Raw genomic sequence first — 63,091 nt, forward strand, 5'->3', positions numbered from 1 at the left:
AACGTAAATGTGACGTGAGCAACCTGTCTGAAAGTAAGTCTTCTGGTAGCTGTACCAAGAAAAATTTCAATCATTCCCAATCTTGCAGAGACGGAGAGCGTAGGTATATGTAAGGAGATAACATAGGCACAGGCTAATTATTGCTAACTAAAATGCTAGTTAACATTAGTAATTAAACTTTACAGCTAATGTAAGTCGAAACTGCCTGCGAGCTTCTCCTGTACTATACGGTAATTCCTCTACTATGCGACAGAAAGTCCCGTGGTTATGACACAATCGTTAGCCTATTTTTACAAAAACGTCTGCTACGGAGCCATAACGTGAGGTACAAGGTAATGGAGCCTTTTATACATTGTCGTGTTTCTTTAGAAATAAACAATGGACAAATAAAGTCTTTAAACGCTTCAGATGTAAAGTTATTCGCTGTCAAAATGTCAAAATGAATGGCAGTCAATGGGATGCTAACGGGGGGTGAGTGCTTGTTAGCATCAAAATGGTGCCATAGGATCTACGGGTTGTGAGGAGAAGCTGACCCCCTTGGTTTCCTCCCCTTCCGCCCTCTCCACACACGCTCTATCGTGCACAGCTCTCCCTTGTGGGGGGAGGGGCTTAGGAGACCGTTTGGGCTTTAGCGGAAAGGGAGGAGGACTGAGAAGTTGTCGATGTTCAAATTTTTTGGCTAAGTCCTGGATCTTCATAATCCTACCTACAGCACCTTTAATGATTACAAGACACTACATACAGAGGCAAGAGCAAACTAAAGGAAAGCAAGCCAATAGCATTTAATCAAAACTGAGCTACATCTCCTAGCTTGTATGTAAACATGTGCTGTAATCTACATTTTTTGGTCATGCAGGTGGTCAAACACACTGGGACAATGTAAATAGCATTTTTAAATGGCTTGATAATAATTGAATTCCATTTGGACTATTGCACTAGTAGACTAATTATGCCATGACCACAACAGGACGCACTGAAACACAAAACATTTGTGTTCAATAGCACAAATACTTGGCCAGTTACTGCATTTATAGCTAGACATAACATATAATTTGACTAGTGGTATGCCATTTCCTATGCAATGCAGTTCCAGGGTGTTTGATTGTTTTTGCTAATTATCTGGATTTTCTAATTGTTTGTATCATGCCATGCTTTAATTATTTCTTTCATCACATTACATTTTAATGGTGAATCTTTTCACACCTTTAACACCTGCTGCTAAAATTTTGAATCCATTTTTGTATACATTTAAGATTTTGAAAATGACATTTAAAGTGATGACAATGAAAGAGAAACAAAAAATAACAATAAAGCAATATTGTAATACTCAAAACAAAGCCAGGTTTATTTGACTATTTTGGTGTAATACCTGCCATTGACATCCCTTTTCTTCCCCCGATTCCAAATGTTAATATCAATTTAAATACCTTTATAACTAAACTAATCAAACCTCTGAAAACATGATACACTATATACTTTTCCAGAGCCACAGCATGGACTCAAACACAGTCATTAACTGAAATAGTTGTTTATAAAATAAAACTAAGTAACTGATGGCAGTAAAGGACAGCAAAGGTCCCTCTAATAAATCCTCCTGTTTCCATCTGCACGTTTTAAACAGGAAATTCCAGCTAAATCCTTGAAGAAGAGCAGGAAACAGATATAGTGAGAGTCCAGATAGAAAGCACAAAATTAATCACTTAAAAATAATTATAAATAATATTGAAAACCACATAATATGGTCATGGGTCTGACAAAAAACCAGAAGATTCCACGTTTAACCAGCTATTATGGTAAATCCCATTTGTTTCTGTTCTTCCCTTTTTTTCTTCTAGCAGCACATCCAATCTGTGAACATTTTTCCTCTCAGGGGCCATGTGCATACACACTCACATTCACAAACACAGAGACATTTCAGCTGCTAATGCAGTGACAGGGGATGTTGATCTCCAAATAGTAGGGTCACACAGATGTGAGGAAGGCAGCCATGTAATGTTTATATTGCTGTGTAAATGGTGCACACCAGCATGAAAAAAACAGCATGTCCTTTTTCTTTAATCTGGTACTCTGTAATGGTTTAATCTCTTAATAGTTGTCCCAATGCTGTTATATTTTTCAGGTACCTATCAGACTTTTTACGACAATTCATTCGACTCCTACATGTCCTATGTTCTTCTTGCTTTATTCTTCTGCTGCTTTCTGTGGCACTATTCCACATTCTTGAACATAGACAACTTCATTCAAACATCAAAATGTGCAACAACATTTCTATTACTTTTAGTGTCCATTCCTTTAAAGGTGCACTATGAGTTCCTGCATGGTCACTTCTGTTGACGTTCCAAGTAAATTCCAAACAAAACAGAGCAAGCTCGCCCCTCCCCCCATGTTTCCGTAACTGTCATGACTAACTGACTAACAGTGTTGGGGAGTACATGTACTGGCGTTATGTATTCAAAAATACAAATTATGAGTGCCTGTAATCCATTACAGTTACAATTATAATAGTTGGTATTTAGAATACAGTTACATTGTTGAAATCAATGGATTACATGACGATACTTCTCTGTTTCATGAGTTTATTCACTCTCTAAATAAATTAAGGCAACTCCATGCATTTCCCAGAAGCCCCAATATGAAAATGAAAAAAATAGCTATTTGCGTGATCAGTCACAATGGAGTCGGAACCGGCACAACAGAGCCAGGGCAGGAATGCGTTTCTATTGGGGAAATTCAAACAGCATTTCACATTAAAGAACGAACAGGGAGAACGAAATATAACTGTACAGTGCAACCTCTGCTTTCCAGCAACCAACCTCCTTTCAGCATCCAAATTACTCCACCTCCAACCTGAAGAAGCATCTTAAAGTAAGTTATTTTTTTTAATTAGCCAGGGGTAGTCGTCTGCTGTAGTTTTACTGGTCACCTTGCTATTTTATAGTTGACCTGCGACTTTACATTCTCCTATGTGCTGATTTACTATCCCCAGAGCCGTTGAAAGACTGACTAGCCCCGTTTGACATGCTAACTAACTCGTGGTAGTTTAGACTGCGGTTAGATTTTTGTAGTACGCAGTTCGGGACTACAAATACAACAATTGATCTGCTTGTTTAGGTACACATACAGCCATTTGGAATAGAAGAACACACCAGAATAGGCCTGTTTAGTAAGCTGTATGTGATGTGGAAGTGGAAGTAATCCAAGTATTCAGAATACGTTACTCAGATTGAGTAATGTAACGGAATACATTACAAATTACATTTTTGACCATGTATTCTGTATTCTGTAACGGAATACATTTTGAAAGTATCCTTCCCAACACTGCTGACTAACTATCACTATTTTTGTGTCTATCACTATATCATGTATTTTTGGTGCACAGCCTGTGCCTCTAGTGTTTGTTTGACGTTTACGACCCCTGTGTTGTCTCCCGAGACCGGGCTTTTTCACAGTGTATTCAGGGGGCAGGCAGCTAGTGGATCAAGGAGAGATGCCTACGATTTGAGACAAAAATGAAATCGCGCTGAAACCATGCAGGAACTCATAGTGCACCTTTAATACTTTTCAAAATATTCAACGTTTTCTGAAATTTTTTCTCCCCATTTCCCAAATGAATGGACGGAATGTTCTTTGTTATTATTCTTCCACCACGTTTTTTGGCACTGAACTAGTTCCAATTTATTTAACGTAGAAACTTTATAAAAACATTAAAATGTTTAACACAATTAGGACATTATCTCTATTAGTTTTAGTGTTCCTTACTTTCCCAAATATTCAACGTTTTCCGTGAATTTGTCCCCCATTACAAACAAATGTTCAGAGTCGATGACATCGCACACATAGCGGGGTTAAACTCTTCTTACAAATGTATCTTTAACTTTTTCTAACACCCATCATTTTCACTTTTCATACATAATTTTTCATCAAAACGTAGAGAAATGTGTGCTCTTTCAAACAATGTAACTATAGTGGCCAGGTTGGCTCAGTTGGTAGAGCACATATATAGAGGTTTACTCCTCGACGCAGCGTCCGCGGGTTCGACTCCGACCTGCGGCCCTTTGCTGCATGTCATTCCCTCTCTCTCCCCTTTCATGTCTTCAGCTGTCCTGTGGAATTAAATGCCCCAAAACAAACAATGTAACTATAATGGATTTACATATTTTGTGCTATGAGCCTCAAAGTGACAGAAGTGCCATCCAATTTCCCAATGGACTTCAATGTTCACAGAGACCAACATTTTTAGGCGGAAAACAAAAAAACTTTTTTTCAAGCTCACTCTGTTTCACACATTTTTTTGCACCGCAATCACATATTTTACAGGAACGCGTTCAGCAGAGGCCACTCTCTCTCACAATGTCAAAATCTAGGCGGTAGGAATTACACTCTTTGAGTAATAAGATAGTTTGAATGCTGCTTAACTTTATTAAATGAACTGTCTGACCCAGGAGTCACTCAGCAGGGATTTCTTCAGAAATTGCCGCCTTCTCCTCAAATTTTGATCTTCTAAAAATGTTTTCATTTTGTTTGTCATGGAGCGTAAAAAATAAAATACTATATTACCCAAATACTACAAAACATTAAGTGCTTCAGCCTAATGGGATTTAAAACTTTCTAGAAAGACTTTCGCTAAAGGATGAAGAATACTCAGACATTCAGTAAACGTTTCAATATATTACATCTTTATTCACAGCCATTTCTACACAAGCAAAACGTCACCTACAGTAATTTAAATGTAGACGGAATTAGCACATTTAACTACACTCTATGTGTCTGTATGTGTGCGTGAAAGAGAGGGAGGATGGATGCCAAATCAAATCCTACAGTATTTGTGTGTGAAGCACAAGAGTGAAGCAGTGTGTTAGTGGGATCAGATGAACAGCAGTGAGTAACAGCGGAAAAGTTGGTTATTGAGAGACAAAGAGATGAAAGCAAGCAAAGGTGGCTATCGGGAGACGGAGTCGGGACTGGACGCTTCCTTTTTGTGGTCGCATGACAAATCTGAGAAAGAAGGGGAAGAGGGAGGGAGGAGGGGTAAAAGAGGATGGAAAATTGAAAAATCATGCAAAGCCACAAGAGAGGGAGAGACAGAGGAGTTAGTGCTGTTAGTAGTCAAGAGATTTACAGAATATAAACTGTTATGGAGATGTAAACATATTAGTAACAGACTGGGTGTGTACAGTATGTGTGCAGCAGTGTTTATTTTCATAAATTGTAGATGTAATCAAATTTGAATGCCATATTTTTAGCCTTGTCTGTACATAGGTTTGTTGAATGCACACCAGCGCTTTGGCAGGCACAACCTTAAAGCTGCATTCATCAATTTCTGGCAACTAGAGAACAGAAAAACAACAACCCTACAGACTAATACATCTATTATAGTTAACATATTAGTAAAAAAAACTGTCTTTTTGCACATCTGGCAAACATAGAGCAGCATTATGATTCATTTGGAGTTGTGTTTCTATCTACCTGGAGGATTTAAATTGAATATTAACTCTCCATCTCCGGAGAAAAATATCTGGATCTTAAGCTGCCAACATGGTCTGTATGGTTTGGTGCTTTGCAGGTAGTGTACAGTTGGTTTATCAGCGGCGTGCAGGGATTGATAAGAGCAGCTTATAGTGTAACAAAGAGCCCAGAGAAACAGAAAAGCTCCTTAAAGCTGCAGAATTTTACAAGCAACTCCTTTAATGTTACATTTGATTCAGTGTTGTTATGAAAGATGTTGACATAATTATAACTGCTACCAGTGAAGCAAGCAAACAGCTGGTGATTTTTTAAAGTGAACTGTTATCCCTAATAAATGAAATGGGAGTTTGACTCTAATTTGTGTGTGTGTGTGTGTGTGTGTGTGTGTGTGTGTGTGTGTGTGTGTGTGTGTGTCAAGGCCAACAGTATACTCCAAATAACTTTGAATATGTAATGCTTGCACAATGTTTTTTGCGCTTACAGCCAAACAAACACACTTCCTTTAGTGTCATTCACTACAGGCTGGTGAGACAAACATTGAAATTCTTTCTAAAGGCTCTGACACACCAACCCGACGGCCGACCGTCGGCAGAAAAGGCAGTCGGACTGATCAGTCGGCTCCCGTCTCTCAAAAAAGTGCCTCGGTACACACCGAAGCGACACCAACTTGAGCGTACGTTCTGCGCGTGCACGAGACGTAATACGTCTCCATAACAGCAGGCGGCGCTAATCTGTATTGACGCCCAAAAAATGAAACCCAGAAATGACGGATCATCGCTCTAGACCTAGTAAACACAGAGCATGCTGTCGTCAGTCATTGTTTTCATCAGAGATTGTTGATAGTAGTCAAGAAGGATCGTTGTTGTCATTACTTGCTGAACGGAAGAAAATACGATGGCTAGTAATAATATACTGGCGTTGTCAGCTCTCGGGCTTCTTCTTGTGGAAGAAGCACTGATTCGCTAGTCAAGGGCTAGCACTCCACCAATCAGATTTGGTCTTTGAGTCCGACTGCCCACTGGCCGATTCAACAAGTCAAATCGGCCAAAATGGATGCCGACGGCTCCTTCGACTGATGACGGCACGGAACACACCGAACAGACTCGAGTCACCGACCTCGCCAGACTGTCCGACGGCCGATAATCGTGCTTGTGTGTCAGAGCCTTAAAATACGCCACTAATAGACAAACAGTATCATGTTATTGGTTGGATGCTCTGTATTTTTGTCTTACTTCCATGTAATAACATGTTTTACTTCCTTAAGTATGGTCCTGGTTGTAGCACTACTGTAAATGTGATAAAAGTCTGATAGCACAGATTGATTTTGGAGTATACTGCCGGCCAAAGTGTGTACGTTTTTCTGTCTTGAAAACTGTTTACCCCCTGAACTGTTGCTCTCTGCCACTCCTCTCTCCTGATTGGCTAACAGTAGACTCGCCTCATTCCCATTGGCTTCCTCTGGCCCATTGTGATTGGCCCACATGGAAGCGGTGGCATAGAGCTGTGCTGTGATTGGGCTCAGCTGGCCGTCTGTGTCACAGAGCCCCGCCCCCAGAAGGTGGTGCTCCACCCCCAGCTGAAGCTCTGAGGAGAGAAGAGCACCTCTGGTGGAGAGACGCTTTAACTACACACGTGGCAATAAAGCGGGAAAAACGGCCCAAACTAAAATGAATTTGTAATTTAAAAACTATAGCCGAAATTAAACTGAACGAGAAAACCAGAAAACGAAAAAATCCAACTGAAGATTATCAAAACAGTTCAGTAGCTTTCTCGGACATCTTGTATAAAACATAAATATCCCAGTAGCCTCGAGGGAAGACGTTAGAGAAATGTGTCTCACTTGTAGCTGTTTAGCACTACTGTATGTGGAGAAGAAGGTTGCTGATTTATTACACACAATCTACTGCTAACAAACTCCAATGTTGTTCCCTGGTAAATATCCGTAGTTATCACCAAACTGTAAAATGGACCCATACAAAAAAAGAGCCATAGCTCTATTAACAATGTAAGTTTTAAGGTAGTATTTTAGAAAGCCACTGCGAGTCTAAAAACTCCAACTAGTTCTTCTTGGATCAGTTTCATGTTCGTTTAATTTGTAGATGTCTCTCCAAACCCTGCATCATGAGCCTACAGGGACTAAAGATTGACGTGAATGCTGCCTACGTCTGCTTGAAAATAAAATGAATGCCCTTATAAATTTAAAATAAACAAACAAAATGTGAGAATAAAATTGAATTAGATTATTACGTATTTTTTTCTGATCCTACATTATGTAAATCTTTGGTGCATAGGCAGTTACTCATGAGGCTATTAGCTAACTGGCCTACACACACACACACACACACACACACACACACACACACACTTAGATGGAATCAATAAAAGAAAAGCTTTCACTGTCTCTACTTCCCGGAACTCAGTGCTGCACTCACTGGCGGAGAGCTCTGCACGCACACTTATATGCACTATGTTTTTCTTCCTAGTTGTCTTCCTTTCCTCTTCCCTGAAAACCTACGGAATCATTAAAATAGAGTTCTCTGTCTCGTGTACATATTTAAAGTCAAATAGACACTGTAGTGAATATGAAGGCCTTCCTACGTCAGCTTCTCTAAACTGTGCTTCCTCTGAGTCCTGTAACAGTTTTATAAATTATTCAGTTCAGGCTGATGATAACAAAATGACAACAACACAGTCTTTTAGGGATGAAAGCCATCAGACAGGCGCTCGTTATACAAACTGTGGATGAAAGCTGAGATGTGTTGACAACTTTTCTTTCAAGTAAAGTAGCTCCTCAAAAGATAACGACAGTATTTACTATTGAAGAGACAATACAGTATACAACTTATAACTTGCATATCCGGCACCCCAAAAGGCAACAAACAACACTTTGACTACAGTACTAAAATAACAGTAATAGTAATAAACTAATCTTCATACCATAAAACCAACTGTCTCCACTGTTATCAGAGAATATAGGGTCTGTGTTTCTATTACATGTCCTTAGTTGCACAAATCCGCCATATCAACATATCAAAGCCACTACTTTCACTAAATTTCGGACTTTGCTCACAGTTATAGCATTCACAATATGCTATAAAATGTTTTTTAAATGTACGCACGGCAGTTTTAAAGGCACAATCTTTATGTATATTTACAAAGATAAAGAGTTTGACCTAATTATGAAAATGTACCCAACTAATCATTGACTCACTGAAAATATAAGCATGTTTACGGCTGTTTAAAACCCATACAGATAGAAAACTAGCAGATCATATAAAGAGTTTCCATAGAACATATCTGTTCTATGGATAATCCTGACTAACAAGGACTCTTACTCTAATTTCTCAAAGCTGTGAGCACCACAAACTACTAGAGATTCCATTCACCTCCATTGTTTTTGGGTGGACGCAGAAGTCTCAGAATTGGTTATATCCAAAACCTAAGAAATGAATGATGTTTATTTAGGTAACCAAGCATTTAAATGTATTTATTCCTAATAATAGCTGCTTTCCGACCAGGTAGTTACAGGAACGTAGTTATAGGAGCAGTCCACTTCTAAACAGATCTACTAACTACTCTCTCCCAAAACCGTTTTTACCATTTGCATTCACACTGGCCAAGTGGCCATAGGGACTGGTAGGAGGGGTAAGGGAGTGACACAAGCAGGGCAATGGTCTTTATAGTGTTGTCACTTGACTTTAGCGCTACAATAAAGAATAAACGGAGTTCGAACGGTGGCGTTTAAAAGTCCTATTACATGCTGCTTTTTTCGATGCTTTTATATAGGCCTTAGTGGTCCCCTAATACTGTATCTGAAGTCTCTTTTATATAGGCCTTAGTGGTCCCCTAATACTGTATCTGAAGTCTCTTTTATATAGGCCTTAGTGGTCCCCTAATACTGTATCTGAAGTCTCTTTTATATAGGCCTTAGTGGTCCCCTAATACTGTATCTGAAGTCTCTTTTATATAGGCCTTAGTGGTCCCCTAATACTGTATCTGAAGTCTCTTTTATATAGGCCTTAGTGGTCCCCTAATACTGTATCTGAAATCTCTTTTATATAGACCTTAGTGGTCCCCTAATACTGTATCTGAAGTCTCTTTTATATAGGCCTTAGTGGTCCCCTAATACTGTATCTGAAGTCTCTTTTATATAGGCCTTAGTGGTCCCCTAATACTGTATCTGAAGTCTCTTTTATATAGGCCTTAGTGGTCCCCTAATACTGTATCTGAAGTCTCTTTTATATAGACCTTAGTGGTCCCCTAATACTGTATCTGAAGTCTCTTTTATATAGTCCTTAGTGGTCCCCTAATACTGTATCTGAAGTCTCTTTTATATAGGCCTTAGTGGTCCCCTAATACTGTATCTGAAGTCTCTTTTATATAGACCTTAGTGGTCCCCTAATACTGTATCTGAAGTCTCTTTTATATAGACCTTAGTGGTCCCCTAATACTGTATCTGAAGTCTCTTTTATATAGGCCTTAGTGGTCCCCTACTACTGTCTCTATAGCCTAGGGTCCCCTACGTATCTGAAGTCTCTTTCCCGAAATTCAGCCTTGGTGCAGAATTACAGCCACTAGAGCCAGTCCCACAATGAGCTTTCCTTAGGATGTGCCATTTCTGTGTCTGTAGCTTTAAATGCTATTGAGGAGGAGAGAGGGGGGGGCAAGGTGGAGGGTGGGGGTGTGGCCTTGACCAACTGCCACTTTGCTCCTTTGCAAGCCATGATGTCTCTCTCTCTTTCTCATGGGTGGGCCAAATTCTCTGGGCGGGCAAAGCAGAGAAAGGGGAGGTAACCTTCCTCCTTATGACGTCATAAGGAGGAGATTCCAGATCGGCCCATCTGAGCTTTCATTTTCTCAAAGGCAGAGCAGGATACCCAGGGCTCGGTTTACACCTATCACCATTTCTAGCCACTGGGGGACCAAAGGCAGGCTGGGGGAACTCATATTAATGTTAAAAAACCTCATAAAGTGAAATTTTCAAGCTGGAGTACTTAACAAAGAAACAGAAGACGAAGGCTCCAGCGTTAGATGATCCTAATTAATATGATGGAAGAAGATAGAAGAGCAGAGCGCAACAGGCAAACAAAACGACAGGTAAGTTTAACTAGCATTAACAACTAGCTGGTTGAATGCGTGATGTTTGTCTCATGAGTTAGCATATGTAGGCGAATTGCAACAGAGTGAAGAATATGTACTGTTTGTGTTTCAGACGTTGCTAGGTCACTAAAGGTTCCTATGTTGAAAAGGAAAAGGAGAAAGACCCTGCCCTGAAGTAGGAGCTGAAAGAGTTACAGGAACTGTGGTCAGAGGAACTTAATAATCCCCAAATTGGTCCAGTCGGAACACGAGAAAAAAAAGGGTTCTAGGAACGTTATGTTCTAGGATTTGCAAACAATCCCTCCAGTCGGAAAGCGGCTAATGTGACACAGAAATAGCCCATGAGCCACCTTGGACCCCAAATTAAGAAAACCAAACCATCAGAAGTAACCACCGTACTCCCACCACCACCCCCCCATCCCCCTGCCAGCTGAGCCTACAGATCTGAGACAGACACATTTTAAAGACAAAAAAAAAAAAAACAGAAGTGGGGGTAAAAACCAGAAATAGCTGCAGATAAAACGAAGGAGAAAAAAGTGTAACAAAACAAACAGAACTTCCAAACAAAAAGCAAACATATCGATGCCATTAAACTGAAAAGAGGAAGCAGGAGACATGGTGTGTACACAGCTGCAAGAAATCCACCAGTGCATGACATTGTTGACCTTAAAGTACATAAAGTATCAGTCGAAGTTTTACTGAAGTCTTCTGTTTTTTTTATAGAATTTGTGGCTCTGAACAAAGAACATAAAAGCACATACATATACTGAATGATGTGAGAATTTGTTTCCAGTTCTGGTTCAAGTCTTTATTCTTATTTATTGTTTAAAAACATTTATTTGATATTTAGCTCATTAAATAACATTTTCCAACAACATGTTTTTTGTTGGCCCGGTCACGCCTGAAATTGACTTTGACTGCACCAAATTTCTGAAGGACAAGAGAGCCGTCTGTTGCTAATAAGCCAGAATTAAGACCCTTAGCGTGAAAGACAGGCAAGGATTGTTTGTTAAAAACACCAACAGTAACGGACACATTCTTTCTGGCTCTGTGCTCCTAAATAACCTCTTCACAGACATTAACAGGCAACTGATTCTCAGCAAAGTAAATACTTATTTTTATATCAGTGCTACCATTTGTTATTGGTTTGTATCATTTGTTTTTGGCGTTATTTGCTGCATATATTCTCATCTCTGCTTACTCTTCATCACCATTTTCCCATTTTACTGTTGGATTGCAGAGAGACTTGAGATGCACTAAGTACATGCTCCTCAAAAATCATCTCCCCAGGAGGAAATAGATTTCTTCCGTTTTCCTTGCACAGAGCATCTTTTATACATTTTTAGACATTATGCACATTTTGCAAAATCATGGGGGACCAGGCTGAAAACTGTCCTGTGTTTACCTTTCATGGTGGGCGGGTCGTAGGTGCTCTGCTTCCTCTGAGAGGAATCTGAAGCCTGCACAACAGAAGAAAAAAAAACAACCTTTTTGTAATTTGACTTAACACAGTGACACAACTAAAGATGTTGACTCACACATCTTTGTAACAAGAAAACACTGTTTCAGTAAATTATTTGAAGATATTCTAAGCCAAGCAATGCACTCATAAACATAATGTAAAAACAATGGTTCCGTTCACTTGCTTATAAATACGGACAAACATCCAATAGGAGACAGGATACATGGTGTTGTCCTTCCTGATCTCATTATAGTGAAAACAACATTGACTTTCCAGAAAAGCCATCATTTATCTGGCAGATTGTCCCCTGAATGTTTGCCGTGACCTTTTAATGGCAAAAGCTCTCTGTGTGTGCGAGATATCAATACAATTTTGAGGAACTGAAACACATTTTCTTATCTTTTAAAGGTCCTGTATTATGCTCAATTTCCGATTCATACTTGTATTTTGGGCTTCTACTAGAAAATGTCTACATGCTTTAATGTTGAAAAAACATAATTTTTTTGTCAGATTTTTTTGATTATTCTGTCTGAATATATTTGTATCACCATCTGTTTGAAACTCTCCGTTTAAGCACCTGTCTCTTTAAGACCCCCTCCTGAAAAATCCCAGTCTGCTCTGATTGGTCAGCATTTACCAGTCCACCGCAGCTGTATTTGCAGCCGGGGAATGACTGTAATGCCACTGACACAGCACTTTCTACCTATATATAGGATAGTTGTGACATAACAGAAGTGCTGGCGCCTCGTTTAAAAGCACAGTTTTTGAATACGGGCTGTGTGCAATTCTCTGTGGATTGAGCATTTTCATACTTTCACAGCATTTATATATAGTATAATATACAGTATAGTAGTAGTTACATAGCACCCCAACCTGCCAAATCTCACATTTTGCAATATGGGACCTTTAATATTTTATCTTGCATTTTTTTTTTTGGGGGGGGGGGGGGGGGCAGCATTTCTGCCTTTATTTGATAGGAAAGCAGAGAGAGAGGGGGGAAGACATGGAGGAAAACTGTCACAGGTCAGTCTCGAACCGTGAACCTTCTGCGTCAAGGAATAAACCTCTGCATATGTGTGCCCGCTCTACCGACTGAGCTAACCGGCCACATTATCTTGTGTTTTTAAATGTTTATAATTAGAGTTTAATCAGCCCATGCAAAGATTGTTTCGCTGCTCTCAGAAATCAAAGTCAAATGGCGGAGTGGACATAACATACAGTTAGACTGGCTACTCCCATTCATTTTATTTTAAAAGGACACATTAGAGGTAACTACAGACTATCAAGTCTGGTGTTATGTGTCCATGTCTAACCTTGAATTGGAAGTTAATTTCCTGATACTACTGTGGCAGATTAATGTTAACCTGCTGGTGCATTCCCCACTTCTCCCTGCATCTGTCTTTATAAACAACTTTTATACATACCTGTGACTCTCCGCTGGCGTTGTGTTGATCTCCAACATCTGCAGAGAGAGATGGGAGAGCAGCAATGAGCTCTTTCTGTTTTTAATGATTTGTCAGTAGCTCAGTTTTATAACTAAATGGCACATCGCCATTTCCAAATCTGCACAACAGATGTTTGTTTTTTTTTTAGCCCCACAAGCGAGAGCTCAGGGATTCAACAATGTCAGTGGGTCTGTTGCTCAGTCTGATAGTTCAAATCACATCACTCAGGTTGGGCAGTGGACCTTAATAGTCTTTTTTTCTCCGTCCTGTTGAGCAAACTTGGCTAGATGCTGTGATTTCTGGCTTTCAGAATACATTTTGTTCTGGAAAAAAGATTAACTCCCTTTAGCTCACTCTCTCGCTACTGTTGTTTTCAAAGCAAAAAGAAAGTGATCTGCTACCTTTTCTTTTGTCAACAAATCCAATGAAAAGAGGAAAAACCAACAGTCGCTAAGTCCGTCTCAATAATTTCTAACTTTCCCAGCTTCTCTGTGGGACTCAGCCTCAAGTCCATTGGTTACTACTGAAGACGTGGATCTTTAATAATAAAAAAAAATATATACTTTTATTTTTTTTAAGAGTTAATAATTTCCTAAAACAGCTGTGTACTGTACTATTTGGCAAATATTTTACGAACAGGAATAAATAGTGCATTTGTTGGGGACTATTTTGAACGGCAGATTAATCCACATTTGGTGCCTTTAGTGTGTGTGTGTGTGTGTGTGTGTGTGTGTGTGTGTGTGTGTGTGTGTGTGTGTCACCCAGTGCAACAGTGTGGCTCCTAAATCCCCCTCCAGCTCAGTGTTGATGTATGAATCTTCAAACACCGACAGTGAGCTGGAAGATTTTGGGCTTGGAGGAAATAAAACAAAATCAGTGGATGTTTCTTAGAGAAAGACCAAACATAATTCCCAGAGGTTTCCAATAGACGTCAGTGAAAGTGGGATACTTTCAGAAAATATCAGAATTTATAAAAAACAAAATGCCAAAGGTTTATTTCAGCACAATATTGGAAGTAATTCAACAGCTATCATCTGCACTGTTTGTCACGGTGATCTTCCTTGTTTCAAGTCTACGCACGGTCACTTGTTGTTTTTACAGCTGCCAGCTGGTTTGCACTCCACAGTGGGGTATTGTCGAAAAATATTGAGAATGAAAATCTGTGAAATTTGGTGCACAGAGAGAGTAGATTTTGAAAGCAAATCCCACATCAAAATCAAATGGAACTAAATGAAAATAAATCTCTTCAAATAACTAAACTAAGAAGATAGTGACGTCTGAAGTCAAACAAGTGAAATCAAAAGAAGATTACGCTCTAGGCCTTTAAAAAATTGCATCGCGATTCATTTTTTTGTCTCAACCGGTTGTAATCTTTACACATTTATTTAGATTTTTAACCAATTCACGATGCATTGCTACATCCCTATTTTCTAATCTTCCTGCTAAAATACCTCTTGCACCTACAAAGCTTCATACAACTGTTTAGTGGAAGCAGCCTCACTGAGCTGAGACTGAGGCAGATTATTCAATCACCAGTCAGTTCTTGTGTACAGGGTTTTATAAGAGCTGAGAGCTGACAGAAAGAAACACACACACACACACACACACACACACACACACACACACACACAAACAAACACACTCTCTTCAGGCATCCATCAGTCCAGTCTGAACACTGAGATCACTTACCAAAAGCTGCAGCACAAATCTAATAAAGGTTCCATTATAGCTGCAGCTTTTCAGCTCTTTTCATCTCCATCTCTCTCTCTCTCTCTCTCTCTCTCTCTCTCTCTCTCTCTCTCTCTCTCACCTGTGCCAGGTTGTCTGTAGATCTGCAGAGTGGCAGGAGTTGGTCTTCTGCGACGGATCTGAGGTAAACACACACATATTTTCATTGTTGCTCCTTCAAATATCTTCATAAGACTTCCCTCAGCCCTCTGATCCAACGCTAGTTTGACAATTGTTTAGTTTTACTGTATGTATTAAACAGAAAGCTTTAAAGTGCTCATATTATGCTCATTTTCAGGTTCATAATTGTATTTAGAGGTTGTACCAGAATAGGTTTATGTGGTTTAATTTTCAGAAAACACCATATTTTAGTTGTACTGCACATTGCTGCAGCTCCTCTTTTCACCCTGTGTGTTGAGCTCTCTGTTTTAGCTACCGAGTGAGACATCTCACAGTATGAGGGCGTGCCACGCTAGCAGCTAGGCGAGCATTATAACGTGTGACGCACGTTTGTCTCTGAAGTAAAGGCTGGACTACAATAGAGCTGTTTGGAGCAGTTGGTGAACAGTGTTTTCTGTTGGAGATGGTAAGTCCCTTTGGGGTGGACTTTGGGCTTTTTCACTTTGTAAACCTATAACGTGCACAAAAAAGATATATAACACAATAAAGGAAACAGAAAAAGCCAAAAAGCATAATATGAGCACTTTAAGACTTAAAACTCTGTTTTGTCCCACAATGTATAATTGACTGTAACCATCTGGTTGGTTCAACACCTCTTATTATAGTCTGTTGGTGTTTGTGTCCTGTTCCTATTTCAATTTGTGTTTCTTAACAATCTGTTAACTGTATTATTTGTTAGCTCTGCTATTGTTTTTATCGTTTTGTTTGACAAGTAATAAGGCTTTACACACAAAACCTCAATGTCCAAATAAAAGTTAATTGAAAACACCAACTGGAGCTACTTGTCCCAGTTCTCAGGCTGTACATTAAAACCACACTCCTGCTTATAAAGGAAGCTTAATTGAGAACATTTAATTTACTGACCGAATACTTCAGGCTTGGGTTTATTATTCCGAATGCCTCTTTAAAAAGTAACTATCCACAGTACCATGAAAAACATTTACTGTTGTCCTAACAGCCAACGTTATCATCTCATTCATTTTATTTTCTTACCTCATTGTTTTAGAATGCACACTGTAAAGGAACATTTTAATTTATGAGAAACACTGTAGTTGTCCCAGAGATTTACAGATCGCTTGTACAGCCATAATAACTACAATAATCAATGGAAAGATCAGATATAACCCGTTAAAGTAAACTGCAGAAAGACGACTAGATTCCTCTGCTTGGCTCTCTGAGCGAACCAGACAACACTGTTTCATTACAGGAATGTAAATGATCATCCCCATCGTGGACTTGGTTTACAAGATGGTATCTCGTTAAACCGTCGCTAAAATATATCTTGATGCTGACGGTTTCCAACACAGGGGCTCCCCAGACAGCCACAGAGGGGCTTTAATGTGTCACTGTACATTACCAGCTTCCTCCAAAATGAACAATTTCCTGTTCCCATTGACCAAACAGCTCATAAAGACGTCAGTAAAGCAAAGGGCTTACAGAGAGCAGTTTTAACTCCCTGATGAAATGTTCAAGCCTGTATGAAAGAGCAGGTTCTTTTTACTGTAAGTGCCATTCAGAATCACGTCAAAGAAAATTACACTTCTGATACTCTCATTCATCTGTGGTGTTCTGTACCTGTAAGCAGTTACATTGACCTTTCTGTCGCTCTGCTTGGCTTTCCCACTTATACTTAAGAAAGCAGTACATTTAAATGTATAATATGTAACATTTCAACATTAAAATGTCTGAAAATGTTTATTCGAGGACACGGTCCGTGTCATTTGGTCACCATTACCTTACCATTACCACTATTACATTGTTGTTGTTGTCTGCCAGAATCTGTCCTAAATTGACTTTTTATAAGATTTTAAGCCACATTTTTACGATACACTCTTTAGACCTTGGTCGTTTTTAACTATATATTTTAACCAGATGAATGATTTTAGTCATCAGACATCTGGATCTTCAGTTATCAGAGAAACATGCTGAGCAAACGTTAGCGGCCGCTCTGCTCACAGCCCCTCTGGGACGTCCTTTGTCTGCTGAACAGCGCCGGAGAAACACTGACTGTTAACGTGAAACCCTTTTTATTCAGTTCTTTTACTGGTTTTAAACACCGGGTTTGGTTTGTTTTTGTAGAGGAGGAGACCTCGGCGGATAATTCAGCTCCCTGTAAAAACCTCCTGAACGATGAAAAGTGAAGGAATCCTAACCGGGAGAAGCTGACTGCAATGACAGCAATGATCCCACGCTACTTCATGACGTCACCAAACTGTCATTTGTCATTGTTTTGATTAAGAAACCCCTACTGGCAAAAAACTATACATACAATTAATAATTACATGTACGTTTACCTCAAGTTATGTCACGTGTCCTTTCTGGATAGTCACATTTACATCATCAGCTACTAAAAACTTGAAACACTGAAACTACAGTAAATATTTCCAGAATACACAATAAATTAGCATTAGATGTGCTAAATAGTTTTATAGGGTATTTTAGGGTGGGTTTCCCCTTTAATTATTCATACCATCTGCTTACAAACACACACTTATGACCCTTTTTTTTAACTCTTTGCCAAAACACTTAAATTGTCATGTAAATGTCAAATAACGCCGACCCAATCAACACACATGCTGTCACCCAGATACAAAAACCGAGTTTTCATAAGACCCACTTCCATGCACACATGCTGATCTGCACCCACACAGAAAATTCCAGACAAGACTTACAAGATAACAGATAGAAGCTCCTTTCAGCCCTCACATGCATGAACCCACAGCGCCCCCCCCCCCCCCCCAACACCACATATATTCAGACACACTCACATGTTCGGCGGCCTGTGGGTCCAGCTGTCCCTGCAGCGGAGGTACATCAAACTGGATCTTCTTCGGACTGCTGGGCTCCATAATTACTGACTGAGAGGTAGAAAGAAAGAAAGAAAGACAGACAGAAAGAGAGAGAGAGAGTGTGTGTATGTGTGTGTGTGTGTGTGTGTGTGTGTCAAGGAAGGAGGGAATAGAGAGGGAGGGAGTGGTCTTCTCTTGGCCGATGGGGTCCATTATCACTAATTGAGAGAGAGAGAGAGAGAGAGAGAGAGAGAGAGAGAAAGAATAGCAGCCTAGTCATTGCAGCATTTTACAAACATACTCTGATGAATGAAGGAGTTTAATAATGTCAGAAATGTGTCTTTTTATATCTTGTGATGTTATTCTGCATCATAACAACCAAAAAGGCAGCAGTGGAAGAAGTATTTAGATCCTTTACTTACTGTAAAGTGCTCATATTATGCTCATTTTCAGGTTCATAATTGTATTTAGAGGTTGTACCAGAATAGGTTTACATGGTTTAATTTTCAAAAAACACCATATTTTTTGTTGTACTGCACATTGCTGCAGCTCCTCTTTTCACCCTGTGTGTTGAGCTCTCTGTTTTAGCTACAGAGTGAGACATCTCACTTCTGTTCCATCTTTGTTGGGAGTCGCACATGCTCAGTACCTAGGTAAGGACTACTAGCCAGTCAGAAGCAGAGTATGAGGGCGTGCCACGCTAGCAGTTAGGTGAGCATTATAACGTGTGTTACAAAGTGACCACGTTTGTCTCTGAAGTAAAGGCTGGACTACAATAGAGCTGTTTGGAGCAGTTTGTGAACAGTATTTTCTGTTGGAGATGGTAAGTCCCTTTGGGGTGGACTTTGGGCTTTTTCACTTTGTAAACCTATAACATGTACAAAAAAGATATATAACACAATAAAGGAACCTTCCCTAAATAAATAAAGGTAAAAAAAAAAAATAATTTTGAAGCATAATATGAGCACTTTAAGTAAAAGTACAAAATAAACTGTGAAAATACTCCACTACAAGTAAAAGTCCTGCATTAAAAATCTTACTTACGTGAAAGTATGTAAGTATTATCAACAGATTACCTAACGTATGATTGTGCAGGAAGATGTTCCCTGTCAGTGTTTTCTAGCTGATGTTTCTGGATTCATATTACTGCAGCATTCATGTGTATGTTGTATTTTACTGCTGTAGGTGTTTAAGGTTGTGCTCATTTTAGTTGGGTAGTTTAATCTACAGCAATGCATCATGGTCTATGAGATCATCATATGTTTGTAGCGTCGCTGTCCCGTGAGAACCACGTATCTCTAAGTTTTGAAACATTTCATGGTGTCAGAAAAACAGCCCTGCTTTCAGCTTTGTGACGATGCGTTTTCCAGCTGAAGCCAAGAGGCTTTTTAAAACTTAAGAAGACACATACAGGATCACTAAAAATCCTTCAGTTCATCACAAACATTCAACATCAACACATATGGAGATACTTGGTTTTCACTGGACAGGAAGGGGCTGAGTAAAAAGTACAATATTTACCTCTGAGATGTGGAGGAGTATAAAGTAGCATAGAATGGACATACTCAAGGAAAATGCAAGTACCTTGAATTTATATTTAAAGGTGATCTAAGTGATGTCACCCGTTTTTTAGGCTACAACATTTTTTGTCACATACAGCAAACATCTCCTCACTATCCGCTAGCTGCCTGTCCCCTGAACACACTGTTAAAAAAACGTGGTCTTTGAAGACAGCCCAGGCTCCACAAACGCCAACAAAAATAAACTGTGCCAACCTGCACCACCCAACATAACAAACAGTCTTCCAGCGTTCCAGCCAAAAGCCGACAAGAAGGATTTGGGGGTGGGGGTTGAGGGGGTTAGTGCAGGAAAGGGAGGGGGAGGGGACGGGATGAGGGGGGGGAGGTGCGAGCTATCCTCGTTTTGTTTGACAGTACTTTGAGCATCAACAAGAAGTGCCGTCACCCAACATCACTTAGAGCACGTTTATGTACTGTACAGTAGTAGTAAATGCACATTTCATTCGGCCACTGCAAAACAAGTACATATATAGTCTGATTCCTCTTGACTACAACTGCTTTAATTTACAGCTTTTGCAGCCCCATTTAGCCCAGGATCAATGTTTTTTTTTTAATACTGTTACACAAGAACCTTGAAAGTTAAGATTATAGTTTAAGTGCATAGCTATGTTTATCATTGTTTGCATTTTGGTATTTGTTGTGTCATTGTCTTTTCTAGGAGTCTCCGGCCACGCTAGTGACTCTGTGAGGCTATATTTATAGGAGGGCCCATAAATATGCTTGAATGAATAGCTGTGGCTGCAGGGAGGGGCTCATAGAAAATGCCTTAATACAGGGCCCAGAATTTTGTGCTACGCCCCTGGCTGTACTTATAGGCACCGCGGTAAGCTAAATGCTAGTTCTAGCATTGCAGTTTTACATTTACCATGTTTACCATCTTAGTTTAGTGTGTTAGCTGATGTACTAAATGTACTGAATCTATAAATGCTAAAAAACAGTCTAAAACCCACCACATGTGCACTTTTGGAGAAAGTAAACTCCACCTGGATTGATAAAATCGCTAAATTCCCAGAATAATTACAGAGGAGGTGATGTCAGTCAACTATTTTTTTTAAAGTTAACCGTAACTTCCCAGAGTTATAAGCCTCTGGGGCATCATATGGTAGAAAAACATACATAGTGACGTGGCCGTGTGGATGTTTCGGCACAGATTAATACATTGAGATGATGGATAAACTGTGTGTAGGGTTTTAACAATCCATGTGCAACAGTTAATAAACTGTAATTGGAAATGATTATTTAGAAGGGCGCTCAGCAAAACTTACATTCATAAGGGCAATAAAACTTTCACTATGGACCTCTGACTGTCAGAAAAAAAGGGTAGATGGGTTAGATAATTTCAACGAAACATTAATTTGTGATTTAATCTTTATATAAGTAAAACCACAGATTAGTATTTGGTGTCAGAAAAGTAATAAAAATCCAATAACATGTCCAGTACAAATTATTTGATTGTTACTTTGGGATACAACTTGTGCTTTATCAATCAGGACATTATATTATTGTTGTTAGTAATGTCCCACGTTTGAATTCCAGATGCATATTCACAGCTAGCTTTGCCTCATTTCAGTCCAGTTCAGTTGAGCTTAGTGCACGCAACTTAGCAAACAATGCACACATATTTCCACACCAGAATGTTGTTGTTTTACCATATATTTTAGTGCATACCTGTATACTTTAAAATCATCATACTTAAGTGAACTTTAAGTATTTTAAGTTACGTTCTTTGTTGCATTTACACCAAGAATCGTTCAGCAACCTACAGTTCAATTCAATTTTCAATTCCATTTTATTTTTAGTATCAAATCATAACAAGAGTTATCTCAAGACACGTTACAGATAGAGTAGGTCTAGACCACACTCTATAATTTACAAAGACCCAACAATTCCCACGAGCAAGCATTTGGTGTGACAGTGGCGAGGAAAAACTACAAATGTGTATCCATGTGTTCAGAAAATAGATTGAGGTACAGTTTCACAACTCTCCACACACATTTGCAAATAATACGGCTACACTAATACCCCCATACTTATCAAGCATCAGATGTCAGAGCTTACATGAATGCAACAACTACAGTATAAAATGTTTTCAAAATAGTCCCTTATGTTTAATTGCATATCAATACCATAATATCATTTTGGCTAAAAAATAAACCAGCTCTTGTCTGATGAGCTTCTAATTTCACTTCTGCAAGTTAATTTTCAGAGGAAGTAAAAAAATGGCTTTGATGAATTAAGATTGTCGTTTTTTACAGCATGTATACATGTGTTATGTGAAATAAATAAGGTTGAAAAGCGATTTTCCATCTGACTCTGACTTTAAATGACGTGCAAACAGAAATTAGAGGAAAGTACATAACGAGAAAAACGGAAAGAAGAAAGTTCCTCTTTGTCTCTCTGTGTATCTGCTATGCCCGTTTGTATTTTCTAACTCAAAAAACCTGCATCTTTTGCCACCAATGACATCAGCGTGTGCGTGTGTTGGCAATCGTAGTGGAAACACTTTGTCTCAGTGGAGACATCTGGAGAGACTTAGTGGCTACTGTAGGTGGAACAAACCCCACACAGAGCATACAAAGAGTCTCTCTGTTGTTTTCATGTAGTTGGAAACAGTCCCTCTCTGCTCTGTGAAGGTGAGACAGAAAACTCTGCTGTGGCAAAAAAGCACCTGCTTTTTCTACTCATATCAGTGGCTGCAATGTTCCTTATAATCTGTTTCTGTTGAATATACAAGTGACATTTTGTAAATATTTCCTCTAGGATTGTCATAAATACTTGATGGCTACATGATACAGTAGCCCCAGTGAAGGTCATTTCAATGGGGGCTATTACAGCGTTTCTTTTTTGCTTATTTATAACCGTTTAAAGTTAAAAACCTGAGTGTCTTTGCAGTGGATTAGTGAAGTCTTTGACAGACAGCTCAAGATCAATGGAATTCTTTTATTTTTCTTCAATTTGTTTACTTACAATCCATTACAACTGTGAGGAAGGCATTACATAAGATGAAGTAGCAGATATCACATAATCATCAATATCAGTTCAAGTGTGTATATGTGTATATATGCTGTGTGTGTGTGTGTGTGTGTGTGTGTGTGTGTGTGTGTGTGTGTGTGTGTGTGTGTTCTTGTTTAACTATATTCGTGGGGTCCAAAAACCAGGAATACAGTATACTTGTGGGGTCCGGACAGCTTTGTGGGGCCAAAATGCTGGACCCCACAAGGTTAAAGGGCTGTTTGATGGTTAAGACTTTAGGATTAGGGTTAGAATTAGGTTAGGGTTAGGGTTCGGGTAAGGGTTAAGGTTAGGCATTTAGTTGTGATGGTTAAGGTTAGAGTAAGGGGCTAGGGAATGCATTATGTCAATGATGAGTCCCCACAAAGACAGTGCCACAGTGTGTGTGTGTGTGTGTGTGTGTGTGTGTGTGTGTGTGTGTGTGTGTGTGTGTGTGTGTCAAAAACTGGCTAGTCAAACCATTAAAAACTAGCCTATAGTATGGCAGCCAACTGAGCTGCACAGATTTTGGAAGCTGGGCATAGCTACAGCTAGTTACAGGAACCTGCAGCTACAGGGCAGGTTTTTCTTACTTGCTACTTTAATGTCAGCAAAGCCAAAATGACAAATGTAATGGGTGAACAAGAGTTTATGAAAGATGATGAGGTTTTCTTCAAACTGCAAAACTTAAGTGTACGTTCGATGGTGTACAATCACAAACAATTCACTTAAAGCTATAGTACTTAGTTTCTGTCGCCCCATGCGGAATTCTAAAGTAATGACAACAAAACTGTCGGCGCATCCACATGATACAAGCCTTCCGTGATCGCGCACCACCCCCACCCCTCCTCCACGCAGTTGCTACTTAGCCAAGTGTTAAAAAAACATGATGGACTCTTCAGAAGAGGTTATTGTCTTCGCTCGATATTCTGCGTGCAAAAGTCGCCAGATGACACAATTTTTTAAACATAGCCTACTGAGAGATACAGAGAGAATTTTGTGTATTGGAAAGTCTTAATTAGCTTTGAATCCACTCATTTGGCAATGGCTTGAATGTAACGGACGTTCATTAATATAAAAAAGTTATGCACTAAAGCTTTAACTACATTTTGTATTGTACAGATGTTTGTACATATTCAATGAGTCTAGTACATGTAAGGAAAGTGCATACTGTAGCAGTACCAGCATAGTTGTGGAGTGGGTCCTTGCACATGTATCTGGGGTGCATGCAGATGTGTCTGGAGTGCATGCACACGTGTCTGGGGTGCATGCAGATGTGTCTGGGTTGCATCAAGGATCTGTAGGGGGGTGTGGAGCATCGGGGGGTGAGGAACAGGAAGTGTGTGCCTGGGTGGTGGTAACCTTTGAGCCTGAGCTGAGAGAGGAGAAAAGTGTTGCTGATGTTGTTGTTGGTATGACAGCTGGTGTTGCTGTAATGTTGGATGTGACCTCTGTTGCCATGATAACCCCGTCTGCTGCGACTGAAACGCTTGCGGAGGCTGCCCACTGTTGATTCCTTCTCGTCCTCTGTGACTCTCCCCTGTTTTCTCCTCCTCCTCTCTCCCAGGCAGCTGCTGTTTGACGATGTAGAAGCAGTCGCCGTCGTCCTGGGACAACACCTGCAGGTGGAGGGTTGAGACGACTGTCTGAGGGCGGGGCAGGAGGGACAGAGGGGTAAGGTGAGGGGTGAGGGAGGTGGGCAGGGAGAAAGACTTGACAAGTGGAGATCTTCTAGGCCTCTTTGCCCTGCTTTTATCTTCCTGGCTACGAGACGCCTCGTCTCGTCCGTCACCATCTTTTACTCCAGATTCAGCATCAGCACCATCTCCAGGTACAGGCGACGCTTTCTCAGAGTAGCTGCTGCTGCTGGAGCTACTGCTGGAGCTGGACTCGGCCTCTGACTCCAAGTCCACCTCCGGTCCAGAGTCTTCGGCTGAAGAGCTGGACTCGCCGTCGTCCCCCCAACGATGCATGGAGCTTGCATTCTGTTTGTAGCAGGCGGCGCAGCGAGACAGACCGCCGACCTGAGGGCCTGATCTGGACTGGTACAGAGAGGGAGAGTTGTTAAGGAAAAACTCAGGAGCAGCACAACTCATTTCACATATGTGAAGAAAATTCTGGAGACCTTGATGAATTAAACAGAAGCTTTTAATGAACACTCTGCGATGCTCTGCAGTGTCCGGCTGCGTCCGGCTGCGTCCTGCCAAGTGTCTGCATCTTGCTACGCCCACCCATGCTGTGCAGTGCCATGCTACATCCTGTAATGCCCTTCAGTGCCCTGTTGTGACATGAACTACTACGACTACCATTTGTAGTCACTGTTCCACTATCTTTGTGACTATTATTGACACTGTTCAGCACATCCCCAACTGGCACCGTCAGACCCCACCTACCAAGAGCCTGGGTCTGTCCGAGGTTTCTTCCTAAAAGGGAGTTTTTCCTTGCCACTGTAGCATTAGCCACTGCTAATGCTTGCTTTTGGGGGAATTACTGGAATTGTTGGGGCTTTGTAAATTATAGAGTGTGGTCTAGACCTACTCTATCTGTAAAGTGTCTCGAGATAACTCTTGTTATGATTTGATACTATAAATAAAATTGAATTGAATTAAATTGAGAAGAATTTAGGCAGCAGTACAGTTTAACCACGGTGTGCTATCGTGTCGTGCTGTCCCAACTCTCTGAAGTTCCCGTCTTCCTGAAGGTGTATTTAAACTCATGCTGGAGGCGTTGACTTTAGCTGAACCTTTAAGGTAAACAAAGATATTGTGTTATGTGTTTAATTTCTCTATGGCCTTGGCAGGGTGAGCAGCACTGTCTTATCATACAACTGCTACGTCTCCCGTCTTCCATGGAGACACAAAGTTGAAGTACTCCTCTACCTGGAAAGGTTATGAGGTTATGTTGGTCACTGACCTGAGTGAGGCCTGGGTACCACTGTCTCAACTTAGCATGAGTTCATAGGCTGGAAATTCCACAAGACTATGAGTTAATCAGACAGATAGTCAGTTAGTTGTCAGGACAGTCATCTGGTAAATTATTTATGGCTCATTCCCTCTGGTTTTAGCATCACTGTGGCGCAAGGGCCTGGGGGGGAGGTTTAGGTCTCCAAACTTTTAATGTTGAGCATATAAAACACTTCATTTTCTGCATTCTGCTTAATTTTTCTGCAACAATTTGTGCCTTTTCTGCATCAAGTTATGGTTCAAATGTCTTTATTTATGTAAAGCTTGCACTGGCCAGTTTAAATTATTGGGGGGGTTGTAACCCCCCTGTAAATTACGCCTATGCTGTGGCGTGCCGATCTGCATCGTGTCCTCAAACTAAAACATTGGACTACCTCAAGTTGTTTGTTAGCACCTTAGCAGCGACTCGCATCAACATTTTCTAATCTGCCACCGCTTGCCACGATGTGTGTTCTTGTAACGTTTGGTCACTGAAAAATATTGTGGTCATAGTTTAGTTGAGAGAAAGATTGTATTAAGTATTAAGGTTTAAAATAAACCCAACATTGACACGAAAAAAAAAGGGAAGTAATGTGACGTTATTGTTAATTCCTCAGAGGGAGGAGGTCGTGTTGGACGGATGTGTCACAAAAGAACAAAGCACTGTTTGTTTCCTGTTTCTTACTGACATGAGACCATTGGTTTATTTTAACCGTGACCATGATCGTTCCCTTACCTTAATGTAACCATGGGGAGCGTGGAAGCATTAACCTTAACAAAGCAGCAAAGCAATTCTTAGACGATACTCCACTTGTACAAGTTGATGAACTTAAATATCTGGGCCTTTTGGCTTGATTCACAACTCTCCTTTAGGTATCATATTAATTCTGTTGTAAAAAAGATCAACTGTAATTTACGAATATTGTATCGCTCTATTGACTGTTTCACTCAAGAGATTAGGTTAAGAATTGTGTCACAGTTTATATTTCCTATATTAGACTATGCGGATGTCTATCAAAACACATCAGAATCAAATCTGAAACCATTAAATGTTGCTTTCAATAATATATGCAGATTTGTGCTTAGATGTCCTTTTACTACTCCCCACTGTGTAATGTACTGTATGACTCACTGAATTTATTATCACCAAAAGCCAGAAGACAGTATCCCTGGTACCAGGTTATTTTTAAATGTGTTTATCTGATTATCCTCCTTACCTAGGAATATTTAATTCCATATAGACCCAGCTATAGATTGAGACACACTGAATATCCCTTCTTCACTGTGCCAAACATCTACAAAGAGAGTGGTAAACGTACCTTTAAATTTAAAGCCCCTTCAGACTGGAATAGCCTGCCTGGGTCTCTAAGATCTGTCACTTCTTTGCACTCCTTCAAAACATCGTTCTTTACTTACTTGCATGGAAACTGTTGCTGTAAATGTTTTCCTCATGTATGACTGGACTTTTGTTTACCCAAATATTCGTGATACATTTTGTCCTTTCCTTTGATTTATGTGTATACATGCGAGTATGGGTGTAGGTGTAGGTGTGCGTATGTATATGTGTATGTATGGGCTAAATGTTGTATACTGCAATATGTTTTATACACAGATTTGTTTTCAATAAGGAGTCGGTGGGGCAGGTGGGGTGGGCGAGTCGGGATGAGGGAGAGCTTTAGCGAGTGTGAATGTGCTGTATTGTCTTTATCTTATGTCTCGAGGAATCCCCTCGAAAACGAGATTCTTCATCTCAAGGGATTATCCTCCTAACAATACAATTTCAAATTTCAATTACAACCAAAGCCACAATGTTTTCTTAAACCTAACCGAGTTGTTTTTAACCAAACCAAACCTTAACCACAGCTGTGTTAGATCAGAAAATGTCGTCCCGTCGGTGTCAGTGGTGGCATCAGATCACATAACACTTCAATGTGTCCTACTAGAGAGCCTGCACCAACGTTTTGTTCTTTAACTTGGAGGATGAACCAGTGAGTTTAGTAAACTAATGTCACTATTCGGGGGAGAGGACAGTCATTTTTCACATAGTCACAAGAGGAAAAAGGAAATGTAGTTTCTTTTAAGCATTTAAACCAATATTGTTTGAGATGTGATCATATGTGTTTCAGCTATGACCTAAAACACACACAGTGAGCCCTGTTGTCACATCATAAATAGTCTCGCATTGACAGACCTTCCTCCACAGCGCTGCGAAGGAGGGTCTGGCTAGTCCACACAGCATTCTGGGATGGGAGAAAAACGTGCTCTGGTTTATTGGCATTTCTTTAAACCAATCACAATCATCATGGGCGGCGCTAAGCACCGGACGGAGCCACGCCAGCTGTGGAAGTAAAATGGCTGTCGAGTGTGTGATGAGAATTTTGATCAACACCACCTGCTGGGTCATTCAGGTGACTGAGGAAGCTCCTGTGTAACATGACTGTGAGGATTTGGAGTTTTCTGTGTTCATGTTCTTACAGTTTATCTAACAAACATACTCTGATCTCTCCTACAGCTTCATGGCGCCTGTGTTAAGTTACTTCTGGTTAAATGAAGAGGTGCAGGCGATACATACTGCTCTTTGTGCAAAGCAGCAACCTTCTCACACGTTATCACAAGGTAAGAATAACTTTACTGTGCAACTTCTTTCAGTAGTTGTCCACAGAAGGTAGATTTTAGTTTTTTTTGTTTTTGGAGGGATAGTAACAGAAAATATCCAGTGTGTCACATGAAGTATTAATGGCCACCTTTTTTTGTTTTGGACTGTCTTCATTCTGGTCCTCAGCGGAGCCTGCAGAGTGTGACTGAAGTCCTCCAGACTCCACCTGCTCCACCTCTTTCGCTGCATTCATCCCTTCCGCTTTGCAATGTCAAAAAAAGTAAGAAAAACATCATTTCAGTTTTATGAAGTACCTCTTTAATCACAAGAAGGCAGAAAAAAAGGAGACAGTACTCTTTCATTTGTGGTTTCCAGTTACGACATTCATGCTGGTCTTCTCAGTTGTGCCCTCAGTTTACTGCAGTAAAAATATGGGGTCGGGCTCGGGCAGAGAATCTAAACTCTAAGACCGACGCAGTTGTCAGTTTCCCGTCCAGCGCCCTCATCGTTTAAATAGCAAATGCACCTGCGCCCATCTTTGCACCCATCGCGTGCTGGTCTTACAGGGAGGTGTGTTCAGGTGCATTCTGGGCGTATTGCTATCTTGAGGCAGCGGGAAGTGATCGCGCCATTGACCAACAAAAACCTGGTCTAAAGTCAATAACGCAGCATTTCATTGTTATTTTAACATCAAATTAGTAAAATGCACCTAGGCTCGTGCACAGCGCTCGCACACTATGCTTGTTACACACACACAGGGAAGCGCAGCAGCACACAAACATGCAAAAGATTACAAATAAAAATATTACGGTGCAAATCCTAATCATAACAGTAATGCGCCAAGGTCCAAACGCGCCTGGCTTTTAAAGGGAATGGGAGATGACTCTCTGATTGGTTTATTCCATGTTACGCCCAAAACACACCTATGATTAATGAAGACACTAAGTACAACCCTTTTGAACCAGGCGCCCGGCGCACGGACCCTTTTTTCCGCCGTCAAACTAGCAAAAGTGGATTTGGACACGCCCTAAACGCACTTGCGCCAGCCGCTTCACGCCGTGCACTTAGATCGTTAAAATAGGGCCCTAGCTGTCAAACATCAACTTTTCATAAGCTAAGTGTAAGAAAAGCAACGAAAATGAATATTAGTTTTCAGATAATGCAGTTTTTAAATTGTTGATTTATCTTAAAGTTGGAAAATGTTCTCAGCCCATACAGGAACACTTTGTCCCTCTGTTTATCTGAATTATTCAAAATCACCAAATTCAGAGATACATGCTTTTAACTAGACAGTCGACAAACTGTAACAGACTGAGTAACTAATATTTAAATTAACTTCAGTGGATTTTGCATAAAAAACATTTACTTTAAGCCCCCTTTAAAAGATCATACCAGTTTTTTGTATGTTTTATTAAAGGTGCTGTAGGTAGGATTGTGAAGACCCAGGACTTAGCCAAAGAATTTGAACATCAACAACTTATCAGTCCCCCCCTCCTTTCTGCTAAAGCCCAAAACAGTCTCCTAAGCCCCTCCCCCCACAAGGGAGAATGAATGCATGTGCCTGAGCAGTGTCTGACACGCAGTTAGACACCCCCCCTGGCCCTGATTGGTGCATCTGAACAGGGAGCGGTGGATTTTTGCAAATCACACTACAGGCTGTAGGTGGTGCCAGAGGAGCGGGATATTTTTTTTTTTTTAAATTACCTGCTTCATGTAGTTCTACTGGAACATAGGCTCAGTTTCAGCAAATATGACGGAAAGTTATTTTTATAAGTCTTACCTACTGCACCTTTAAACATCACGTCTACTTTACTGCAAAACATTTTCCTATGAATTCCTATGAACAGATTAATCTTTGTTTACAACTGCTGTATCTGCTGTATCACACGGTACAACCTGACTCAGTCAAGTTTAATTTCCATATCACGATGAGAAAATGGGGAAAATGCAGGGAAAACACAGATGATATTAAGAGTTGTTTTACTTATTTCTTTTTTTTTTTAAGATTATTTCTTTAATTCTGTTATTATCCCACACATATTTTGTATGTGCAGCGTGCGGGGTGGATGTTTATGGAATTATAACAACAAACCGATTAGTCGATTGACCAAAAAGTTACCTGCAACTAGTTTGATAATCGATTAATCATTTTAGTCATTTTGCCAAATATTGTCTTGTTCCAGCTTCTCCAATGAAAGGATTTCATATATCTTTGTAACCTGAATATCTTTTGGTTTGTGATATTTCGTCGTTCAAAACAAGACATTGAAAGACGTCACATTGGGCTCTGGGAAGTTGAGGTGGGCATTCTTTCACTAGTTTTGACATTTAGACTAAACCAGTGTTTCTCAACAGGGGCGTTCAGAGGATGACGGAGGGCGCTGGAAGCAATATTGTGGAAAGGGGAGCATTGAGGTGCCTTTGGGGGGCTTTTTTTTACGATTCTTTTTTTGGGGCTTTTCCCTTTTATTATACAGTGACAGTGGATAGACATGAAAGGGGGAAAGAGATGGGGGACGACATGCAGCAAAGGGCAGCAGGCTGGATTCGAACCTGCGCCGCTGCAGGACTCAGCCAACATGGAGCAAATGCTCTCACTGGGTGAGCTTTAGGCCGCCCTGGGGGGCTTTATGGCGAGTTTACACCAAAGGTTCACAACAATACCAGTTTACACTTTAAACTACTTGCAAAAAGCAGTGGTCTGCAACATTAAAACCTGCCAGTTTACACCACTGCGACTAGACGAGAAGGTGGATCGTAACTCGTCTTCTCTTTAGTGTTTCTTTAGGCTTTGTGCGGTGCAGCTCCGTGCTGCCTTCATGGGAACGGGACGTCAGAGCATCATCTTATATAAACTCTGTACTGCAGCGTTATGAATCGGTCTTGTCATGAACTTTATAGTCTACATTGAACGTTAACATCATTTATCTTTAATAAGTCTATGAACATAGCTGTCGAACATTTTTTATTCAATGATATTATTTTTGGATTTTTGACAACAATAGTAACAACAATAATAGGACTAATAACAACAATAATAATTATAATAATAGGACCTAATCATTAAAATTCAGGGCAATTAGCCTACATCTTATTTGATGGGGGGGGGGGGCTGGTCCCAATAATGTTGAGAACCACTGGACTAAACGATTAATCGATAATGAAAATAGTCGTTACTTGCCGCCCCGAACAGCTGTAACATCATGCCATCGTCCTTTTCACAATGTTAACTCTTTATGATGTCTATCTCATAGGATATAGTCTGTATGATGTCAACTTCTACAGAAACACTCTGACAACAACAAAAAGTGTACTTACTCATACTTGTACGTGCTCCTCTTCAGGTCCAGGATGCAGCCTGACTGTCAGGTTGTGTCGACCTGCATTTACACAGCCAGGTGAGTGTGCGTTTCTCTTTGATGTCTGTTGTTGTGAGAGTACACTGTGGGTCATATTGAATAAAGCGCCGCCAAAGACAAGACAGGCGACCGCTGACAGATAGACAAACACACACCCTCTGTAAATACATCACCCCTCCAGGCCGCTTCACAAACTCCCACTGACTGGAAAGAAACTCAACCCTCTCTGGTTACCTTCAAGTGACTATATGTCACTTTTTAGTGTTTCTGAAACTGTAATGTTTCATATAATGATGATATATGACCTGTAACAGCCAACGAGACTAACAGTGAAAAGAACACTATTTTTATGTCGTTTTTATACGATACATCCAGGCTAAGTTACCGTATGCAACACTTGAAATGCAACAATGCATCTGTAACATATTCTTTTTTGAAATGAATGATTTTCTGTCTGAACAAACAACAGATTCTCACTCCCATCACGTAAAATACGGACGCTTGGTCAGGTGCCTCTGGCGTTGTTATTGATGCTAACAGTCTCCTTTAGCGTCATATAACACGCTTTATCTAAACGCGCTGGGTCAGGACTATTGGCATCCCTTTTGACGCAGTTATGTTAAGGAAAAGATCGTGGGTGGGCTTATAAAAGGTACGTTTCCATGACACGCGGGACAAGAACGGGACAGTTGGGTTTAGGAAAAGAAGAACGGGACAGTTGGGTTTAGGAAAAGAAGAACGGGACAGTTGATTTTAGGAAAAGAAGAACGGGACAGTTGGGTTTAGGAAAAGAAGAACGGGACAGTTGATTTTAGGAAAAGAAGAACGGGACAGTTGATTTTAGGAAAAGAAGAACGGGACAGTTGGGTTTAGGAAAAGAAGAATGGGACAGTTGGGTTTAGGAAAAGAAGAACGGGACAGTTGATTTTAGGAAAAGAAGAACGGGACAGTTGGGTTTAGGAAAAGAAGAACGGGACAGTTGGGTTTAGGAAAAGAAGAACGGGACAGTTGGGTTTAGGTAAAAGAAGAACGGGACAGTTGGGTTTAGGAAAAGAACGGGACAGTTGGGTTTAGGAAAAGAACGGGACAGTTGGGTTTAGGTAAAAGAAGAACGGGACAGTTGGGTTTAGGTAAAAGAAGAACGGGACAGTTGGGATTGGGAAACGTGACATGCGGGACACGATCCCCAGTCTCCTGGGTGAAAGTCCTGTGTTGTTTGACCCATCCACCACCCCAACCAACCTCCCTACGCAGATTTTTGGGCTTTCATGCTACTTGCTACCATTGTCGCTCTTAATGCTACGTCATCTTCAACCGCCATGGAGCTGCTGCTCTGCCCGGTGCGTTCTACACACACGCTGAAGGGTGCTTTTCTCGTATCTGACACTGACAGCTACAGCCCAAGCGTCCGTATTTTACGAGTTCGGAGTGAGAACGGGTTGGAACAAAACATTCATCCCTACTATATGACCTCCCGCTAGCGCTAAGCGAACTCGGTAATACTGCACCATAAAGAAAAGACCTTTAGGACAGCATATGTGGTAAAAACACTACCACTTTTGTCCAAAGCGGCCGCTAGAATCAACACAAACTGAAAGTTACACATAGCAACTTTAAATTCCTGATTTGACTTATATTTACTTAGTTATGCTTATTCAGGTTAGGCACACAAAATGTGCGTGTGAACACAGCGCATGTTTAAATAAACAATGACTAACTCAGTTTAAAATAATTCTTTTTATTTATACAATGATAAGTCTGATGTTACTTCGTGCAGAGACACTTAAGGCATGAAAATCTCTCCGCTGGTTTGTCCAAAAACTGACCAGGCTGTCATAAAAAATAATATATGATTCAGTTGTACAGTAATGCAGCAGTTTAATTCAGATGTTTCCTCTAAACAAAAAGCAGCAGAGCCAGGAGACAGTTAGCTTAGCACAAAGACTGGAAACAGGGGGAAACTGCTAGCCGTGCTCTGTCCAAAGGTAACACAATCCAACTACCAGCACGTCTAAAACTCACTGATTAACATGTTTTAAATGTTAGTTTAATTCGTACAAAAACCACACAGATTACAGATGAATTACCAGACAAATACAAGAGCAGTTTCAATCTCCTGACTCTTGGCAAGATAGCAAATACGTGTATTTCCCAAAATGTCGAACTATTCCTTTTAAAGAGACTATTTGTCTAAGATGAAATCATGATGAAGGGCGTTAAAACTTCCAGAACACTGGCAAGAAAACATTCACAAACTTGAGCTTCATATATTGTCTTTAAAAGTTTCAGAATTTTTTTTAAATGAATTTATTTGGGGAAGTGTTCATTCTAAATGGCTGAATAATTGTATTTTGATATATTCTCCATGTTGTAGTCTTTAAATATGTATTGTTCTTGTTTAATCTTTGTTTACCAATTCATTTGTAACAGTGTTTTACAAGCTCCTGTAAGTGCTTGAACTACAAAATTCCTCTTACGGGGCGCCCGGATAGCTCAGTTGGTAGAGCGGGTGCCCATATATAGAGGTTTAGTGCTCGACGCAGCGGGCCCGGATTCGACTCCGACCTGCGGCCCTTTGCTGCGTGTCATTCCCCCCCTCTCTCTCTCTCCCCTTTCATTTCTTCAGCTGTCCTGTCAATAAAGGCCTACAAATGCCCCAAAAATAATCTTAAAAAAAAACATCTTATGTTTAAATCATGAATAAAATCTGATAGGCATGAGGAATATAAATGATCATTTAAAGCTCAACTATGGAACTACAATGCTGTTATAAATAATTCATAAAATCACAAGTTATTTGACATCAGAAGCTGATCATGGAGCCAACATGCGTGGGGAATTAAAACTGCACTGGCTGAAATCTTGTTTTACTGGAGACGGCCTCTGGACAAACATGTCTTCTTCACAGCATTTAAAGAAAAAAAGGGAAGAAAACTGTTTAAATGTGTTCATAACAAAAACTGAACACATATTTTGGTGAAAGTAAGGAATCTTGTCAGATTTAAATACTAGTATTGCTACATACAAGGCTGCTGCAACTCCAAAACATTCTTTCAAAAATAAGAAACAAAAATAAACATTAATATCAATCATCATCACTGTTATCCAACACAGTACCTTTGTCACTTTTTTCAGAGCACTAACATAAAAAAAGGACATTGTTTTAAAGTCTAAAGTGCAAAACAATCACACATACACACTGAAAAGTTACTGTATGTTTTTGGTGCAATTTAATTGATTTTATACTCTCTAATAATGGTTTGCCTGATTGGTGGAGAGAGAGATTTAACATTTAAGAAAATCAGCTAGCTTTTAGGTAAGTAAGTTTAGGATTCGATAGCTGTGGTCAGTTTGGATATAATTCCCCCAGCCAACATTAAAGTGTCTTAAAAGGTAAAAAAAAACAAAAATGTAATATAGCATCAAATGTGATTTTGGCCAAAGCTGAAGGAGTGACCTGTCCCCTGAACGTGTTTATAGGTGAAGGTTTCCCATATAAATCATACCACAGTACAAACCAGATCAGTGTGGTTTCTCGTCTGAGTCACTGTTGAAGATCGTTTATGTAACGATTTGTTTAATCAGAGTGTGTTCACATGACGTCTTCTGTCCATGTTTAAACAGCAAAGCTGGTTCACAAGACAAGGGGAACTGGATTCACAAAATGTAGCTCAGTTTGCGGATGCCTGTCAGTATTTTCACTGCTTGGATTTGCTAGCTAATCGTTGAAATGTTTGTTTTTGGTTCTGATTAATCCACTTTAAAAAGGTTCTGCGCTCCACTGACGTTTGCTTTGGCAGGGGAAAGTGCAGCTACGTAGACAACATTTTTTAACTACCACGTGTGCAAAAGGCATCATCTGAACTCACTGTTGAACTCATCCAAAGTTTATTCACTTATGCGCTCCATTAAAGCACTTGTTTACGGCGGCTCTGAGAGCACGACACACTGCGACTTAGGAAAGCAAATGGACAAAACGCCATCAAATGAAGGAAACGTGCTCAACTAATTGACAACACATAAGCAGCATAACAAAATATATCGAATGTGTTTCTTAATTTGTTTGTTTTGTCCATTTGCTTTCTTGCAGTGTGTTGATCTCTCAGGGCCACCGTACTTTCTGTCTTTTCAGGCTCACGTTTGGCTGGAATTCATCACAAAAAAAGGCAAGAAAATGCTCAAATACAAACAATAAGAGGCAGTAACTTGCACACATTCACACCTATCTGTAATTTAGAAATGTTCCTCTGATCTGACTTGTCTTTGGACTGCAGGAGGCAAAAACAAACTTCCTAAGCAAAGAGCTGCAGATCAAACTATGGAGAAGAAGCATGATGGCTAGAGCTGGGCGATAAGGAGAAAATCAAATATCACGATATTTTTGACCAAATACCTCGATATCGATATTGTGGCGATATTGTAGGGTTGACAATTTGTGCTTTCACAAAATATTTACACAATGAGATTTTGGATAAATAATCATCAGTTATGTTGATATAATAACTATGTGGGTAAAGGCAAATAATAGAACAGTTACAACAGTCTGGTATGTTCAGAAAATGACATCACTTTACTGTAATGCAGCCTTTAAAACCAGGAAAAGACAAAACTTGTGTCATATCAGGATATTACGATATCCAAAATTTAAGACGATATCTAGCCTCATATATCGATTTCGATATATTGCCCAGCTCTAATGATGGCACATTTAATATATTAGATTTGTGAAAAAAAAAAAAAAAAAAGGCCTCTGAAGAGCCTCAGATCTCTGTGAGTATACTGTGGCAGAGATAAGCGGCTTCAGGAACCTTCAGAAACGCCGTTCTATCAGTCTGGTTTCATCCTCCGCTACGTCACTACTGACAACATCAAAGATGAGAAGCTGACGGGAAGAGGGATAGAGACAACTGGCCTGGAAGAAGAATGTAGAAGATGCTTGGCAAGTTTCCAAGGAAAGAAAAAGTTAGGCAAGTTCTTGAGTATGTGGAAAAAGCAGAAAATATTATACGAGAAGATGCTTTAAAGCAGTGAACGATCAATCCAGTTATTATCTTATTGATAGCGTGCCGGGGAGCTGCCTACTACAACATCACAGTCCTAATCTGGTTGCCACTCGGAAAGTTCACATCTTTAACAGTAACTGCCATTTTCATTCACTTTGTTCACAGATTTGTATCAGGAAGTCCAAACGCCAAGGCTACCATCATCTCCACGAGTGTGTCCATAGTGTGAATGTGGTTACCTTTTCCTCCCTTTGTCTCAAGTCCAGCTCTTTCCTGCTCTCTTTTCTGGCTCTCCAGTGTGTACTGTGCAACTGACAAGCTGCCCTGACACTGCACTGACCCAAGACAGCCTTCAGGAAAACGATTCATTATGATTCCAAAGTGCATGTGTTTGGCAACCAGCTGACGTCAGAGAAAAAGTACGAGGAGGACAATCCTAGAGGAGATCAAATGTCTGTCAATTGGTCCTCCCAGAGTCCAGCAGGGTTGTGATGGACGTCAGGTCTTCAGATGGACAGGTCTGTGTCTGTGTCAGTAAGTGTGGTCTTTGGGCTCACGCTGCCTCCTCTCTCTTCAGGAATGGAAGATGAGTCACCGTTGACACTGGGCAGCATACCTGGAACACACACACAGGGAGTGAATACACGCATCAACTTTCCCAGGTGAGTTGTCTTTATTCAGAATCTGCTTCTATTTAGCAGTAGTATTGAGATTGGACCGATAGGACAGACTATACTATGACTTTTTTTGTGACATTTTTCTATGACACACATAAAATGTCATAAAAGTCATAGTATACTTTTGACTTTTTTAGGACATTTTTGAAAACATTCATACTATGACTTTGTTGTTTATTGCAGTTCAACTTGCCAACGACAATGATGGTGCACGTCTACACCGCCGACATGGAGTCCATCCTTACCTGCTCCATCACCATCTGGTACGCTGCTGCCAACGCCAAGGGCAGACTGCAGCGTATCATTCGCTCTGTGAAGAAGGTGATTGGCTGCAATCTGCAATGCCTCCAGGACCCTGAGGCGGGCAGGAAAGATTGTGGCCGACATCTCCCACCCTGGACACAAACTGTTTGAGCCACTCCCCTCTGGCAGGAGGCTGAGGTCCATCAGGACCAAAACCTCACACCATCTGCAGCTGGCCTCATCCCGCCCCATAGACACTACACGTTACATTAACGTAAAGTCCCAACATCTGTCACTACGCGTTACATTAACGCACACATCTTTTGGACTATCATCTCTGTACATGTTCTATATATATATATATATATATATCATACTGTGATTTTGTTGTACACTCCACTTGTACACAAAAATGTGCAGCTCTTCATTTTTAAAATAGATATATTGTACTTACTTTGTACATTTTTGTTGTTTTTTTTTATTTTAGCTATGGTTCTTGACTGTTCTTAACTACTTGCTTAGATTTTTGTATTTTATCTGTGTTTATTGTTATGCACCAAACACTAAGACAAATGCCTATGTATGTGAAAACCTACTTGGCAATAAACTGATTTCTGAGTTTCTAAGTTGTGCTATCTTATAATCAATGTATAGTAGTGTGTGGCTGATGTAACCGGTTAGAACTCAAAGTGGCGATGAGTTCTTAAAATGTATGGAAAGGGTCTTTCAAAAAAGGTAGTGTGTCTTACGCTCAGTGTCATAAACGGAGCTGTCGGAGCACGTCCGGTTCCTGCGCTGAGTTGACCTTTGACCTCCACTCAAGTACTCCTTAGGAACACTTGACCTGAGAGAAAAAAAAAGAAAATAATGATAAAATAGGACATTTTCTCTTACCGTTTTCTGCGTCAGAGATGAAGTTTATTTCCCCAGACATCTTTTTATAGGACAATGTACACATTTGCAAAGATCATCTTAATCAAACATCTTTTGTTTTGGATAAAATAGACATCCTGCATTGTGTTTACTTAAGGAGTATCAATTAGTTATATGTTAATATCCATGTAAATACAAATAGATTTAGTCTTTTTGTCCAAATTTCACAACACATGCAAGGCCAAGTGAAGGAGGAGATGTTTGCTCCCTCTGAGGAGATTAAAGTTATCAGTGATGAATAAAAAGAGTTGCAATGTTTCTATACAGACTGTGCCTGCTAAAAGTCCTCCTAAACCTTTGTTAAAAAGTAAGTACATAAGAAGAAACAGATGCAGAGCTTTGGATCGTCACTGCCGTTTATTCAGCACATTTCGAGGTGGAGGAGTCACAATGTTTCTCATTCACCTGACCTCGACATGCTCGCCTTCATCTGCAGCTGATGAAGAATCAGCCCAAACTACTGCAGCTATCACAGTTGGGTTTTAAATGTCAATGAAAATGTTACTATCCACACTTGTTCTCTGTTCATATTCCCCCTACGCTATAATGCCATGGCTCTAAATGTTACCACAGCGTTCCATAAAAACACAACATGTAACCACAAAAGGTCAAGAAACATTTAATACGTATAATAAACCTGTGTTTGTATGTCTTCTGTCAGAGTGAAAATGTCATCTATAAGACCATGTGATACTGAAACTGTATTATAAAGCCGTATTAATTATCTCAACTACTGAAAAACACATTTCATTCTCGTGAAATTAAAACTTACTATTATAACAAATCCTGTCCATACGTGCTGTTAAAAGAAAACCTGCTTAATTGTTCATGTGAACAACTGACTATAGTTTTAAGACAAGCTTAAAAGGACGTGAACCTATTTTTTAAGGCATCGCTGTATTTAAGGTGTTGCAATGCTGCCTCCTGGAGGCCACAGTTAATAGTAATAATCCATACATTCAGACATCCTAGCAGCCATGCATTATGCCAAAGGTCATTCATCTTGATGCTTTTGCTTTACATATTTGGCGAGCAGATCGGTTTGGAAGTTGGATTAAAGTTTGAATAAACCGGGTTCAACCGGAAGTCTCCTAGAAATTAAATGCATTTCCTTTTTCTTTTAATTTGGGGTAATCCTACCTTGTCTCTTACATTGTTATGTTTTCTATTATTTTATTGTTGCAGTTGGTTTATTTTTATTGTTTTTATGTTTTATGGTATTGTTATTGTTTGTTTTGTTTAACATTTAATCCTGTTTTCAAAGACACTTTAAGCTGCATCTTTGCAATGACAAGTGCTGTACAAATAAAGTTATTATTATAACAAGGAGGAAGTACGCTATGTAAGAAAATATGGTTTCACTTTACTTGAAGGTATCTTTATGAGAGTGGCATGACATTGTGTCGTAAACATTATTTATGGTTAGAGTTAGGGTTCATGTGTCATGACAGTGTCATGACAGTGACTTATGTAGATACCTTTCAAGTAAAGTGTTACCCAAAATATGCATGTGTTCAACTCACCTATCAAAGCTGTATGTTCCAGGGTGACTGATTGACCTCTTTGTCTGAGCAGACATACAGAAAGACAGAATAGAACACATTTTTGTTAGTACAGCAGTATTTGTTAGTGTAGGATGTCCACAGTCCTGCAGCTTCCTGAATGTGTCCGTTTTATGAAATCAGCATGTAATAAAAAAAGGGAAATACAAATAACAATGTGGGCAGCAGCTACAAGCAGAAAATGTCTCCTCTCTTTCTTCAAAATAACTAGTGTGACTTTTAATATTTTTATCACGTACTATATTTGACATACTAAACTATGACTTTTTAAGACATCTATACTATGAGTTTTGTATGACTTTTTTCCACATACTATACTATGACTTTTGACAACACACTATACTATAACTTTTTAATGACTTTTTTTTTCTTTTACTATGACTTTTTTAGACACACTATATTATGACTTTTTTATGACTTTTTTTGACATACTATACTATGACTTTCTTCGAAATACTATACGACTTTTTTTCGACATACTATGACTTTTTTTCGACATACCATACTGCAACCTTTTTCGACATACTATACTATGACTTTTTTATGACTTTTTGACATACTATACTATGATTTTTTTATGACTTACTATACTATGACTTTTTTATGACTTTTTTTTACATACTATACTATGATTTTTTTCGACATACTATGCCACGACTTTTTTCGACATACTATACTATGACTTTTTTTCGACATACCATACTACGACTTTTTTCGACATACTATAACTTTATGACTTTTTTCGACATACTATACTATGATTTTTTTCGACATACTATACTATGACTTATTTATGACTTTTTTCGACATACTATACTATGACTTTTTTTGACATACTATACTATGATTTTTTTGACATACTATACTATTTTTTTTCGACATACTATACTATGACTTTTTTTCGACATACTATACTATGACTTTTTTCGACATACTATGCCATGACTTTTTTCGACATACTATACTATGACTTTTTTCGACATACTATGCCATGACTTTTTTCGACATACTATACTATGACTTTTTTTGACATACTATACTATGACTTTTTTCGACATACCATACTACAACCTTTTTCGACATACTATACTATGACTTTTTGACATACTATACTATGATTTTTTTATGACTTACTATACTATGACTTTTTTATGACTTTTTTCGACATACTATAACTTTATGACTTTTTTCGACATACTATACTATGACTTTTTTTCGACATACTATACTATGACTTTTTTTCGACATACTATACTATGACTTTTTTCGACATACTATGCCATGACTTTTTTCGACATACTATACTATGACTTTTTTTGACATACTATACTATGACTTTTTTCGACATACTGTGCCATGACTTTTTTCGACATACTATACTATGACTTTTTTCGACATACTATGCCATGACTTTTTTCGACATACTATACTATGACTTTTTTCGACATACTATACTATGACTTTTTTCGACATACTATGCCATGACTTTTTTCGACATACTATAACTTTATGACTTTTTTCGACATACTATACTATGATTTTTTTCGACAAACTATACTATGACTTATTTATGACTTTTTTCGACATACTATACTATGACTTTTTTATGACTTTTTTTGACATACTATACTATGATTTTTTTCGACATACTATACTATGATTTTTTTCGACAAACTATACTATGACTTATTTATGACTTTTTTCGACATACTATACTATGATTTTTTTCGACAAACTATACTATGACTTTTTTATGACTTTTTTTGACATACTATACTATGATTTTTTTGACATACTATACTATGATTTTTTTTACATACTATACTATGACTTTTTTTCGACATACTATACTATGACTTTTTTCGACATACTATGCCATGACTTTTTTCGACATACTATACTATGACTTTTTTCGACATACTATGCCATGACTTTTTTCGACATACTATACTATGACTTTTTTCGATATACTATGACTTTTTTCGACATACTATACTATGACTTTATGACTTTTTTCGACATACTATACTATGATTTTTTTCGACATACTATACTATGACTTATTTATGACTTTTTTCAACATACTATACTATGACTTTTTTCGACATACTATGCTATGACTTTTTTCAACATACTATACTATGACTTTTTTATGACTTTTTTCAACATACTATACTATGACTTTTTCAATATACTATGCTATGAATTTTTTCGACATACTATACTATCACTTTTTTATGACTTTTTACAACATACTATACTATGAATTTTTTGACATTTGTATTACACTAAGCCAATTGACTAACACCTAATTGATGCACACCTATTTAATTTGATTTCTTACTGGCATTATTGAGTTTTCTTGCAGAGAACTTCATTTCAGCCTTCAGGCGTCTGATATGGTGGATGATTGATTTTAAGCAGAGCTTAACATAATGTGTGTGCACTGCATGAAAAAAGAAAAACTAACAATTACAAATAAATCACAGCAAACCAAAAACTTAGCTTGAAGCAAATTAAAGCTCTGTGTTCATTGTGATTAAATAGTTTGGGTCATTTTCAAGTCTGTGGAAAATGTTTTTCATACTGTGCAAAAATGAGTGTGCAGCCACCACCAGAAACAACTTGGGCAGTTAGAGCAAATAAAAAATACATTATTTGCCTTTAATGTCAGTAAATCATCTATGGGCTTTATAGTATATTGGTCACAATTCTCTAATACTCAAATTAAAGGGATTTAAATCAAAAATGTTTGTTATGTCTTTACGGTATGTTAAAAAAAAACAAAAATCTATAATGTTTTTTAAAACTCAACAAATATTAATAACTGAATTGGCCTCAAACATCCAGTATCAATAAGACCCATGAAGTGGAAGAAGTACTCAGATATTTTACTTAAGAAGTTAAATAACTGCAGTGTAAAAATACTCTGTTACAAGTAAAAATCCTGCCTTCAAACTCTTAAGTAAAAGTACATAAATGTTGGCATCAAAATATATTTAAAGTACCAAAAGTAACATATTTTAAGTACCAAAAGTAAAAGTATTCATTATGCAGAATGGTACATTTCAGAACGATTTATATAGTATTGGATTATAAATCAGTACTAATGTTGCAGCCAGTTAAGGTGGGGCTACTGCTGGGTAGTAACAATGGTTTAAAGAGGAATTATTCAGTGCATTTTGACTGCAGGTTCTTCCTGTAGCATTCATTTTTCAATATCACCAAAACTCATCTGTGTAGACTTATTGTACTTGAAAGAGTTAAAGAAAGTGTAATAACCCTTTCAGGAGGCCGGAGGTCAGGGGTCAAACTCTGGTTGGCGAGGGTCATACACTCCTCCAAAGTCTTAATGAAAGTTGCACAGGTTGCACTGAGGAGAGAGGCCTGCAGAGAGAGAGAGAGAGAGAGAGAGAGAGAGAGAGAGAGAGAGAGAGAGAGAGAGAGAGAATATGAATTACCTTAAAAGGTAAAGGGTACTTTATTGTCACATACACATACATGTAGCGAAATTCATTCTCTGCATTTAACCCATCCCCCATTTACAGCACCCAGTGACAAACTCCAGATCTGAGCCAGTGCCTTGATCAAGGGCACTGACTGGAGAACCTAGCACATGTTTTTTTGATGGTAGGGGAAACCGGAGCACCCGGAGGAAACCCACGCAAACATGGGGAGAACATACAAACTCCACACAGAAAGGCCCGGAACGACCTGGATTCAAACCCAGAACCTTCTTGATGTTGGCCACAGTGCTAACCATTAGGCCACCATGCTGATTAAAATAGTTGCAACTGCATCACTTACACTAAAAGTATTTCAGCATACTGATTTGCTCTTCAAAACGAATAAAAACTGAACCTACAAACTTATCCCTAATAAACATTATCTAAAAAAGTATGTAGTTATAAGTCTAACTTTGTGGAAATAAGGATGTGACTAAATGAGTTTGGGGTCACCTCAGAGGTGGGCGTTTCCTCTGTGTCGGCCGTGTGCTGTGATTGGATCGTTTGGACCTGCTGGACAAGGAGGTCGCAGTACAGACGTAGTTCAGACATCTTTGTCTTCAGACAGTCTGGACCTAGCAACAGACGCACACAGACAGTTAAAATACCCTTTTAAAAATGTCCTGAAGAGGTAAATCTGCAGTCAGAAATAGAGACAGAAATCTTCTCCTTGAAGCATGGTGCAATGATAGCGAGCTAGAGATCAATGAGGCAAAGACAAACAAGTTACTCTTTTGCAAAAAACAAGACACAACAACATAGCCAGTTTTATTTAATGGCCTAGCAGTTGAAACTGTGGGAACTTTTAAGTACCTAGGTACGGTTCTTGACAACCATTTGAGTTTTTTAGATAACACAGACTATATTTATAAGAAATGCTCACAACGACTCAGTCTCCTCAGAAGACTGAGCTGTCAGGGCGTCAGTGCTCAGATTACTGAGCTAGTATACACCACACACATTGAAAGTGTTTTAACCTTTCACCTCTCTGCTTAGTTTGGCCATTTAAGCTGCAAACTCAAGAACAAGCTTAACAGGATAGTGTTAATGGCTAGCAAAACAGTGGAAAAAACCCCAAACACCTGACCCAAATATACACTGACAGAATGAGGAAGAAAGCTAGGAAATTCACTGCAGATAGTACACACCCTTTTTCCAGACAGTTTGAGCTCCTGAAGTCTGGGAGGCGCTTCAGAGTGCCTCTGGCAAAAAGTGTATTTAAAAAAAATCCTTTCTTCCAAATGCCATCAGTATCCTCAACCAAACCAAGTGACATCAAACTGAGCTGCTATTTTAATGAATTTAAGCATACTTATTATTTTGTATCCTGATATTTTCTTTTTTTCCCATTTTATCTTGTTATACTCCACTTACTATGTCTGATATGTTGTCTGTATGTTTATCTGTCTTGTATGTATGGTGAGCCAAAGAAAAATTTCCATCTTGGGACATTAAAGATTTATTCTATTCTATTAGAATTGAGACTGTGTGGCATTTATGTCAGCAACATTTTCACCTCACTATTAAAAAAACCCAGCACCAGCTTTTAAATAATATATTTGGAAACAAGTGGGATTAATGAATTAAACAATGCTTAAACAATGTCTGTGTGTACATTATATTTTTTTATATGGCCTCTATTAACTACAGGCCTTCCCATTTGAATACCGGCTTTTATAAGATCGTAAATACTACTTAAACACACAATATGCAGTATTTTACATTTTATTTATATTACCTGTTTTTTTCTTATTAACTGCTAGTGCTAAAATTACAGTTTTATTTATTTCTACTTTACAGTAGAAGTGATATGATGGCATCACAAAGTGTTATTTCAAATTCCCCTTTGGTTTTTAATGAAAAGCAAAATATCTTCACACACCAATACAAACACCATTATGAGAACAAAATCCAAGACAGGTCACAAGCTAAACTGTCTTACAAACAGGTGGGTTTTTCCCCATTTGTTTTAAAGTGATTTTCCTACAGAAAGAGGATCAAAACACAGACATGGCAGACGGACAGACTTGAATACAAACTCTGTGTACCTTTGTGTTTGTGACTGTCCAGTGTTCCAGCCTTGGACGAGCCTAAAGCCACCAGCCACCTCTGTCTCTCTGCAGAGTTCACAGCTCGGACGTAGAAATGCTGCTCGCCGGGGATTATCAACTCCAGGCGCGTTGGATCTGTCGGATGAACTGAAACATAAAACATAAACAGTGTTTGCTGGATGCGTATAGATGTGTTTAGTACCATGAGTGAGGACAGTGGCGGTATCAGAATCAGAAAGATTTTATTGCCACAATGAGTACACGTATGTGGAATCTGCCTTGGTGAAAGGTGCATACATAAACAAACAAACAAACATATTAAACATTAATATGAAATAAACAAATATAGAAAAACAAATATATACATACAAAAATAACAGTTGCATAAGAAAAAAGAGAATGAATGGGTTTAGTGCAAAATTTGCAAAGTATATATAGTAAATGCAATGGGCAGATGTAAAGTCCTGGATGAAGGTTAGTGCAAGTGTAGTGACTCGACACTACTGGGGGGGGGGGTTAAAGCTCCATTGTGTAATTTTTTTGAGTTGATTCTTAGCAAAAAAACCCTTTGTTCTTTCACAAATATGTGCTCATTCATGTGTAATTACTTCCACCAACTAATCAAAGTATTCTCGTAGAATCATTCAGAATCATTCAGAATACATGCGAGCGAGTCGCTCGAATGGCGTCCGCCATGTTGTGCCGCCATCTTTAAAATACATTAGCCAAAGAGGGACATACCTCCGCATTTCGCGCTTTTACACTCAGTGGCACCGTGACGAATGCCAGCCGGGAGATTACTCGCGACTGCCGGCAGATTTGAAAGCCTGTTGAAGATGGAGGATCGCGCCTATTCTCGAGGACACGTAACCGAGTCGCCAAGGAAGCGAAAAAAGAGAATTAAAACGCCATAGGCAAAGCAACAAGACCAAAGTTAATATTGGAGTGGCTTTTCCAAGATGGACAGAGATCATAAGGAGCAAGGATTTTAAAACTTTGAATGCCAAAGTTGCCTGCTTTCTTCTCGATAGGTAGGCTAATTCAGCCTATTTGTGTAAATTCAAAGTTTTATAGTTGCTTGGCTAACTATAGCATGGTTGTGCATAACCTCGTGATTTCCCTGGCAGCTCACGTCATGTATAGTTGTAACACAGACTAGCTACAGCTAGAACAGCTGCGTGTAAACGATGGAGATACAAAGAGCTAATTTTGGTTTCATTGACATTGTTAATACTGCTCAGAGAAATATTAAAAACACAAACCTGCGTTGCTTCTCTCCTCGTCATCTTTGGAGAGTGTCTCTTTAGTGTTTCTTTGCCTAGGAGGTCTCACCGATCCACTGCCACCGGCTTTGTCTTTTGGTCTTTCTTTACCTTATTTCCCTCTTCCTTTAGCTTTCCCTCGCATCAACTGATCTCTGACTCTGCTCACGGAGAAAAATATGTAGCCTACGCTGTAAACATTGCCTTACACTATTAATCTCGTACAATATACAGAACGGACAAAGTCGTACTGGAAGCCATGTTAATCTTGGCATACGGCCACCGTAGGAGTTAAAACGTGCTCGGAATGGGAAGGGCTAGATTGGTTGTCATATACAATTTCACTGCTAGATGGGAGAAATTCTTACACAATGTAGCTTTAAGAGTCAAATATAGGTATACAGGGTCAACAAATGGAATCATCTGCCAGGCATTTTTAAACAGCGGTCTGACCTTTAATGTCACACACGGACATCTTGATGGATCCTTTGCTTCCTTTACCAACGTCGTCCTCGCAGTCATAGTAAGACAGGACTCCATTCTCTAAGACGAACCAGCGTGGCTGCCAGCCTGAGCACACAAAAACACATTCAAACCCTAAGCGACAAATGGGTGTCTCTGTGTGGAGGTTTCATTGGTCAGATGATAGGAGATATCAGAGATATATAGTACAGTACTGCACTTCCATCAAATTGGAAGACTGACAACAGACAGATTAAACTTCATGCACCAAAATGCTGGATCCTTTGGTTTCAACTAATGATTCATTTCACTGTTGATGAATCTGCACATTAGTTTTTATTGTTCTATTGTTGTATTCTATTGTTTTATAAAATGTCAGAAAATGTAAAAAAAAAAAAAAAAAAAAAAAAATCACAATTTTCTAAATCCAAAGAGGTCTACAAACTGGTTGTATTACAGTCCTGAACCTACTTCCTGTTCTTTCTCTGTGCTCGCAGCCAGCAAAGTTGTTTGGTTGGTTTGTCTTTTGCGCTCTGTTTTTGCTGTTTATGTTCAGATTTGCTTTCAGTACACACCACTAATAATACTGAAATACACGTTTCACAGTATTTTTGAGTACCGTTTAATACTAGTTTTATTTATGTATTTATTTAACCTTTATTTAACCAGGTAAGCCGATAGAGAACAAATTCTCATTTGCAACGACGACCTGGTAAATAAAGAATCTACAAAAATACAGATCACATCAAGAGTCCATATACAGTTTGTGCAAGGTGATGTCTAAGTGGTATGGTAGTAACACAATACTAATACAATAGGCCAAGTAAAAATACTGAATGTAGTACAGAGTCTATATGCAGTTTGTGCAGATGGAATAGTGCAAAAGAGCATTAAACAAACATGACAGCAGTGCAGGGGAGAATGTGTCACTATGCAATGGAGCATAAGAGACAGTAGAGTAAGAGTGTGTAATACTGCATGAATGGTGGAAGAGAGTTAACACGAGCAGTGATTGGACAAGAGCTCAGGCAGCTGTACTTTAAAGGAATTTGTAGAGTCACAGCGTGTACAAATAACAAGGTCACATGAGACACAGTCATCTTCTAACCGTATACAAACTGGGAACTATATTCTCAGAAAGGCAAAGCACTGCTACTTGGGCGGAGTGATTTGATCGCAACACCTGAGAAGCCCCGTGGTGAGGAGCAGAGAGTAACAACGGTGTTTTTCAGGTGTTGCGCTAATCACTCCGCCCAAGAAGCAGTGCTTCGCCTTCTGAGAATATAGTTCCCAGTTTATATACGGTTAGAAGATGGCTGTGTCTCATGTGACCTTATTTGTACACGCTGTGACTATACAAATCAAAACATGTAAATAGGAAAATGTTGGCGTTATTTTGTCACTTACTGGGGGCAGTAGGCTAGATGGAGCCGGTTACCTCCAGGATCTGGGCTAAGCTAGGCTAGCGGTGGGGGCGTCAGACAGAGTTACGACACGCACAGAGATGAGAAGGGTATGTATGGACTTATCTAACTCTGGGGGATACGGTGAATAAGACAAAGTCCCAATAAGTCAGCATGTTCCTTTAAAGGCAGCGAGTGGGATAAGTGTTGCAAGTTTTAAGGTTTTGTGTAATTCATTCCAGTCGTTGGCAGCTTAGGTAAATACGTTGTTTTTACTTTAATCTTTAAATATGTGTGTTCTACCTTATTTTGTCTGTGCTTTGAGCTGATTCATGATAGCATCTCATCTCATTCACAGCAGAAAGCAGTTTATAGAGGCCTGTCATTACAGTCACAAGCAGAGTATATTTTGTCCTCTACCACTATTATTTATAGACATGCTGTGCTGCCATTATTAAGGTCAAATGCCTCTATTACTGTGGGTTGCTTTTTATTTCTATCACTAGCCTACACAATGTCATGTCATATAACAGCAATAGCAGCTATATTTGGAGCAGATTAAAGTGAGCTTGTCACATAGCTGAGACTTCACACAATCACCCCAAGTGACCAAAACAGTTCGTCACAATGGGTAAGGTAATGTTTTTTCACAACTTCCAGCACACTTCTAAAATTACTTTTTACAACTTGTTTATTTAACAGTTATTTTAAAAAAGAAGGTACAATCGTGAAATACATTCTACTTAGATATTATTGTAGCTGAACTTGTGCTGAATAGAAAAAAAGTCCAAATACTTTGAAAATACTGCTTACATTTGTTCAAATTACTGACAACAATATCAGAGGATGCCAAAATCCTCTGTGTGTCTGAAAACACCCTCAGACCCCAGAGAGTTAAATATATGTTGAAATAAACAGAAGGGAAATTATACTGTGCCTGTTTGATCCTGATATGATTATTGACATAGATATAGATTGTTTTATATCTTTGATTATTGAGCTCTTGGTATTGAGTATAATTTCTAAATAACTAACGCTAAAAATAAATACATCAAGTTACCATTAAATGACAACAGTGTCACATTGCATGCTTATAATACTCATATTAGCTTGGTAGCTGCAGTGTTAAGGGTTACATCTGACTGTTAAGGGAATAGGAAAATATTTTTACTAATAGATGTCACCATGACACTTCTCCAGTGGATTACTTACATTGGGAAAATACTTTTTTATATTACAAGTTTTTAAAAAAAATATTTGTTTAAATATGCAAATGATTCATTATTTTATTAAAAATGTGCTAATTTGCATACATTTTCACAACAGAAATTTGAACATTGGATAAAGCTAAGTTCAAAATGCTTGTTTAATTTTGTCTACATATTAGAGTCAAAGGTTTTTACCGAGGGAATTACAGATATCTCTTGTTATTACTCCATAAATCAGAAAATACTCGCCATAAAAAACAACAAGAATTTTCTCCATGTTTTTAGGTATATAATTTTACATGGATCCTGCTATGAATGATATATGAACAACCCCCTCTGTAAAACCCTTCAGAATATAGATAGGAATGAAACTAGAATGTTTGATGTATGTAAAGTGCTACTGAAGTGGAGATTTCTGGGTTTCTGAGTCTGAGAACAAATCCTCTAAAATTTGGACTGCAAAATTCAGACATTTTGAAGACACTAGAGGTTATAAAAGGTTAAAACATTTTAACTAATAGATATCACTATGAAACTTCCCCAGTTGATTAACGTTACTTACATAACGACAATTATTCTTTTGTATTACAAGTTTTCTGGAATGTAATGTTTAATTATGCAAATGAGATCTGTTAACTTTTGGTGTATTTAGGAGAAATCTACAGACACGAATTGTAGAAATATAAATGTTTAGAAAATATAAATGTTTTCTTTCCACTAATCTGAAAGAAGACATGTTATGGAGGCTACATATTTAGCCCAAAATCTCAACATTAAAAGAGTATGTTTTTGCCTGTAGTGTCTCCCCTTAGAGGAGGATTTTAGACAGGCTAGCTAGCTGTAAGAACTGTTAGCTAACACAAACACCAGCATTTATAATTCAGTTACTGTGTCTGTTGCTGGTCAGAAAGACACTAAGCTAAACAGCTGGTAGACAGACAGACAGACAGACAGACAGACAGACAGACAGACAAACGACTCACCTGTCATGTAATTCGTCCATTTGTACAGAATCCCCTCCATGGTTGCTCTGCAGGCTAGCTAACTGAAGCAGCAAGCTAACTAGCTAGCGTCCGCTCTCTGTCGAGTGACAGCGGGTTAGAAAATAACCCCCATCGTGAGCTGCTGCTTGTCTAAAAATGTGTGAACTGTTTTTGGTTTTTGCGAGCTGACTGGCTGCAGTGTTGGCAGGATAATGTCATGCTGAGGGTTTGTTTGTGCTAAGATGTTCATAAACTGACCAGCTAACTTGTGGGCAGTAAGCTGATGAGAGGGGGGGGAAAAATGTCAACAAAGCAGCAGCTTTTCTACGGAAGACTGGTGGGGACATTTCACAAGGAGACTCAAAGATTTGATATATTTGCTTATATAGAAATAAAATGAAATTCTATTTCTCTGGTTATACTACTACTACTACTACTACTACTACTATTACTACTATAATAATATCAGCGGTGGAAGAAGTATTATACGGAAGCCTAATGCATTAACTTGAGAAAAAATGTTCGCCCTATTATTTAGAATTAACAAAATAATTATTTCAGAATTATGAGATACCGTTACGTTATGTGAACAAATCTGCTCTGCTTTTCTGAATCAACACGATTTGAATGGGAAATAATATCGCAGATTTTTTCATTATATTTGAATGACATTTTTTTTAATGAGATACGATCAAAATACTGCGAGAAGCTTATCTGCATATGGTTGCTGCAACAACAGTGCTATAGATAGATAGATAGATAGATAGATAGATAGATAGATAGATAGATAGATAGATAGATAGATAGATAGATAGATAGATAGATAGATGGATGGATAGATAGATGGATGGATAGATATATCGATGTGTAATGTGTGCTGACACTTTTAAATGTATTTCAACATGATGCTAAAATTCAGAAAACACCAATAGAATGTAACTCTGAGATGATTTTCAAATAAAAACAATCCGGAGAAAGGCCCTATATACTAGGAACTGCATCTTACAAAGTTAATATTGATTTATGTCAAGGAAAAAAATCGTATGAAAGAAGACATTTCAGCAGCTCATACCTCTGGAATAACATTTGAACAATGAGCACTATCTTCTTTAATAATACGATTAATGAGCTCCGTCTGGAGGGAAAGCTGTGCGATGCTGTGATCACAGTCGATGACGTTGAGTTTAAAGTCCACAGGATCATCCTCTGCAACTGCGGCTCATACTTCAGGTGAGCTGATCAACATTGTTTTGGTGGATACTGTATTTATTTCATCTCATGGTTTTCATTGTGATTTAATGGAACATAATGCAGAAGGGTTAAGGAGGTTAAAGGTCATTTTTTGACCACTAGTGGAGCTATGGAGCAATGGTTTTAGAGACAAGAAAATCAGCTTTGCAAATGTTTTTTTGAAGAGGTTCGGTAGCATCTAATGCATTTTGGTGAGGAACACTAAATGTAAATGTCAGTGTTGGTTGACAAGAAAACGCCCCAAGGTGCCTTTAAGAAATGGTTTGAAAGATAACACAGAATCCACAGACAGATTTTCTTTACCTATGGCAAGAACCCCTGAATAGGTCAATTGTTTTGGTTTTGTCTCACCACTCTCATCAGTTCTGATAAGCCCACTGTACCTTCCCATCACCAAACACTTAATGAAGTTTGCAACTAGGTGGTAAACATTGTGGAGCATTTAGCAGCTGAAGTGCCAGATATGTTTTCTCAGAGGATGGTGGAGATTAAAAGAAAGCTAAAAGAGAGTGAATATTGGGTTCGCCTACTTGTAAAATTAACCTTCTGTGGCTCAAGAGGGAGCTGTGTGACATCTGATAAATCTCCTTAAGTGATGTCATTTGAGTCAACAAGTTTGAAAATGAAAAAAATTAAAATATAGGGTTTGTGGAGTTAGAAAGAAGGGAGTTTACTAGGCCTCTGTAGCCCACTCCTTTAGGCTGGAGCCTCGAGGCTACATTAGCCCCCAAATCTCTGACTGTACTGTCAGAGGTCACATTGCATTATGGGTAATGCAGGTACCAGAGATTGACAAAGAAGAAGAATTTTCAATTCAATTATATTTTATTTACAGTGTCAAATCATAATAGAAGTTATCTCAGGAAACTTTACAGATGTAATTTACAGAGACCAACAATTCTCAACAATTCCCCCCAATAGCAATTGCACTTTGTGCTGCAGTGGAAAGGAAAACGGAAGGAAAAACGTTGTTTTTTTATAGGCAGAAACCTCAAGCAGAACCTGCCCTGGCTCTAGGTGGGCGCCCCTCTGCCTCAACTAGTTAAGGGAGAGGGAGAGAGAGATAGAGAGAGAGAGAGAGAGAGAGAGAGAGAGAGAAAGAGAGAGAGAGAGAGATGCAAAGCAACTATCTATAATACATTTTGAAATATGACTCATTCTAATTATAGCAGAGGGTATAATGATATCACATGATGAACAGTGGCATATATAGTAACAGTAAAGATAGTAGAACTATAACTACTACTAATAGTAGTAGCGGGCGTCGAGCAGGACAACGGCATGAGGTGCAACCACATTCCAGGTGCCACCACAATCCAAGGAAATCTGCAAGGCGAGAAAGCACAAGGACTCCGGGGGAAGAAGCTAAGTTAGTAACATTCATTAATGGGATATGAACGCGCACAGATGAAGAGAAAGAGAGGAGAGAGGAGCTCAGTGTGTCATAGGAAGTCACGGCAGTCTAAACCTATAGCCTAAGGGCTGGTCCAAGGGAAACCTGAGCCAACCCTACCTATTCTACCTATTCGCTTTATTAAAGAAGAGTGTTTTAAGCTTTTTCTTAAATGTTGAGATGGTGCATGCCTCCAAAATGTGTGCAATAAGAAAAGATGATACCTTTGGTTCTGTGGCATCGTTTTTTTGTCCCTTTTTTTTTTTAAACTGTCCATGGTTAGACATGTTATAGTAGTGCAATGCTAAATCGAAGTAATACTCTTTGAATGCATGTTTGAGTAGAAGTTGTAGAAGTATGACAGAAAGATCCTCCTAAAATCCTGGTTCTTTTGATCTTGATTCCACAGAGATATTTTCCTCAGCAAATCATCAACATCAGGGCAGCAGGTCTACAGTTTTTCCCAGGTGTCACCCAATATAATGAATCTCATTGTGGAATACGCCTACACCGGCTCTGTTGTGGTGACGGAGGAGAATGTGCTGGAGCTGTTGGCGGGAGCAGACTACTTCAGCGTCAAGGGCATCATGCAGGCCTGCTGCAACTTCGTGGAGCAGCATCTTAGTTTCAAGAACTGCGTCCACATGTGGATGCTGGCGGACATCCACAAATGTCCTGAGCTGAGGCAAAAGGCCTACCTTCACATGCTGCATCACTTTAAGGAAGTCACAGTGTTCTCTCTGAAGTTCCTGCAGCTTTCTGTGGAGCAGCTGGCCGATTTAATTAAGAAGGACGAGCTCAATGCGAGACAGGAGAGCACCGTGTTTGAGGCTGTCCTCCGTTGGATTGAATACGCTCCTGAGGAACGCAGATGTCACATGGCCACCCTGCTGAGCAAGGTAACTGAAGAGTGGATCGTTTTTAGGTACTGGTACTCCAATTTGGAGAGACTGTACCAACTGTACAGGTACTTGCACAGACTGCAACAGTTTTAATAAGAATTGTCTAGCCTGATAATCAGACTGAACTGCCAGTTCAATTGACATCATTATTTAGTCAGAGAGATCAGGAGGGGGGGTTATGTTGTCTCGTTTTGCCCTAACCAATTAGTGACCTATCCATTTCACCGACATCATTGTCAGTCGACTAAAGCTGCAGTCACAGTAAACCGACAATGGAACAATTAACCAACTATTCTTCTTGACAATCAAAAAATTATGTCAATTTAGCTATTTCTGTTAGTTGACTTCCAAAACTTATTCCGCTGTGTCAACCTTATCTACTCTTTGTGAATCTTTTTCTATCACTATTTTTCACAGATGTGGCTATTTTTGTTACTGTGGCACAGGAACATTCTTTCCTACAAAGCCCTGACTGGTTGACTGATTTCCAGTTGGGGGAAACAGGGTATTTTCCTGTTATTCAATGTAAATAAAAAGCCACGCAACATTAATCCTCCTTGTTTCAATATTGTAAAACAATAAAGGATGAAAACTTTTAAGCGGCGTGAATGGGCCTCATACTTTTTAGGGTCTATGAACCCTGGTTTTGATTGTCTCCGACAAACAAGCATTGAAAAATTGATAAAGATTTTAAAAACAGCTTACTGTTTTTTCGTTGGTAATAGCCATGTTATACAAGGCTGTTTTTTTGCCTCAAACTGGTTCCCTATATCTGCTTATTAACACATTTATCATAGATTACATATTATATAATGGTACAAAATATCAATACCTATTGGAGTGTCTACACAAAACTATTACTTCATGGACTGATATCTTTAAAACTTTGTATGAGTTGAATCCTCATATCATTTCTATCAATCTCCCTCTTGTCTGTCCAGGTGCGCCTGCTGCTAATGTCCAGTGAGTACTTGATGGACAGAGTGAGCACAAATGCTCTTGTGACTAAGAGTCCGCTGTGCACGAAAATGGTGATTCAAGCTATGAAGACCCTTCGTGAGTCCAATACAAACCAACCTCTGACGCGCACACGCCTGCCCTCTGCTGTGCTATTTGCTATTGGCGGTTGGGCGAATGATTGTCCAACCAACAGGATCGAATTATACAATGTTCGGGCTGACCGCTGGGTGAAAGTGCACAATGAGGAGGCTCCTCGAGCATTCTACGGCTGCGTCTGCCTCAATGGATTTGTCTACTGTATCGGAGGCTATGATGGTCTAAAATATTTAAGCAGTGTACGAAAGCTCAACCTCGTCACTCAAACCTGGCAAGACGTGGGGCCGATGCACGCAGTCCGATGCTACGTCAGCGTGGTGGCACTGAATGGCTGCATATATGCCATGGGAGGCTGTGATGGAGATGAGAAACTCAAAACTGCAGAGCGATACCAGCCTGACATTAGCCAGTGGACTCTGATCGCACCAATGAACGAGAAGAGGAGCAATGCCGGCACGGCAACACTACACGGCAAGGTAGTTAAAACTGACGGCAGTGGCAGTGGGAAACAAAATCTTAAAGTGCTCATATTATGCTTTTTGGCTTTTTCCCTTTCCTTCATTGTGTTATATATCTTTTCTGTGCATGTTATAGGTTTAAAAAGTGAAAAAGCCCAAAGTCCACCCCAAAGGGACTTTGACATCTTCCAGAGAAAACACTGTTCACCAACTGCTCCAAACAGCTCTATTGTAGTCCAGCCTTTACTTCAGAGACAAACGTGGTCACTTTGTAACACACGTTATAATGCTCGCCTAGCTGCTAGCGTGGCACGCCCTCATACTCTGCTTCTGACTGGCTTGTAGTGCTGACCTAGGTACTGCGCATGGGCGACTCCCAACAAAGATGGGACAGAAGTGAGATGTCTCACTCTGTAGCTAAAACAGAGAGCTCAACACACAGGGTGAAAAGAGGAGCTGCAGCAATGTGTAGTACAACAAAAATACGGTATTTTTTGAAAATTAAACCACATAAACCTATTCTGGTACAACCTCTAAATACAATTATGAACCTGGAAATGAACATTACATGTCATTTAGCTGACGCTTTTATCCAAAGCAACTTACAATTGCTATATATGTCAGAGGTCACACACCTCTGGAGCAACTAGGGGTTAAGTGTCTTGCTCAGGGACACATTGGTTGATGTATTGAAATGGGAATTGAACCCAGATCGCCCACACCAAAGGCATGTGTCACATCCACTGCGCCACCACCACCCAGACATTGAAGCTTCATCCATTATTTTTACAGTCTATGGTTTGTGCTGACCTCTGGTTTAACTCATCACTTGCTGAAAATGAATACATGTTGACGACAACTAACAATAACTGGTGTTTTTCTTTCCTAGGTGTACATTTGCGGTGGTTTCAAAAGGACTGAACCTCTGTCAAGTGCTGAGTGCTACAACCCTGACACCAACCAGTGGACGTTAATCGCCTCCATGGAAATAGGGTGTAATGCAGCACGGGCCGCCGCCTACAAAGACCGAATATATGTAGTAAGCTTAAGCTTTTCAGTTAAATGTCCATTTACGTTCTACAATGACAAACTAATTACGCATGGTGAGTCTTTTATTAACATTCTAGAGACAATATTCTTAAACTGGACTGTTTCAGGCTAAACAAAACAAAAACACAATTATATTCTGGAGTTTTAAAGGCTTTAAAACTGAATTTAGACAATACAATTTACATGAACAATAATTAATTTAATTTAAGCTATAGTGCTAGTTAGTTGGTGCGTTCGAATGATACAAGCCTTCCGTGACCGCGAACCGCCCCCACCCCTCCTCTACGCAGTTGCTAGTAGCCACGGAGGATTAAAAAAACATGATGGACTCTTCAGAAGAGGTAATTATCTTCACTCGAATTTCTGCGCGCGAAAGTCACCGGATGACCCAATCTTCTGAACATAGTCATACTGAGAAATCCAGAGAGAGTTGTGTGGAGCTGATAGTCTTCATTAGCTTTGTAGCAACTCATTTGGCAAAGGCTTGAATGTAACGGACGTTTTATTAATATCAAAAAGTTACGTACTAAAGCTTTAAATTAATACATAAAATGTTAAACAAATAAAAATTAGACAATTTTTGGTGGCCTTTTAAAAAAAAAAGATTCACGGTTAAGTATTTGTCCAATGTGGTGTTTTTCTCAAGTAAAATATTTAAATGTTCCAACCTTCCTCTCCTAGATTGGTGGCTACAGAAATAGCTCGCATGTGAGCAGAGTCATTGCCTATGACCCACTGTCAAACCAGTGGAGCATGGTGAATCCCATGATTCACGCTCGCAGCAGCTTTGGCATTGCAGTGTTGGAGGACCAGCTGTACGTGGCTGGAGGGTTCGACAATCACGGCACCCTCTCTAAGGTGGAGCGCTTTGATGAAGAGGTCAACAGGTGGCACATTGTCCGGGACATGAAGATGTCCCGCAGCGGCCTCAGCTGCTGTGTGGTGGATCGATACCCCTGCGCTACTGCGTATCTATAATTACAATCAACTAGCATTTAATAGTTGATTTATATTTTGTATTAATCTGAATCTTTAAAGTAACTAAAGCTGTCAAATAAATATCAGTGGAGTAAAAAGTGCAACATTTGCTTCTGAGAGTGGAGTAGAAGGGAAATAGCTTCTGCTTTAATGAACACAACAGACTGGGACCAGGAGCAATAGCAGGGGCAGAGCCAAATGTTGTACATATTTAGGGCTCAGCCCAAATCTATGGGGGTCCTGGGGCATTTACGGCACCTATTTGCACTATTTTTCAAGACATATGATAAGAGAATGCCTAAAAATCTCTACATCATTTGGTAAAAACATGATAGTTGTCAAGTAAAAAAACAAACAATAATCCTGTAAAGCCTACATCCTTTGTATCTAATTGTTCTCCAACTGTTTTCATCAGTCGCAAACCAGAACACAACAAATGTTTGGGATGACTTTTTCACTCCTGCCACCTAAAAAGAGGCTCAAATTGTCAGATGACACTTTTTAAAAAAGTTTTTACATATCATAGGGAGGAATTTGGCATGAACAGCATTACTAATCTTGAAACCTATTTCTGTTTTACGATGCTGGAGTAGAGTTCACAGAATGAATGTTTTGCTAACAAATCTGCTACATTTGAATCAAATGCCATAATAATCTGGGCTGCTCTAATTGCAAATCAAGGACCCACAGCAATGCCAAGTAAATGTGGTCTTCAAAACTTTGAATTGAATATTAGGCCAACAGTAGAACATTTACTCAGTTATATTAGATTTCATTAACTGTTTAAAACCGAAAACATTTGGGCCTGGAGCCCCAGAAGCCACCCCCCTCCGCCTCAGATCAATAGTGTAATAAAGTGACTGTACAAGTAATTTACTACCTCAAAGAAGAGAATTTAGTGTTACGTTATTCTTTACCAGCACTTAGGCAGATCAAATTGACAGAAAATATCATTGTGCAGTAAAATGAATACAGAAAAGGGGAAAAAGTCTTCCATTTTCTTCCATTGGCTAGTCAAAAATGTCTTTACAGTACAGAGTTGTGCTCATAGACTGTATAAAATAGTTCTGCTTGGGAACTCAGCATAAAAGCAGAAAAGTTTGGCTATGGAAAACTAAATGTTTGCGTGTGCTTTTAGGGACAAAAAAGTTTCACTTGTTAAAAAAGGACTGCATGAAACCACTGAGAGGAAATTAATAATAAAAAAAAGCAGATTTTTTCCAGGTCAACAAAGTTCAAAACTGACAGACAAACCAGCATGTTAATCAGGAAGACTACAATAAGAAGACACAAATAAGTAAAATAATATAAATATAAATAATAATAATCAGATCGATCCAATTTTCATAATTCTTGATCTCTCTTTATTGCATTAGAACATACATTTCTCATATATATCTATATATATATTTTATAAATGTGAATTTGTACACTACAATCTTTTATTGTAACATGTTAGAAAATACTCGTAACGCTCCAAAAACAGCACTAAAAACAGTTACCAAACAATGATTATTACATTTCCTCGTTTTTGTTTTGGCCACCAAGAACAGGAAAACAAGATGGCGGCGACAAAACTGTCAATCGGGAGGAGAGGAGAGGACCACCGTGACAGTCGAAGACAGACGGTTGGGCCATTGCAGTTTTTAGTGGCAGCCATTTTGTAACCAACGGACGGGGATGAGGGGAGGCTCAATCACAACGGGTGCACAGAGGAGGGGAGATACGAGAGGGGCGAAGGGTGGACACTGGTGAGCATCAAGCACATGGTGGGGGGGCGGGGGGTCACAAACTGACAAACAAAGAGGTGAAGGGCCTGATCACACAGGACATTTTCCACTTCCACATTTTCTGTCTTTACAAGTCTGTCTCCAGTGTGAGTGAAACATTTAGGGCCCTATTTTAACGATCTGAGCGCACGGCGTAAAGTGCCTGGCGCAGGTGCGTTTAGGGCGTGTCCAAATCCACTTTTGCTAGTTTGACGGCAGAAAAAAGGGTCCATGCGCCGGGTGTATGATTCAAAAGGGTTGTACTTAGTGTCTTCATTAATCAGAGGTGTGTTTTGGGCGTAACATGCAATAAACCAATCAGAGTGTCATCTCCCATTTCCTTTAAATGCCAGGCGCGTTTGGACCTTGGCGCATTGCTATTATGATGGCGGATTTGCACCGTAATATTTTTATTTGTAATCTTCTGCATGTGTGTGTGCTGCTGTGCTTCCCTGTGTGTGTAACAAGTATAGTGTGCACACTAAGCCTAGGCGCATTTTACAAATTTGCTGTTAAAATAACAATAAAATGCTGCGTTATTGACTTTAGACCAGGTTTTTGTTGGTCAATGGCGCGATCACTTCCCGCTGCCTCAAGATAGCAATACGCGAAAAATTTGCCCAAACACACCTCCCTGTAAGACCAGCGCGCCCATGGGCACACAGATGGGCACAGGTGCATTTGCTATTTAAAAAACGCGTGCGCTGGAAAAAACGCGGGTCTTAAACTAGCAAAGACACTTGCGTCAGGCTTTGCGCTGCGCCGGGTGCAAGATAGGGCCCTTAGAGTCCTACTTGGTTACTGTTTGACCATCCAATCTTTAGTAAATCTTTAAAACGTGTGACATTCAATTAAACTGGAGTAACACAATACTTTGCCATTTGGCTGCTGTTTCAGTGTACTTTGTGATTTGGGAAGCTGTAGACTTAGATATAAAACAGTTGTTTTATCTATGGTTGTAGAGCTCCAGATATGTTTGTAGAAGTAATCAACCAATTTAGCCAAATCACATAAGTCTCAAAGCTACATTTAGAAATACATTCCACATCAACATTGAATTAAATTCCTTTAACGTGAACGAGTTGCTACTGTTGAACTGCCAAGCCTGCTGACAATTAACATCCCAACTCGGCAGCTCTTGTGCAGCTTTCAGCTCAGTTTGAAATTGCTGGGCTGAAGAACCTAAAAGTGCCGGTTTGCACGAAATCGTAGGTTGCTGCTCTCAGCCCACAAACTCACACAAGCCAAAAAGGCTCCCTGCTCAGCCCAAAAGTGGCTGACGAAGTATGACATTGTAAATTTAGCAACATCATTTTTGCAGGAGTCGGTGAAGCCAAGCAGTTCTAAAAATGACAGGGAATACTGCCCATGTTGTTCTGTTTTTGCCCGATATGTATGTTGGCTAATTGTTTAGCTACCCTGTTGCCATGAGAACTCAATGCACTAATATACACACTTCTTACACAACAGGAATTTCAACATAACTTGCAAAGTGATGCTTGATCTTTGAACTCCATGATCCAGATATTTCTAGGCAGTACTATCTACAGGATGCTGTTGATTGTGATGGTCAAGTGTCATCAACTCACAATTACTGAAACAAACATAAAACAACCAATATTTTGGGTTGCTCTTTTTTTTGTAACATTAAACAACACTAAAGCACTTTTCTGCTTCGGTCCCCCTACAGGTTGGAAGCGGAATTGTCCATTACCACTGTGGTAATGTCTCATTGTGCCGTTCACCCTGTTACGAGTTGATGAACCACTGAAACGATTTTGGAAACATTATTTTAAGGTACATTATTTTGGTGCAAGTTTGCCAGATCGGGTAGCGGATCTGTAGTTTGAATGAGACATAAGAATAATGGTAATGGTAACGGTAATGGACAATTCCCCTTCCAACCTGTAGGGGGACCGAAGCGGAACAGTGCTTTAGTGTTGCTTTAAGAGACGGTGCAGTGTGCTAGCCTGAGTGATCGGGCCCAAAGGCAACCATGTTCATTGGTTCATTAGCAGCCGGTTGCACCAGCTGTTTGTAAGTTCAGACTTATCCTACTTATCATAAAGGGTTTGCTAGTTGTACCACAAAAACTAGTTACTCCAGATATGTGTTGTTGCTAAATATTTACACCCAGTAACTGCCACTTGTAACTGTTACACTGTACTGTTGCTAATTAAACTGACAGCACTAACATTAGCTTGCTAAACATTAAATTATATTTCACAGAAACACAATATACCTCAAATTACTCAAGTGTTATGCCAAAAACATAATAACACATGATCAAATGACAGTGATTATGCCAGAAGTATTGATATTTTAATCTTTCAAAGCTAAAAAAAAACAAGTTTTTAGTTATTTTTTTGAGAGTTTAACTCTAAAAGTCAGTTAAACTGCTACGTCAAGACTTTGTGGGTGATTGATCAGACTATCTCAGATGAAATACCAAAAACCGTTGAACTTGTGTTCATGTAGAATTATATCACTCATAGTAATAACTATTATCCTCCCGTATTTCTCCATTGTATTCATATATGAATAACGCAAACTCATACCTACACTTTTGGAGGTTTAATATATCATTTGGCCACTTAATAATGCATTTTTTTTAAAGCTATGTCACAGATTGTGCTGTACATTGACTCCCTGTTTTCATAGCTTGTTGCTTTAGATTGAGATGTTCCTCAACAGCCGATCTAAACATTATTAAAGTCTTAACCCACAAGTTTGAGTCTGGCTTTCCGCACAAACTTAGCGAAAGATTTACGAAGAGCTGGTGCAACTCAATCCGGATGTTTAGTGGAGGAAATCGTATGCTGTGTAGTTAAACAAGACAACAGAGGAAGGATAACTGAAAGCAGGGTGGAGCTGGGTAGGTAACAGCAGCTTTTTTTCTCTTTTCTTCACAAGAGTGTAGGGAAGTTAAGTTGTATAAAAATTTAAAAAAAAAAAAAACACGGCAAGCTAGTGGAGATTGAGGCGGGTTGAGACCAGCATGGAAAGCAGGGACAGTAGTGACAATCTAGCAGAGGGATAGGGGGAAGTATAACCATCTAACACGCAAACACACACAGCGAGGCTAAGGTTTAAAAACTAGCGATACAGACACCACGACTGGCACCGCAGGGAGGTGGGTGAGGCGGAGGACAGATATAGCTGCATGTAGACGGGTGGAGGGGGAGGAAGAAAAAGAGGGGATGTGAGGCATCAAGGAAACGTTGAAGATTCAATCCAGCTTTTAACAAGTCCAGAACAAAAACTTCTATTTGTTTACACTGCGTGACATCACAGAATGATTGT

The 63,091-nt window shown here is 39.3% G+C and overlaps 4 protein-coding genes and 1 long non-coding RNA gene across 8 annotated transcripts; 2 read left to right on the top strand and 3 right to left on the bottom strand.

The window, feature by feature from the left end:
- Positions 1–4,653: 4,653 nt before the first annotated feature.
- On the bottom strand, positions 4,654–18,324 carry ppp1r1c (protein phosphatase 1, regulatory (inhibitor) subunit 1C). Of its 2 annotated transcripts, XM_031315905.2 has the most exons (6): positions 18,150–18,319; positions 15,284–15,341; positions 13,453–13,490; positions 11,972–12,026; positions 6,847–7,050; positions 4,654–4,995 (listed from the first exon to the last, which is right to left on the bottom strand). In XM_031315905.2, exons 1-6 carry the CDS (start codon positions 18,228–18,230, stop codon positions 4,940–4,942), a joined length of 492 nt encoding a protein of 163 aa, XP_031171765.1. In that variant the 5' UTR covers positions 18,231–18,319; the 3' UTR covers positions 4,654–4,939. The 2 variants fall into 2 exon arrangements, with proteins under 2 accessions (XP_031171765.1, XP_031171764.1); XM_031315904.2 differs by lacking the exon at positions 4,654–4,995 and having other exon boundaries at positions 6,631–7,050; positions 18,150–18,324.
- Positions 18,325–23,836: 5,512 nt separating this feature from the next.
- LOC116061656 lies at positions 23,837–31,797 on the bottom strand. 2 transcript variants are annotated; one of them, XM_035992082.1, is made up of 3 exons: positions 31,598–31,797; positions 28,428–28,540; positions 23,837–24,778 (listed from the first exon to the last, which is right to left on the bottom strand). In XM_035992082.1, exons 2-3 carry the CDS (start codon positions 28,526–28,528, stop codon positions 23,887–23,889), a joined length of 993 nt encoding a protein of 330 aa, XP_035847975.1. In that variant the 5' UTR covers positions 28,529–28,540; positions 31,598–31,797; the 3' UTR covers positions 23,837–23,886. The 2 variants fall into 2 exon arrangements, with proteins under 2 accessions (XP_035847975.1, XP_035847974.1); XM_035992081.1 differs by having other exon boundaries at positions 23,837–24,783.
- On the top strand, positions 28,069–31,666 carry LOC118493194. The gene is made up of 3 exons (XR_004895175.1): positions 28,069–28,299; positions 28,466–28,559; positions 31,624–31,666. It is a non-coding gene; the product is annotated as an uncharacterized LOC118493194 (long non-coding RNA).
- Positions 31,798–36,274: 4,477 nt separating the features above from the next.
- plekha3 (pleckstrin homology domain containing, family A (phosphoinositide binding specific) member 3) lies at positions 36,275–51,274 on the bottom strand. 2 transcript variants are annotated; one of them, XM_031316021.2, is made up of 9 exons: positions 50,932–51,274; positions 47,329–47,445; positions 45,611–45,760; positions 44,016–44,137; positions 43,339–43,443; positions 40,018–40,061; positions 38,311–38,405; positions 37,564–37,713; positions 36,275–37,257 (listed from the first exon to the last, which is right to left on the bottom strand). In XM_031316021.2, exons 1-9 carry the CDS (start codon positions 50,969–50,971, stop codon positions 37,148–37,150), a joined length of 933 nt encoding a protein of 310 aa, XP_031171881.1. In that variant the 5' UTR covers positions 50,972–51,274; the 3' UTR covers positions 36,275–37,147. The 2 variants fall into 2 exon arrangements, with proteins under 2 accessions (XP_031171881.1, XP_031171882.1); XM_031316022.2 differs by lacking the exon at positions 37,564–37,713 and having other exon boundaries at positions 36,280–37,257.
- A 630-nt stretch (positions 51,275–51,904) lies between these two features.
- LOC116061797 (kelch-like protein 10) lies at positions 51,905–58,327 on the top strand. The gene is made up of 5 exons (XM_031316158.2): positions 51,905–52,161; positions 53,985–54,474; positions 55,419–56,009; positions 56,881–57,030; positions 57,723–58,327. Exons 1-5 carry the CDS (start codon positions 52,025–52,027, stop codon positions 58,017–58,019), a joined length of 1,665 nt encoding a protein of 554 aa, XP_031172018.1. The 5' UTR covers positions 51,905–52,024; the 3' UTR covers positions 58,020–58,327.
- Positions 58,328–63,091: the final 4,764 nt, after the last annotated feature.

Source organism: Sander lucioperca, chromosome 15 (assembly GCF_008315115.2).
Source record: "Sander lucioperca isolate FBNREF2018 chromosome 15, SLUC_FBN_1.2, whole genome shotgun sequence".
Lineage (NCBI taxonomy): Eukaryota > Metazoa > Chordata > Actinopteri > Perciformes > Percidae > Sander > Sander lucioperca.

Bases quoted from the DNA above. Each gene is read 5' to 3' on its own strand.
- LOC116061656 (XM_035992081.1), bottom strand. The intron at 24,784-28,427 runs GTGGCCATTAAT...TCTCTGTACCAG, and splicing joins ACAGTCCAAAACAAAAAAAG to TCCAGATCAGGCCCTCAGGT.
- LOC116061797 (XM_031316158.2), top strand. From the start codon at position 52,025: ATGAGCACTATCTTCTTTAATAATACGATTAATGAGCTCCGTCTGGAG. The intron at 52,162-53,984 runs GTGAGCTGATCA...TTGATTCCACAG, and splicing joins AACTGCGGCTCATACTTCAG to AGATATTTTCCTCAGCAAAT. The intron at 56,010-56,880 runs GTAGTTAAAACT...TTTCTTTCCTAG, and splicing joins CGGCAACACTACACGGCAAG to GTGTACATTTGCGGTGGTTT.
- ppp1r1c (XM_031315904.2), bottom strand. From the start codon at position 18,230: ATGGAGCCCAGCAGTCCGAAGAAGATCCAGTTTGATGTACCTCCGCTG. The intron at 13,491-15,283 runs GTGAGAGAGAGA...CTCTCTCTGCAG, and splicing joins CTACAGACAACCTGGCACAG to ATGTTGGAGATCAACACAAC. The intron at 7,051-11,971 runs GTAAACACAGGA...TTCTCTCCTCAG, and splicing joins CGACCCGCCCACCATGAAAG to AGCTTCAGCTGGGGGTGGAG.
- plekha3 (XM_031316021.2), bottom strand. From the start codon at position 50,971: ATGGAGGGGATTCTGTACAAATGGACGAATTACATGACAG. The intron at 45,761-47,328 runs GTCAGACCGCTG...TTTATGTTTCAG, and splicing joins GTCCGTGTGTGACATTAAAG to TTCATCCGACAGATCCAACG. The intron at 43,444-44,015 runs GTGACCCCAAAC...CTCTCTCTGCAG, and splicing joins AGGAAACGCCCACCTCTGAG to GCCTCTCTCCTCAGTGCAAC.